This window comes from Lepisma saccharinum, chromosome 17 (assembly GCF_977018435.1).
Source record: "Lepisma saccharinum chromosome 17, izLepSacc3.1, whole genome shotgun sequence".
In the NCBI taxonomy this organism is placed as follows: domain Eukaryota; kingdom Metazoa; phylum Arthropoda; class Insecta; order Zygentoma; family Lepismatidae; genus Lepisma; species Lepisma saccharinum.
The window spans coordinates 51752570-51824658 of record NC_139245.1 but is presented as its reverse complement, the minus strand read 5'-3'; the positions used below and the strand labels follow the sequence as shown (position 1 = coordinate 51824658).

General features: G+C 37.1%; 1 protein-coding gene across 1 annotated transcript; it reads right to left on the bottom strand.

Moving 5' to 3' along the window:
- Positions 1–39143: 39143 nt before the first annotated feature.
- On the bottom strand, positions 39144–51039 carry LOC146001411 (putative gustatory receptor 28b). Its single transcript, XM_083138729.1, has 6 exons — positions 51013–51039; positions 49607–49713; positions 42727–42850; positions 41296–41364; positions 40252–40341; positions 39144–39236 (listed from the first exon to the last, which is right to left on the bottom strand). Exons 1-6 carry the CDS (start codon positions 51037–51039, stop codon positions 39144–39146), a joined length of 510 nt encoding a protein of 169 aa, XP_082994855.1.
- Between the last annotated feature and the right edge of the window lie 21050 nt (positions 51040–72089).

Genomic DNA, 72089 nt, shown 5'->3' with positions numbered 1-72089 from the left:
TGACTCAAAAAAGTATTCAACTCACAACAGACCTTCCGTGGAAACATGTACAACAAGCAGAAAAGGAACGGAGATGGAAGTGCATGTGCACAGAAGTTTAGTGCATACTATTGAGGTACAAACTACACAGATAAGAAGAACCTTTAGTAGTTGACAGGAGTACAGAATAATTAAACACAAGATGCGTAATTGGAGCTCAAAAAATTATTCAACTGTAATACTTGCGGCATACAATATTAGGTGTGCGTCACATCTTTAATACCTGCTTGAGCACCCTTTCCTCTTTGGAGGAACAGAGTGGTTCGGATTCCACTTTAAACTGTAGGTCCAGTCCAAATTAGCCTTACTATGCACAAAGTGGACTTAAAACACCAACTAAAAACCCCTTTGCTCTCGATGATTACCTGCAACCGTTGTAGGACTTATTTCACCAAGGTATATGTTGTTTGTCGGGTAATCTGTCCAAATTCGTCCAACAAAACGCGCTTGAGGTCGTTTTTGTTGGAAATGTGGTGTTTTTGGATTCTTTCTAAGAAAATATGCCATACATTCTCGATAGGATTAATGTATTGCAATTGGGCAGCTGTTTGCATCCAGCGTGGGTGTTGTACAATAACCAGAATTGGTGTTGAGGGCTGAATGTTTCTTGTCATTGTCCTGGGTGAACATGTAGCCACCACTAAGCCCCATAATGTTCACTGAGTTGGATCAAGACCATCTCGAGATTCAGGCCGCAGCGCTCAGTCAGCACGTCATCATCTGTAGGCGATCGTCTTAATGGCCGTGTAAACCCATTGTCGTATTTTTATTGTAGAGAATTAAGGTATATTTATTTCTTTTATGATGTTAAATTTTGACATTTACTCTTCCGACGAAAATAGTAGAATATTGAATATTTACACTAAAACTTTCATTCAGGAAGTCTCTATGGCCATAACAAAAATTCCTACCATAGCACAAAGAAAGAGTTGAAAACCGTTAGAAACTTCCTGGCGGAAAAAATTAAACATTGTATTTCTTTGAAAAATATTATCCGGAATATTTGTCAGCTACAGTAAAACTCGTTACAGCTTCTGTATGAACTTTTGTATGTAAAAATCAATGAATTAAATCAAAATCCCGCATGTTAGGTCGACCATAAACTTGCCAAGATACCTAATCAATTAAATTTTCTTTAACTTTACCAAAAATTAATCAACCAGATAATGCAGATATTCTGTGTAGCTATACAATCTCAATACAAAAACTTAATTTCTATAACCTCTCAGCAAATGTGAAAGAAATTGGTAGAAGGGCAATGTTACATTTATGTGAATAAAGAATAAAGACTAAACCTATATCTATTGTCACATTGTAATTTCGACCCTTTTGACTTTATTGAACGAAATATACTAAACAAATTGAATCTTTTCATTGTCGTTAGTAGGATGTGTGACAGAGTTTCAACATTTTTATTGAAAATAAAAGGTTAATATTTCGATCTTAGCGTTCATTTGGAAAATAAACATTCGGAATATTTCCTTACACTGTGTTTACACTCTGTTAATAAAATCGTGAAGAATGTTAGTGAATTATGAAACATTAACACTGATTTAATAAATCAAATTTACGAACATCGAAGCTTCACAAAGACAAAAAATAGAATAACAGTTCACATGAAACAATTTTATAAAATGTGTTGCACTTATTACATAGCTAGGTAATAAAATGCTTTCTGTGTGAAACATTGGTGTTTGAAACATAAGTAATATATTCTTGGATAATTTTACACACGAATATTTCATCAAAGTTCTTGTTACACACCGTACCCTTGTATTTGAATTCATAACATATTCGTATCTTCCATTAGCCTTCGATTAGCCTAAAGAAGCATAAAAGCGGAGTAAAATAAGAATGTAAATGTACACATGTATCAATTTAGCCCAGTTGTATAGCAGCTTTCTTTCATTAAGAATACTTTGAAACTGAAAATTTGTGTAAATTATATGAATATTTTGTCGAATGCTTGCATAACAGTTACATTAACAACTGCTTTGGTAGACATGACCGTAATATTTTAAACGTTGACTAAATGTAGAAACAAATTATTTTGCAATCATAAGCAACAACGCATCTTAACGTTGTAATTCAGATTTAGATAAATTATTTGATATTTCTAAAAAACTTATTGACAAGAGATTAAAATTGACCAAATCTAAGAGTATACTCGCATTAGATGACTATTCCGGACACATGAAATCTTTACATCATGAACTATTTCTGTTATTTATTTATGAGTATGAAACCTTTGTTACTTGCATTTTTTCATAGGAATCACATGGAATTGCCCTACACATTTATCATTTTCAGCAACATCTTAAAGAAATGTGAACGTTACTCTTACCTTTTTCATCCATAATTGCCCCTGCAATTGAGCACACAACACTTATACACCATACCTTTTGTACATTTAAGCATATTTACACATCATGTAAACTCGAATATAGTTCATAAATTTTCATTACAATTCCATATTCACTAAAAAGGTCCAACATTGATTCCCAAGAAACAACTCAAACATGGCGGCTATCTCGCCTCCAGTTGCTGACGTTTAGTCACGTGACCAGAGCAAGCCATCAGGCTTTCAGATAGAGAAGGTAATGGTTGGATAGGTGCGCCTTCAAAATGTTGATGTAACGTGTGTGGTCCATTGTACCACCAATTAAACACAAATTACCAACACGATTGGCACTCTTACAGCCCCACACCATTACCCATCCCCCACCGTCTTTTGTTGTAGCTGTGAGATTTTTCTCATCTAGTTCACAGATCTCGTATAGTCAAGCAATCATGTGCCCATCAGACGCCCATTGGCCCATTTGTAATTCTTTCTTGTAATATTATGTAGTTGCAATGATATTTGAGCCTAGGGGCGTCAAATTGAGCTCCAAATACGCATCTTGTCTTTTGTTTTTCTGTACTGATTCTGTCTTCTACTAAAAGAGTTTCTTTCCTGTGTAGTTTGTACCTCAATAGTGTGCACTAAACTTCTGTGCACATGTACTTCCATCTTCGCTCCTTTTCTGCTTCTTGTACATGTTTCCATGTGAAGTCTGTGGTGAGTTGAATACTTTTTTGAGTTACATCATTAGTTACATTTCTCACTGTATTCAAGTTATTTCAAATCTTATTAATCAATTATTACAATCCGTGTTGTTTCCAATTTCCTTCATGTATATATTTTATCGTCGTGATTTTATTTGTTTAATAATCGTTCAAGACGAAAGAAAAAACACATTGAGGAACTTCGATATGATAATGCGTGGTAAAAGTGATTTTTATGTAAAATATTGGCTAACCGACATGGAGTATTTTGTGCTATTATTTAAAATTTAATGTATAATTACATTGAACACAGTGCACTGGTTGCCTGAATTGGGAAAAGAGTGTCTATAGAAACATTGTAACGACGATTGTCCTGCATTAATTTTATTTCCTTGAGATCCTAATCGATTTGAAATTTAACCAACATGTCAAGGTGTGTTCTCATAGCACACATTATCTGCAATGAAAATAATATACTTTATAAAGTTCTATGTTTTTCTTACAATTATTATTGGTATTAAGTATTCTGCTTCCATTGTAAGAACAATATCAACGTAAACAAATGCAAATTTCTTGTGAAAAGTGCTCACTTGAACATCTAAACTAATTCTAAATTTGGTACATGGTGTATGTATTTTATCCTCACAACTTCATTATATCGTAGATAAGGTAAATTATATGTTTGTGTGTGCGGTACGGACCGTAGTACGCGCGGAGCCGTCATTTTGTTTATTTGTGTGCCAGATGGATGGAATCATTCTTAATTTTGCCACCAGAGGGCAATAGCATCGGTTACGCAATGACGTAACAAGGAAACCTTGGTGCGAACTCGCAGCCCTTCAGGCAGCGCATTTTGGATTCTGACCCACTGAGAGGAAGTAGTTTTTCCTCTAGACAGACGCCTTAGGAAGGTGTCCGAGAAACCACGACATGGGAGGAGAAGGATAAGTACTTTTAAGTTTATATCTATATTTGGTTTCTTGCTAGAAATTCAGAAAATTCTAGAACTTAAAATTTTCCCTACACACAGTGTTCTTGTTTCATTACTAGACAAAGTACACGAACGTTTAGTGCCTAAGTGGTTGCAGCATCTTCGAGAAGGTGTGCAATGGCAACATTTAGTAACTGATAAATTAGACGTTTTTGTGACATCATTGGGCAGGGACGAGATTATCCAGAAATATGTGCTATGCAAGCAGTCAGTGAAGGAATCCCCACTCCAATTTTTCTTAAATAGAAAACGATGTGCATTGTTACTACAAGTGAATTAGACAGAATCTCAGTTCATTACACTTGTGATCGACAGGCTACTCCCAAATGTATCAGAAAGATTATTGTTTCTAGAAATTCCAAAAACTTATGCTCAATTCGAGATAATAATCGAAAAACTACAAAAGCACCTCACGGTAAAAAGTTACGTTTACCGAAGTTCCCAACAAAAGGGAAAAGACGAAGAAAGGAATGTAACTTATTTTAAGGAAAATATCCCCAAATTCTGTCATAAGTGTGGTACAAGACATACAGTCTCACAAAAGTGTAATTACGGTTCGCGTAATGCTAACTTGCTACAAAACATGCGTGTTCAAGAAACACCAGAAAAAAGTGAAAATGCCACTGCCGTTTTTGTAGATAGTACATTAAACAAAGTGATAAACGTTAAAGCATGTCTCGATACCGGAAGCACAGAAAACTTAATTAGTAATAAAACATTTCATTTGTTACGTTCAAAGTGTCCAGTTAATGTTCAAGATTGTTATTTAAAGATAACACAAGGAGAACAGAACGTCATCCTTAAAAAGGTAGTGCAATTCACTGTACAGCTTGAAACATTGACTTGGCCTATATGGGCATATTTATATGAAAACCTTCCAGTGGACATAGTGCTTGGTGTAAACTTTATGAAAAACAATAATCTTCTTCTTGACTTTCAACAAAAGTGCGTTACGGTTCCGTACGCGAAAGTGAAAATACCGATAAAATGGCATTCAACAGTTTGTTTACAGACTTTAATTCGTTGCAGACAAGTTATCCACAGCAATATTCCAGGCAGCATGAAGTCCCGTGTACTACGCCTCCAAGGTCAACTCCAGCGGGGCAACGATACGGAACAGGTGGTGGAAGAAGAAGAAGACAGCCAAACATGCACCGGGCAAACTTTCGCTTTCATCGAGCTACAACACCTAGGCAGGCAAATTTCAACTTCGAGACTGAGTCAGGAGTGCGATGTGATGTAGGCAGCACCAAACTCCAAACAAATCAGGATGAGGACTACTGGAAAGAACAACTTGGTGAGTTGTTACATTCTTATAATACGGTAGTGTCTGAAAATGTAGGATGTTTCAACGGGTGGAAATATACGATTCATGTTACAGACACTACTCCTGTGCGTAAACCTCCTTATTATGCACCAAAGGAGAAACAAAAGGAAATAGACGATGCCGTTCAAGAATTATTAGACGCAAAGCTCGTTGAACCCTGTAATTCTCTTTATGCGAGCCCTGCATAGTTAAGGGGAAAGGTTCCAATAAACGATTAGCAGTAGATTATTCTGAACTGAATAAAAAGATCGTGTATGATTCATACCAGTAGTTGTATTTGTGGTATAACCAGGACGAGAAAGTATGAACCCCCCTGAAGCAGATTTGGCTACACTTAAAACAAGCTCAACATGAGCATATGAGCTTTTTGCTCAAGTGTGGAACCCCCTCTAATCCAAGATTTTTGTAAAAATGCCCTCGGGAATTTCCCGTGAAAGTATGACCCCCCTCAGATTGATTTGCCTATACTTATAAAAGGCACTTCTGTGAGATTGTTGTCCATAAATTTGTTAAAAATAGGCCACCCATACCCATATACACACCCACACCCACCCACACACACATATTTACTTCCGGTCCACTTCCGGTTTGCCTACTTCCGGTCTACTTGTGGCCAAGTTGTGACCTATTTCTGGTTTATTTATATTGCATCATGCTGTGCAACAAATTTTTATCCAGTATGGAGTTTTGATTTGACCCCCAAGAAATTTTATATAAATACCAAAGCCAAAAATATTAACACACACACACACACACACACACACACACACACACACACACACACACACACACACACAGCACACACACACACAGCACAGTGCTGAACCCAACTGATATTTTTATCCAGTATAGAGTTTTGATTTGAATCCCAAGAAATTGTATATAATAAACAACAACAAAAATTCCATAGCCAAACATACATACACATGCACTAGGTATACACACTAGGTATACAAAGCACAGTGCTGAACCCAACTGATATTTTTATCCACTATAGAGTTTTGATTTGAATCCCAAGAAATTGTATATAATAAACAACAACAAAAATGCCAAGTCAAAAATATTGTAATCAATGCAATAAGAATATATCCAGCCCCAATTGGGCCAAGCACCAAAAGATTTGTAATCCGGACAAATACAGAACTCCCACAAAAATTTGCCCCAAATGCCATAGAGAATATAGCATGGAATATTTCACATATAAACATAAAGATACTTGTTCTGCACAATCATCAACATTGCCCTCACAACCATCCACATCTGGTCTGAAAAGAAAGCATGAAGCACCTGTTAATGCTGGACCTGCAAAGCAGCCACGCTATGAACCCATCCATAGCAGTTTTAATAGCCAATTAAGAGATTATCGGCTTGTATCAGAGCCAAGATGTGGCATTGAGAATTTTTTGAACAGTATAAATTCTGATCTGCAGGCAATTCTAAATGCACAAAATGGCCCTTATAAGCTTTCCCTCAAATTGTATACTCAATATAAGAAACCAAATGGCACAAAATTTACACAGCCCCACATAACAGAAACTGTACCGGTATATTCAAATGCAAATTCAGACACAATAATAAGCAGTTTGATAGATCAATTGAATATTAAACATTCTGAATTTGCTGCAAAAGAGTCTGGATGGAGCCTATGCGGCTCTCCACACAAGTTATATGTTAATATTTCTGAATTTAACCCATTACAAGGATCTACATATTTGCAATTACCGGCCAATATCAAAAACAAAACAGCCGTGGTTAATATAAAAAATAATGATGAGAAATGCTTTTTGTGGTGTATATTAGCTGCTTTGTATCCAGTTTCAAGACATCCTGAGAGAATAACTTATTACAAACAACATGAATACAAATTTGATGATGCAATGGAGGGTTTAGAATATCCAATGTCTGTTCAGAATATTGATAAATTTGAAAAAAAGGCCCGGGATATGAATGGTAGACAATTATCTATTAATGTATTTATTTGTTCCAGTGGTCGTGGCAATTGCCCGATAGAACCTCTCAGAATCAGTACAATTGATGATGAATCTGCTATTCCAATTGATTTGCTCTTAATTGAAGAGGATGGCACATATCATTACACTCTGATACATAATCTTCAAGCTTTAGTGAGAACACAACTTGACAAATCCAATACAATATTCAAGTTGTGCAGAAGATGTTTAACTGTATTTGATGGTAGAAAAACGGTGAAGAGGGTTCCTGAAGAGAATGCAGAAATTGCTAAGAACAAATTAATTGAGCATCTGAAATACTGTGGGAACCATAAACCTGTTCATATGGTGATGCCCAATCCAAATGAAAATGCCAAATTCAAAAAATTTGAAGCCTTGTTGGAACACCCAGCATATATTGTTTATGATTTTGAATCAATCCTCAAATCTCTTGCATCCTGCAATCCAGATCCTGAAGAATCTTCAATTACACCATACCAGCTACATGAACCTTCTAGTTTTTATTATGTGGTTGTACAGGATGGTGTAGTTACCAAAAAAGATTCATACATGGGGCCAGATGCCATCAAAATATTTGCACATAAAATAGAAAATGAGTGCCGTGACATAGCATCTAATATTTTATTAAAATCAAAACCCATGTTGCCTTTAACAGAGGATCAGATTGAAGATTTCAACAATGCGGAAAAATGCCCGGTATGTGGTTCTGAATTTTCAGATACAAATATCAAAGTGAAACACCATTCTCATACAGATGGTCGATATAAACAGGCCCTGTGTAATAGCTGTAATATTAAGATCAAGAGACCAAAATTTATCCCCATATTTTGCCATGGAGCATCCAATTATGATTTCCATCATTTGATCAGGTACGAGGGGTTTGAGAAGCAGAATTTAAATATTTTAGCTGAAAATGATGAAAAATATATATCTATTAGCAAAACAATTAAAGTTAATGGTGTTCCTATTCACATAAGATTTCTTGATTCTTACAGATTTTTATCTGCTAGCCTGGATACACTGGCCACTCAATTATCTGATAATCAATTCAAAATCACACGTGCATTGTTTCCAAATCAGGACCTGAAATTAATTAGGCGGAAGGGTGTATATCCTTATGACTATGTTACAGATTTTTCTAAATTTGATGAATGTTCCCTGCCTCCACAACATGAGTTTTACAGCAAAATCAGAGGTTCTGGAATCACAGATGAAGATTATCACCATGCCCAATTGATGTTTAACAATTTAAAATGCCGGACATTTGGTGATTATCACATGGCATATTTGAAACTTGATGTGACCATCTTAGCAGATATAATGCAGACATTCAGAAAATCCTCCATGCAAAATTATAAACTGGACCCAGTATATTTTTACAGTGCCCCAGGCCTAGCATGGTCTGCAATGTTTTTGAACACTAAAAAGCAATTGGATCTGATCCAAGATCAAGATATGTATCTGTTTATGGAGGAAAATATAAAAGGAGGTATGGTGCAATGTTCTCAGAGATATGCCAGAGCAAATAACAGATATATGCTTGATTATGATCCAGCACTTCCATCAAATTATATACTGTATGTGGATGCAAATAGCCTCTATGGTCATGCCATGATGCAAAAACTGCCATATGCAGGGCTTGAATGGGTCGAAGATTTCAATATTGAAGATCTTAAGGATTTTGATGATAGTGACTGTGGCTTATTCTTAGAGGTTGATTTGACAATTCCAGATCATTTACATAACAAATTTTCTGATCTGCCCCCAATTCCTGAGGTTCAGTGCTCACCTGGCTCTAAACAGAAGAAGCTCATGATGACACTGGATCCAAAACAAGGCTATGTCATATATTACAAAAACCTCCAGTTCCTGATGAAACATGGTGTTCAAGTGACCAAACTTGGAAAAGTTTTGAGGTTCAGGCACTCAGAATGGTTGAAACCATACATTGATACAAACACGGAGCTTCGAACATCTGCAAAGAGCCAATTTGATAAGGCCTTGTTTAAATTGATGGTTAATTCTGTATATGGCAAAACAATTGAAAATGTCAGAAAACATACCGATGTTAAAATAATTACTGACCCCAGCCTGAGCAAAAAATTGGTTGCAATGCCTAATTTCAATTACAGAAGAATTTATGATGAAAATATGGCACTTTTCAACATGAAAAAAACAAAGATTAAGTTTGATAAACCTATTTATGTAGGGGCTGCAATATTGGAATTGGCCAAATCACATATGTTAACATTGTATTATGATGTGTTGAAACCTTTTTATGGTGATAATATAAAATTGATGTACATGGACACGGATAGTTTTATTCTTGATATTAAAACAGAAGATGTTTATCAAGATATTTCCCAGCCTGAATTGTTTAAATATTTTGATACCAGTGAATTGCCAGGCCATCTGAATATTCAACCCCACAACAAAAAGGTGCCCGGCAAGTTAAAAGATGAAACACTTGGTGATGTTATTGTGGAATTTGCTGGGTTAAGTGCCAAGATGTATAGTTTTAAAACATGTAATGCTGTTGTCAAAAAAGCCAAGGGTATTGGCAAAGTAGCTGTGGAAAAAGAGCTCCAATTTGAAGATTATGAAAATTGCCTCAAATCCCAGAGTTTAATCAAAACATCAGAATCCAGAATCCAGAGTGTGGATCACTTATTGACTTCAAATGTTGTAAGAAAAGTGGCTCTGGATCCACATGATGATAAGAGATGCATTTTATCATGTGGCATACATACTCTACCATGGGGGCATTGTGATTTGAAAAATGGCAATCAATGCACAAGCACAGAGCATGATTTGAAATAAATAAACATGCCTATGAACTTATTTGGGTTCAAAAAACAGGCTATTATGGATCTGCCAACACCACAACCCTCTCCTGATATGCTGTCTAAACTGAGTGGCTTGTTAATTATTCATCTGAACAGCATATTTACAGATGTTGATGATGAAACAGGCAAAATATTGTACATATTTAACAATAATTTAAATCATTACCAATTACCTGTAGGTGGGCAATTGCAATTTATTACAACCCCTGAGGGTGATGTCAAGATTTCAGTAGGGAGAAATATTTATAGAATTAAGCACTCAAACATGGTTTCTGGCACTGTTTATACTGTCTCTGCTGGTGACTGCTTATATATTGAGGTCCCTGGATCTTATGACAAGCTTATACCTTTTTTTATAGAATTAAGAATCAGATACTCTATAATAAATAACTACTAAACAAAATGCCTAATGATATTTTTGGCCATACAAGACATGAAGATCACAGTGATGAGATTCTGATGCTTGATGTCAGAGTCAAGAAATTAAGAAGTGATTTACAAGCATTACAAACTACACTCAATGCCAGTCTTCAATTAGAAATTACAAATTTGCAATCACAATGCATGGACCCTCTTCTTAAAATTGATTCTGAACTCAAGTTGCTGCTTCAGAAATATACTGACCTGGCTACATTGGATAATTTTCAAAGTTTAGAAGAAGCTGTTGCAGCTCTTCAAGCCAAATTTAAGACCCAGGCCACCAACTCTGAGCAATTGAAACAGCAATTAGAAGAGCAAATAAATAATGTCCAGGCACAGCTCCAAACAATTGTCAAAAGCATAAAATCACAGGAAGATTTTGATCTAGTGATTTCCACTCTAAAAGAACAGATTCAATCACTCCAAATACCTAATCTGGACCCTCTGAACAATGCCATAGCCGAGGTTAAAGAAAAAATTGAGACACTTGAAAATTTTATGAACAATTTGCCATCTTCTGATGCTTTGAATGCAATAACTCGGAGTGTTGCAAATATTAAGCTGCAACTTGAAACATATGAAGATTTTGGAAAAATTCAAAGTTCCATAACCCATCTTGAAGGTACAATAGCAGCAGTGCAAAATGATTTGGCAAATGTACTTGAATCCCGATTGCCTGGGATTGTAGATACTCTTGTCAGTGTCCAGCAACAAATCACAAAGCTTGAAAACCTCAACACTGAATCTGAACTGTCTCATTTTCATCACTTGATAGATGATATCCAAACAAAACTTGAAATTTTACAACAATCCACACCCACTCAGGCAGATATAGCCCTGCTCCAAAATGCTATGCAAAATGTGGCTGATGCTTCTGAATTAAACAATGTGAAATTGGCACTTGAATTTTTACAAAATACTGTGTCAAATCTGCCTACATCACAGGAACTTAAAAATATTAAGAGAGCAGTGAATCGCATATTGAAATCAGAAGATATCAAGAATATCCAGGCAGAGATCAAACATCTCACTCAGATAGTGGCCACTCTTCCAACCAATCAACATATTAATGAACTGCATGCCCTGTTTGAGGATATCAGAAGACAGGTCCATGATCTTACAGCTCAAAATTCAAAATTGGCAGTTGTTGAAAATTTGCAACAAATTGTAGCTAATATCAAGCAACAGCTAGGGACCATGGAATCTAATCAAGCAAATGCTCTGTCTGTTTTTGCCACCCAGCTACAAGAAATTGTGCAACAATACAAGAGACTTGCTGTGGACATAAAAATCAAGCCAGGCCATGATGATGTTGTTAGAACCATCAATGAGCACCTTGAATCTGTAACAAGTAGATTGCTCACAGGAGAAAAAGAAATAACAGGCATAATTGAAAATCCAAAACATACAGTAATTCTTGAATTGTACAGCATCCCCAACAAAGAATATGATTCTCCATTTACACCAGGTGGGAAAATATATATGCTGTCCCCTGCACAATTTTATTACCAATTTTTTGTTGGGGGCACATTGAGACCAATCAAGATCAAATATTGGCTACAGCCACAGGCACACCACTTCCCCACCTTATCAATAACAAATGCTGATAACAAAGTGAAAATCACCAGTGTAGAGTTACAGGATTTTACAGACCCCAATACATTGGAAACAGCATATGTTGAAGATGATGGCTCTTTGGAATTTAAAATACAAATAGGGGACAAATTATATTTAGAAAATCCTGCAGTATCAGCTGCTGAACACCCCATAGTTGCAATATTCTTGTTTACATATTATGTCTAGACAAATTATTGTTGATGAATTACACAGACAGGCCAGACATAATTTTAAGAGACTCCCAGTAGTTACAAAAAGCATAGGTGATTTATGGCAGAGCGACTTGATTGAAATGTCAAGTGGACAGTTGAAAAACTTAGACAAAATCAACAAGAGCTACAAGTATCTACTCACTGTCATAGATACATTTTCAAAATTTGCCTGGGCTGTGCCACTCAAATCCAAGACTGGAAAATGTGTTACAGAAGCTTTTAGAACAATTATCAATCAGAGTGGAAGATCCCCGCGCTATTTGCAAACAGATAATGGCAAAGAATTTTATAATTCAGTGTTTCAACAATTTATTAAAAGCCAGGCAATACAACATTATTCGAGTTACAGTGATCTCAAAGCCTCAATTGTAGAGAGATTCAACAGAACCTTAAAAAATCTTATGTATAAACAATTTACACTTCAAGGTAATTATAAATGGGTTAATATTCTTCCAGAACTTCTACATAAATATAACAACTCGGTCCATTCCACAATCAACATGAAACCCTCTGAAGTAACTTCATCTGATGAGCAAAAATTGATCAGCACTGTTTATTATCCTAAATATCAGCCAACAACAAGAAAGGCCAAATACAAGATTGGTGATCAAGTAAGAATCAGCAAATATAAGCACTTATTCAAGAGAGGCTTTACAAGAAACTGGAGCACAGAATTATTTACAGTGGTTCAAGTTAAACCCGGGACCCTTAACACTTATATAATAAAAGATCACCGAGGAGAAATTCTCAAAGGCAGGTTCTATGAACAAGAGCTCAGCAAAACTAAACAGCCTGACACATATCTCATAGAAAAAATCATCCGCAGAAAAGGCAACAAATTATTTGTCAAATGGCTAGGACTCCCAGAACACAGCTGGATCGATGCAAACAAAATAATAATATGAGCACCTGGGATGTTATAAAGAGGCTGCCAGAACCTGAACAACAGAATAAGAGAAATGGAAAATTGCTACCTGATAATATTAGGTGTCTTATTGTTGGGCCATCTGCTTGTGGTAAAACTACACTAATGGTTGATAATTTTTTATTGGCACCCAACAGGTTAGACTGGAAAAACAGGCACTTGTATATCTTCTCTAAGAGCTTGGAACAATTAAAATATCAGCAGCTGATGAAGCTTTATGATGGATTGGATATTGCCACTTTTGAACCAGATGTTAAGCCACTTGATGACTGTCTCGATAATTCTGTTGTTGTGTTTGATGACATTATACTGGATAATCAAAACAAGGCTAGAAATTTTTTTACACAGGGCCGGCACAAAAACATTGATTGCTTCTACCTGGCACAGACTTTTTCAAAAATTCCGAAGCAACTGATCCGAGACAACAGCAATTTTATATGTATATTTCATCAAGACCATACCAACCTCAAACACATACATGATGAATATGTAGGTGGGGACCTGAGCTACAATGATTTTTCCAAATTTTGCAGCAGGTGCTGGAACCAGGACAGTTATGGGTTTGTCACAATTGATATGACAAGAACACCCAATAGTGGCAAATACAGAAATAAAATCAACAATTTTCTAGACATTGAAACATAAATAAATAAACATGAAAAGACCAATCATTGATGATCTTAAGTTAAGAGATTATCTTGTAAAAAGATTTAAGGGATGGAAATCAGAGAACCGTGGAATTTATGAAAAACACAAACAAACAGAACAGCCTGTAATTGATGCTATTAATAATTTAGGTAAGAATATCAAAACTGTTACAGAGCAAAATCAAAATTTGCTCACAGAGCTTGTACCTGTAGCTGCAAGGAACATATTAGATTATCCATTCACCCCACTTTCCAGTATTCATACACCTAGTCCTATTGCTCCTAGAAGAATTGAGGCTAGTCAGGATCCTATTGAATTGGGTCTTCTTGCTCAAAAATATTTAACCACACCTAAGGACAATAAAGATGAGGTTTTTGGCTTATATGCTGACACAGAGCTTGATGGTAGCATCATACATAGAATTGGCAATTTCAGAGTAACATTTATGGGAGATGATATAATTGTATATTCAGAATCTCGACTTGGAGAAAAAGGTGCTTTTGTTAAGTATCTCGGAACACCTGGATTGTGGGAACTGATGACTAGGAAAAGGCCTGGCAGCTATACAGATCAGGATTATGAGGATTACAAAGAAATATTAATAAAATCAGATGCTCTATACCAGAACAATGATCCCACACAAAAAAGAGTCAAGTCGAGCAGTGGAGCAAAATACAACAATTTAATCAAGCCCATATGGTCCCAGATCAAGACTGGCAGTGGAATCAAACAATACAACACCCTGCCTAAAGAATTTGTGTGGGTTGATGATGTCAGGAAACTTGTAGATAGGTTATTGGTGATAGCTGGGGAGGAAAATGCTGGGAACCACAATTTTTACAATGAAAAGGTTGGAATTATGGACATGATAAGCACAAAATTGTCTAATTTTATAGTGAATGACACTAAGGGGATTGGATATCTCATAAAAATTATTAATACTCTACCACCTAAATTTTGGAATATTTCTGAGGGTCGGGGCCTTGTTAATGACATTATAAACAAGCTGCCATTTGAACTACATATTCCAGGCTATCAGTATTGTGGTCCAGGCACAAAACTGGACCATAGATTAAACAGAGGTGATCCTGGTGTTAATCCCCTAGATGCTGCTTGTAGAGACCATGATATTGCATACAACACACATTCTGATCTTGACAAGAGACATGTTGCAGACAAGAAATTAGAAGAGGCTGCATTTGGTAGATTTGTAAGCAGAGATGCATCTTTGAGTAAAAAAATAGCAGCATTGGGAACCACCATAGCTATGAGCACCAAACAAAAATTGGGGTGGGGGTTGTGAATATGTATATAATAAACCTACAATGAAGGCCAAGGGTGTTATGTATCAAATACCTTATGCAGGTCTCAAATCTCTTAAAACTATTGACAGTCTCTTAACCAAAAAGCAGCGCAAGAAAAAAAATTCTTGTATTGCAAAGGGTCATGGTATGAAATTGTTGCTTACTACCCCCCAATTAAAAAAATTACAGCAATCAAGAAAAAAATCACATGTGGGGGGATTTATATTTACCATCCCTGCCATCTTAGCTGCTCTCGGGGCTGTTGGGAGCTTGGCTGGGGGATCAGCCTCCATAGCAAAAACAGTAATAGATGCCAAGAAGAATAGGGCAGAATTAGATGAGCAGAAGCGCCATAACCTGGCCATTGAGAAACAAGGCAAAGGTGTTAAGAGAGCCATGAATAAGTTTAAAAAAAACAAGAGCCGCTTACAAACCAAGATATTGAAGCTTTAATCAAGCCACTGGGCATCAAACATTTTAGAGGTGTGTACATGTCTGATTCTTTACCAGAACAACCACTCAACAAAGAGTGTGGCATTGTTAATTTGGATGAGTACAAAAATCAGGGCACTCACTGGATTTGCTATCTTAAATATTTAAAAGATGAGGCATTTGTGTTTGATTCATTTGGAGGTGTTCCACCTGAAAATTTAATAAAATATCTAAATTCAGCTAATCTTTATTACAATAATGCCCGTGTTCAAAACTTCAAAGATGTTAATTGTGGACATTTGTGTTTATCTGTTCTTAGATATATGTCTCAAATAAATAAACCATCAATTGAAGATTTTCAAAAAGCCTTGTGGTATTTAAAACATCATGGGGGTATTCCATCTCACCAGCCAAAATTCAATATTGAAACTCAAATTGCATGATGATATTGTATATCCCAAAACAATAGCTCTCAGGGCATTTTATGGCATGTACCTGATCCCAAATATTACACGCCACAACAACAAAATTGCAGTTGGGGATGAAAAAATTGTCATTACTCCAGGGCAATATAATCTATCCACTCTAAATGCTCAATTACCCAGAGGTATAGTGTTAAGTCAAAATTCTGTCACTCACAGAGTAGAAATTGTATCTGCTACAGAAACAGTGGATCTGGGTACTATAGGAGAGCTGTTAGGATTTGAGAACAACACAAAACTTGAACCAGGCATCAAACACACTGCTATGAATATACCTAAATTCTTAGCCATAGAGACTCTGAATATTCACTGTAATGTGGCTGAGGGTATGATCACCAAATCAAATGGCATAGGCACTCACAAACAAACTGGGATCATTGCAACATTCAAGCCTAATTCTGAATTTATGGAGCCCATCATCTACAATCCATCCCCAACATTATATTTTCCTGTGTGTCACAACAGAATAGATTATATTGAATTGATGGTCACTAATGAAAAAGAAGAATTAGTTGATTTTGCTGGAGCCACAACAACTGCAATCATAGAGATTAATATTTAAATAAAAATACATACAAGAAGAAAATGGAAAATATTGAGAGTTATGAGCTACAATCATTCCCTCCAAACAGGAGGACATTTGCAAATTTAAATCAACCCAACACAGAGATTGAGGTTGATCTTGATGTAGGGGATGGATTTATACACCCTCACAGAGCAGATCTATACATCAAATTTGATGTTGTAAAGCTCGATGGTACCGATTATCCGGCAAATTCAAATATAAGATTGGTAGATAATTTTGTGCCGCATATATTCTCTGAAATTGAGATCAGAAAGCATGGCGTTGTTATAAACAGAGTGGATTATCCCGGCATTACCTCCACAGCTTTGGCCACATTAAAATTATCCAAAACCGAGGCTTCATACTACAAAATCGGTGGATTTGAGGCTGGTGATAAGATATTATCTAAAAACCACACAGTGCTGTTCCCTATGCGCCTATTGCCAGGATTCTTCTCAGATTACAAAGAAATTATGTGGAAGGGTGGGTTAAGAATTACATTTAGAAGAGCTGCAAATGATAACAATGCTTTGATGAGGTACAGTGCAATAAACCCTACAGGAGAAGCTCTGCCTAATACCCTACCAGATGCAGGCAAATGCATTATTCAGACTATGGAGTTAAGAATCCCTGTTGTTGAATACGAGGCCAGTTATGCTCTTAAATACAAAGCAGATATAATAAAAAATCCACAGATTCCTCTGCAATTTTATACATATCAATGCGTACAGAAGCCCGCATCTGGTTCTTATTATGAGTTTGATGCCACAAATTCATTCTCCAGTATTCAATATGACATGCCTGATTTTGTAGTGGTATTGTTTCAGACTGGAAGACACAACAATCAGGAAAAAAATTCAAGTAAATTTGATAACTGCAACATCAAGAACATATATCTTAAAAATGGCAGAAATGAGGTATTTCCTAGAGAAAATTACAATTTAGACATGTCCAAGGATGATTTCCTTAAATTATATGAGGCATTTACATCCTTCAAAAGAGTCACTACTGGCAATACTGACATGTATTACACACCAGATGAATTCAAAACACAGAGACCCATGTTTGTAATCAACACTTCAAAAAGAAAACAAGTTGTGGTGAATGACAGAACAAATATTAAAATTATCTGTGAATTCCATGAGGCATTACCTGATGAGACCATATGTAGTGTTATTCTCATAGGTGAAAAATCATATGTTTATGATGTAAGAAATGAGAGGGTCACAGAGCAATTCTAGAGGGTCTCTGCATATTGCATTGTTTTAATATACAATTTGAACCTGGTATCCAATTGAACTTAAATTGGAAGTAAATATGTGTATAGGTGTGGGTGTGGGTGTGTATATGGGTATGGGTGGCCTATTTTTATGTGTGGGCAAAAAAAATATCAAGAGGAGCATATTTTTAACAAATTTATGGACAACAATCTCACTGAAGTGCCTTTTATAAGTATAGACAAATCAATCTGAGGGGGGTCATACTTTCACGGGAAATTCCCGAGGGCATTTTTACAAAAATCTTGGATTAGAGGGGGTTCCACACTTGAGCAAAAAGCTCATATGCTCATGTTGAGCTTGTTTTAAGTGTAGCCAAATCTGCTTCAGGGGGGTTCATACTTTCTCGTCCTGGTTATACCACAAATACAACTACTCATACCCAACACAACCTATGCAAGAATCTCTTTCGTATCTCTCTCGGGGAAACGTCTATTCGGTTCTCGACGTCAGAAAGGCTTTTCACCAGGTCTTATTAGACGAAAAAAGTAGAGATCTTACTGCTTGCCTTACGCCAACGCAACAATTAAGATATTGTCGGGTTCCATTTGGTATGACCATAGGTACAGCTTGTCACGCAAGAATGATGGAATGTATATTAGGAGATTTGCGAGGCAAGTGCCTAGAATATTATGTTGACGATATTATTGTCATAAGTAAGGATTTTGACACTCATTTACGTGATCTACGTACGGTGTTTGAACGTTTGAAAAAAATTCGGGGTGACAGTTTCAAAAAAGAAAAGTGCATATATGACTAAAGAAATTAAATTTATTGGTTTCTTAATTAAAGATCACAAAATAGAAATAGATCCTGAAAGGATAGAAATAATTAAGAATTTACCACGTCCCAAGAATTTACGTGCATTGCGACGTTGTCTGGGATTTTTCAATTTCTTTCATACATGGCTCCCCGGGTTCGCTGAAATAGCAACACCACTGTACGAGCTTAGTTCGCCAAGAACACCGTTCCAATGGGAAACTATTCATGATGGTAGTTTTAATCAAATTAAAAGGCTATTTATGGAAAATGCCATTTTGTCCCTTCCAGATTTTGAAAGAACGTTTGTATTAGATACTGATGCGTCTCTTAAAAGTTATGGGGTTTGTTTGATGCAACCAGATGATGATGGGATACTCCAACCAGTTGCATTTTTCTCTAAAAATCGACAGACATGGAAAAGTCGACACCTACCATCTATTATACTATCTGTCTGCGATCAACAATAAGGGCTGGCAAAGAAACGATTTACACTTCCAATATTATTCTTCCATTATTACGTATTCATTAATGTTTGTATATAGTTTTTTTTTTTTTTTAGGGTCTCGCCCGCACAGGGTCCATGTTTTTTATTTCACATGGGGGGAGGGGAAAGTGTGTGGACCGTAGTGCGCGCGGAGCCGTCATTTTGTTTATTTGTGTGCCAGATGGATGGTATCATTCTTAATTTTGCCACCAGAGGGCAATAGCATCGGTTACGCAATGACGTAACAAGGAAACCTTGGTGCAAACTCGCAGCCCTTCAGGCAGCGCATTTTGGATTCTGACCCAGGGAGAGGAAGTAGTTTTTTTTCCTCTAGACAGACAGACACCTTAGGAAGGTGTCCGAGAAACCACGACATGGGAGGAGAAGGATAAGTACTTTTAAGTTTCGAATTGGCACTCACACACCCAAATTATATTTTTTTCATCTTTCTCGTCCGTTAAACTACGTGGAGAATTGACTTGACTGTAAAGGAATAGATTTAGTTCATCATTATTAATTATTTAGTTGAATTAATAACCATCCAACTGGCACAAGTGATACGACACGAAAATGTTTATTGCAGTGAGTTTAACATCGAAAATCTTTCCTTATGTAGACTAATGGTGCTTGCACATTATGTGAATATGAATAAACTCTCATATTTTGGAAAAGGTGTTGTATCTGTACTTTCTATTAACATAGCTGCCCCCATAGCAAATAAGTAGACCTATAAGGCGAAATTTCCACTGCGCGCTTTCAATAGGTTTCTATGCATTAAACAACACGTTTAACGTGCATAGCGGTTAATAATCTGGTTCATATCAGCTTCATCGAATTCCTACGAATCACACAATTGCTTCTTTGAGTCAAGGGATTGTAAAAAGGGAGAGGCAATAATTCAATATTATTCTGTTATTTTACAGTCCTCTTAATATCAATCTTGTCCAAAACATTTTTGACATTGTTACTGTAAGAGACATTATAATATTGTTTAATTCTTGGATACCTGTATTCAAGGGTTGAGTAAGCAGTGATGTCTTCACAATTAACTGAAAATATGAAAAGCACTGTTTGAAGAGGGATGAACTAGTTGGACTAAGAGTACAGCAATACCATTGTACATCACGCGTTCAAACGTGGATGATGGATAGAGATGAGTGAAAGAATTTAAAAATGTTTTATAATGAAATTTAGTGCGGCTTTTCTAACAATACGTTTAATATAGAGAGAAATGTTTGACTAATGTAAAAGAGAACTTGAATTACCTCTTTAACGGTGATATTTGAAGCAGCAACCATTAAGACCAAAGGCGTTAAATAACAGACAATCCAACATAAGGAAATAAAAGTTTCAGTGAAGGCAACCAGAAAATCTGGATTTCTCATCAAACCGAAAATGGCGAAGGAGAAGCAAACTGTTACTTCCACAAATGCTAGACCGATTGTAAATATATTCTGGATCTGAAACATGGAATCAATTTTTTCGACAGGATCGCAGCAGAAATTGTACACCTGTCTCATTCTAGCCAAACTTGCATACATTTGCTCATCCATATTTGTTTTCTGAAGTTGTTTTGTTCCTTTGGGAACAGCCAGGTCAAGAGTTTTGCCCTCCATTGTAGAATTAATGTTTTTGTTGATGTGACGGTATTGGTCGGCGAATATAATGCACAAGGTGCAGAACTGGATGACAGAGGATATCTGCGCTACATAGCTCCATATTGTAGCTAAATAACCCATTATAAGAAGAACGCTGTTATTATAAACAATGTGCATCACATTGCTAGCACTAAATAGCACAACCACAATGAGAAACATTACAATAACCAACTGTGAGAAAACAGACTGGTGGAATTCGTCATTAAAGAAGTGCTTGTCGAATAGTGTGTGATAGTTTCTTGTTCTCACGATGTTTGTCAACCAAACTAATATTGGAGACAATGTAAATATATGCACATTCATCCACTGTGACATAGATCTTAGGTCCTGAAAGGTCCATAGGTATGTCGATTTCGGTTCTAGATAGCATCGATATTTGGAAAATAAATGAAATGAAATGCACGACCATGGGAATAACAGCAAACAATGGATAATTGCATATGTATGGACGCACAGTGTTAAGATCCAAATGATGAGATGATATGGTCCCTATGATGGAAGATATTTTATGAATCGTACGGAAAGCTTTATGTATGCCTTCATGTTGTTGAGTACTCATATCTCGCAAACAATGACTCAACTTGTGACTTTCGTTATGTTCAAGTTTCTGAAACTCGCTTGTAATTTTCTTTAGTGAATCGAGTGCGTTCCGCGAAATCAATATTAGTCCTCCTGAAGATCTTAGTTGAACGTAAATGGTATAATCAAGCTACTTTTAAGGTACGTCGAGCGTTCTAGAAATGTATATATAAGTTGTGGAGTAAATAATCACATGGATGCTCTTACAAATTTCTTAACATTAGTTAGTCGCAACTTTGTATGTCACGAATCGGTCGCCATGTATCAAATTGATAAATTTCAATTTGACTTTCAATTATATACAGATCAATTTTTGCACTTATTATGTTTTTTTTTACAGACTTTCTTTTTATACCATTATTTCTTTCCTTTATATTATTGATACTAATTGTTTACGTATCTTTTCTGAACCTATTAAAATTGTTAGTACAAATAATGAGGGATTCGATCTTTCGATACATAGCTCCATACAAATTGCACGCGTGATTGTATTATTTTATTGTAATATACGAGTACATTATGTTTTTGATGTAGTTCGCCATCAGTCTATATTCAAATAACTGATTATTTCTTCTGCTAGAACATACTCTGCATTTATGTCAGCTTCATCCATGGAACATTCATTTTATGCCGAACATGTGGTCTCCTGTTCATCAAAAAGAAAGTTGTGGGCATATCTGCTATGTTCGGCGTCTTATAAACTCACGGTGGTCCACCATATGAGCAAAATTAACTGGAAATACACATTAGTAAACAAGAACCTGGAGAACACTAACAAGTTCAGTGGCTATGTATTTATTTATTTACAGAAATTTCCAGTAAAGGAGTAGCAAGTGGAAAGTGGCACTCTGAGCGAAAGTTTGTGAAGTGGGTTGCTACATCTCAACTCTCCAATAATAATTGATTGATTTTTTTTAACTTCGCATTTCTACCACTTTTGGCTAATCGCGAACCAAGGAGAAATTTTCAAAACAGCAAGAATACTAAAGACAATTAGCAGAAGTATTTGGAAGAAATTGACGTGACAATTTTTTTTAACCACTTTTACTTGCAGGTGTTTACATGGTTGGTGTAGAATACATTTCTCGATTTTTTTCTGTTTGGAATTGAACCAAGATGACGAGATAGGTCGTGACAGCCCCGGTTATCTGTAATGAAAATTGTATATTTACTTTCAGTATTATCTAACTCGTTATACAGGGTGACCTGTAATTAGATGTATGCCCTGAAAGGGGTTAAAGTAGAGGCAATTTGCAATAAATTTGATCCTATAATACCCCGTCCGAAAATTAGTAGTTTTCGAGATAAATGAATTTCTATTGTTTTTTTTTTTAAATGACAATTTCCCACATAAAAACGCGAATTGAGAAAAAAATAGCTCATTCTATGGCACATATTTCAGCGTTTTCTGATAACAAATAAGTGGTTGGTTGGAAAAAAGTTTGTCCCAAATAACAATCACATGTAAGTAACGGGTGGGTCTAAACTTACAATTGATGATAAAAAAATGCACTCTTAGTTTACTTGGCAACGTATTAATAAGAAAAATTGTATGACACGAAGCGTACAAATTACTTAAATTACTTCCTTGTATCATATGCTATCCAACAAGGTACAAATGTACATTCATATTTGTGTACAAGAAATAATACTTCATTCATCTTCATGTGAATGGAATCAATGAACAATACAATTAAAGAACATTATACGTCTTGCTCAAAGTGGGCACCTCCGTTAGGAATGCAGGCACGCAGGGTTTTACGGACATTTGGTCTCGTAACTCGTGATGTGATGGTGTCCTTGATATGTTGACCAGTTGTTAAGATCCTCTTCCTGAGCTCTTCTTGCGAGTTTACCAGTGTCTTGTAAACTAAGTCTTTCATGTGGTTCCAAATGCAGAAGTCGCAAGGCGTCAAATCGGGGGATCGAGCCGGCCAGGGAATCGGGCCGCCTCGGCCAATCAATTTCTTTGGTTAATTTTCAGCCAGACACTGTCGCACGCCCAGACAGAAGTATGGATGGGTGTCATCAACAATCATTTGATCGAGCCATTTTTCCTGCCCCAAATCTTAAATGGCATCACTTATGAACATTTTTTGAACAATAGGATGGCAATGTTATTGGAGGATGTGCCTCTAGCTACAAGACGTGACATGATTTATCAGCATGATGACTGCCCAGCTCGATCCCCCGATCGATTTTACACCTTGCGACTCTTACATTTGGAGCCACATGAAAGATTTAGTTTACAAGACACCGGTAAACTCGCAAGAAGAGCTCAGGGAAAGGATCTTAACAGCTGGTCAACATATCAAGGACACCATCACATCACGAGTTAAGAGAACAAATGTCCGTAAAAACCCGCGTGCCTGCATTCCTAACGGAGGTGCCCACTTTGAGCAAGACGTATAATGTTCTTTAATTGTATTGTTCATTGAATCCATTCACATGAAGATGAATGAAGTATTATTTCTTGTAGACAAATGTGAATGTTAGCAACATTTGTACCTTGTTGGATAGCAGATGATACAAGGAAGTAATTTAAATAATTTGTGCGCTTCGTGTCATACCATTTTTCTTATTAATACGTTGCCAAGTAAACTAAGAGTGCATTTTCTTATCATCAATTGTAAGTTTAGACCCACCCGTTACTTACATTGTTGTTTGGGACAAACTTTTTCCAACCAACGCTTATTTGTTAGTTATCAGAAAACGCTGAAATATGTGCCATACAATGAGCTGTTTTTTTCTCAATTCGCATTTTTATGTGGAAAATTGTCATTAAAAAAAACAATAGAAATTCGGTTATCTCGAAAACTACTAATTTTCGGACGAGGTATCATATGGTTAAATTTATTGCAAATTGCCTCTACTTTAACCCCTTTCAGGGAATACATCTAATTACAGGTCACCCTGTATACAGTAATTTACAACTACTCTATGGGTAAGCTCATTGAATAAGAGCATTGCAACCGATATAGAAACTATGCACGTTTATAATTATTAAGATATTTACATAACTTACTAATGCTAGCGAGAAAGGAATTATGATATTAACGTTTACTTTAAGAATGAAAAATAGTTTGGATTGAAGCACAGATTTATTGGAATTCGAATCACTGACCTTTCTACGGGAACTGAAGTAGAATCCCTTTGAGCACAAGGCTGTATCAGAACCCTTTAAAATAACACTTGAGAGACATTATCGAGGATTTTTATTAATCCTACTACTGTGATTATAAAACGTTTCCTTAACACCACGCTGGACCTTTGTCCTCCGCCAGCGAAATCTGTTTTGAAAACTCGTTTCCCTTCGCAAAGCCACTCTGCAGAAGTTTAGAATTCCTTCTAGAGCATTCAAGTGAACATTCGCGTGGTTTTCCCTATGTCCAGATAGTTGCGTTAGTTTCGTGGCACGGCAAGCCTATCTTCCATCACGATATTTAGACAACAGAAAAACAAACCACGGAGAGTTCACTTGAATCTCTTTCCACTTTATGCACAAGCCACTATCGATTTGAATACTTTTTAAAGTTTACTCAGTTCGACTACCCATCTTCCGCTATATTCTACTCTGCAGATTAGCTTTTAAGGTAAAATGTAATTAGATGAATAGTACTTTTACTGTCACACTCACCGAATACAGAAGAGAGGAATCCAATGGGAAAAGTCCACAGACGGAGAACTTCACTTTTCGGTGGAGAATTAGGTGAGAAAACATGTTAATCTGTAAAGGAAGAAAGATAAAAAATAAATGAATAACTTTGTATTGAAATATCAATTGAGAAATATTTTTAGATGATCTGGATTTAAATATAGGCTATACAGCGTAACAAAATGTCATTTAAATATCGCCGTATATTTCTTAATAGCCTACAGAGAGTGCAGAAATAGAACACCATACATTCTGCCTTGGTGAAGCTGATGTGTTCAACATCACCCTCCAACCGCCTTTGCTCCTCGCCATAGCTCACAGGCTCTAATTTCATTGACAATAGACTGGGTGTGCTTTAAAGATGCTTTTGCTGGCGCATCGATGGAACACTTTCCTGAAATCACCCACATCAGGATACTCGGGTTTCCTGCGTGACAATCAGACGCTGTCTACCGGAAAACTACTTATTATATATTTTTTGTAAATGTAACTGTTTGAAAATATATTTTTACGAAATATTTTGTACTTTATCATACTGAAAGTTAAGGGCTCGAACACATAACTCAGTTTTATAAAGTGATAGCAACAACCTACATATTTGTACAGATCGAAATAGAGAACGAGTATTAATATTGATTTTGTTTGTTTTGTGGCAGATTTGTACAATTTTACCATTTGGTTTACGTGTCATGTAGTAGTCATGTAAGTTGACGGTACAAAAATATAAACACAAGGCCAAAGAATCTAAATAGAAAAAAACGATCTTTTGCTAAAAAAAAAAAAAAAAAATAAACACTATCCCAATATTAGCTGGAGTGACAGGAAAATGATGGACAAACCACAGTCACAGGGAATTGATTCTGTAATTTCCTGAACACGAGCCCCGGTATCTCTTTCTCCCATATGTTACACATAGCCTTACCCCTTCCTTTGCACTCGCTCCTAGCGAGGAAGCGGCCAATTGGTGCACCAGTGCTCCTGTTCGATTTGCCTACAAAGAAAATGAAGTAGATAGTACTAAAAATTAAAACTAGACTGTAATTACTAAAAACTTAAACAAGATTAGATATAAAACTGGCGATGTATCTCAATTTTTTTTTTTTTAGCTTCTACCGCTTTTTCTGTGTTAAACGCTACGAGTTTCCAATTATAGCCAGTCCTCAAACGGATAACAAATACAGCGGTTGACCGTCCAGTGACTTGTGTATGTGAAGAAATGGGTGCAGGTATAGTCAAATTATTTTCGAAACATTTCAGTCTGGTTGCGAGAGTCTCGCTAGCGTGTCTTCCAACAGCGTAGACCGTGAGCCAGAGGGTTAGCGATAGGTGCAGAATTAAGATGACGTCAGCTGCTCACGTGTTGATTGGAGGTTTCAGGAGTTAAGACTCGTTCTCGTTGCAAATGTGTAACTGTCAGCGATGTTACTAGAATAATCTCACTCTTCTTGCAAGTAAAAGTATAGGATACCATAAACCAAGAGAAAGTAAGCCGTGGTTTGATAATGAATGTCATAATCTAACAGAAATAAGAAATCAGGCTAGACTTAAATGGTTAAATAACTCTGATGATACAAATCTAACAAACTAACTAAACTAACTAACTCTCTAGCCTTCTTAAACCCGAAGGTTCATGGCTGAAGCAACACAGGCCTTCCATCTTTCCCTATCTTGAGCAAGTTCTAGATACTCTTTTCCATCCATACCGATTTCCCTTAGGTCCATCTCAAAGTTGTCCTCCATCTTCGTCTTGGCCTTACTACAGGTCTCTTACCATCAGGTTTCCCAACAAGAATCCTGTAAACTCCTCTTTCCTCTCCCATTCGTGCCACATGGCCTGCCCACCTAAGTCTTCTTGATTTAATTATTCGAATAATATCTGGACATGAATACATATTATGTAGTTCTAAATTATGTAACCTTCTCCACTCACCTGTCTCCTCATCCCTTTTACGTCCAAAGATTATCCTAAGGATCTTATTTTCAAATACTCTCAATTTATGTTCCTCTTTCAATGTAAGGGACCAAGTTTCACACCCATATAGTACTACAGGCAAAATTACTGTTTTGTATATTTTAACTTTTAGTTTCTCAGATATTAAACGAAAAGACAAAAGTTTATGAAGAGAGAAGTAACATGCATTTCCTGAATTAAGCCTACTTTTTATTTCCTCTTTAATACAATTTTCATTTGTTAATATTACTCCTAAGTATTTGAATTTGGAAACTGGTTCAAACGAGTTGTTATCAGTAATTAGATTTTGATTATTACCTAACACTTGGTTTTGGCCTGTAAGCATATATTTAGTTTTCTCTTTGTTAACTTCCAAACCTATCTCTTTAGCAGTTTTGAAAAATATTTTAGCATTATTCTTAATTGTATTCACATCATCCCCCAGTAAGTCTACATCATCTGCATATGCTAACAACTAAGTCACACCATTTAATTTTAGTCCTTCGTTAGTTTCTTTTACCTTCCTAACAGCATATTCTAAGGCAAAATTAAAGAGCCATGGAGATGATGCATCTCCTTGTTTTAACCCATCATGAATTGTAAATTTGTCAGACATATTAATACCCACACGAATTTTACTTTCTGTTTCACTGGTGCATATTTTTATCATACTAACAAGCTTCTTAAGTATTCCAAACTCTACTAACATATTATATAATTTCTCTCTTTTGACCGAATCATATGCTTTTTTTAAATCAATGAATAGCTGATGGACAAATGTAAGCAATTGTAATAGAATAAAGCGAGAAGTTAGCCGCACTTTTAGAAGTAGAAAAAGATATTACTTGAAAAGCAAAATTAACAAAATTGAAACAAACAGCAAAATCAAAAATATCAGAGATTTATATAAAGGTGTAAATGAATATGATGTTCATGTAGGAGATAAATCAGAAGTAAATGAAATACACACAGTAGAACCTTTAGTTCCAGAACCTAACTTGACTGAAGTTAAAGATGCTATTATAAGGCTAAAGAATAACAAAGCACCTGGCATTGATTTAATACCAGCTGAGTTAATTTAATATGGTGGGAATTCGTTAATATGTCAAATTCATAAATTAATTTGCTTAATATGGAATAAAGAAGAAATCCCTCAACAGTGGAGAGAATCCATAATTGTTCCTGTATTTAAAAAGAGTGACAAAATTAACTGCAATAATTACCGTGGAATTTCTCTACTCTCAATAACATATAAAATTTTATCTTAACATTCTTTTAACAAGACTAACCCCATATGCTAATGAAATTATAGGTGATTATCAACGTGGATTTAAACGTAACAGATTGACTACAGATCAAATTTTTCACATCAGACAAGACACTTTTAAAAAAATTCAAGAATATAATCAAAATGTCCATCAGCTATTCATTGATTTCAAAAACGCATATGATTCGGTCAAAAGAGATAAATTATATAATATATTAGTAGAGTTTGGAATACCTAAGAAGCTTGTTAATATGATAAAAATATGCACCAGTGAAACACAAAGTAAAATTCGTGTGGGTATTAATATGTCTGACAAAAATCAAGTCATGATGGGTTAAAACAAGGAGATGCATTTTCTCCATTGCTCTTTAATTTTGCCTTAGAATATGCTGTTAGGATGGAAAAAAGCAATGAAGGACTAAAATTAAACTGTGTTAGGCAATAATAAAATCTAATTATTGATAACAACTCGTTTATACCAGTTTCTAAATTCACTTACTTACGAGCAATAGTAACAAATAAAAATGATATTAAAGAGGAAATAAAAAGCATGCTTTAGTCAGGAAATGCATGTTACTTTTCTCTTCGAAAACTTTTGTCTTCTCGTTTAATATGTAAGAAACTAAAACTTAAAATATACAAAACAGTATTTTTGCCTGTAGTATTATATGGATGCGAAACTTGGTCCCATACATTGGAAGAGGAACGTAAATTGAGAGCATTTGAAAATAATATTCTTAGGAAAATATTTGGATCTAAAATGGATGAGAAAACAGATGAATGGAGAAGGTTACATAATTTGGAACTTGGTTGTATTCATGTCCAGATATTATTAGAATTAATAAATCAAGACGACTTAGGTGGGCAGGTCATGTGGAACGAATGGGAGAGGAAAGAGGAGTTCACAGGATTCTTGTTGGAAAACCTGATGGTAAGAGAATTGTAGGAAGGAGCAAGACAAGGATAGACGGACAACGTTGATATAGACCCAAATTACATTGGTAGGGATGGAAAAGAGTATACAGATCTTTCTCAGGATAGGGACAGATGGAAGGCCTTGTTGCTGCAGCCATGAACCTTCGGGTTTAGGAAGGCTAGAGGGTAGTAGAGTAGCTTCACCCAAGTGTTACACTATAAACTCTCACGAGTTCGAGTTGAGAGAGATCTGTTTTGCAAGAATACTCTGCCAGTTGTATATTGGCATCACAATGAAATGGGGAACCTACTAACCTCTTTAACGGCGATGTCTGATCCAACTACCATGATGATCACTAACCCTGAATAGCAGATGATCCAAGACATGGAAGTGTAAATTTCAGTGAGAGAGAGTTCATACCCACTAAGTTCTTGTTTCCTTTGGACGAAACCAAATATTCCGTAAAAGGAACAAATTGTAACTTCTATAAATGATTGAGTTATGCCTATCAAATTTTGAAGCTCGTACATAGTATTTATTTCGTCCATGGAATCGGAAAACAAAATATATAGTCCCCTTAGTCGTCCCAAGTGATAAGCAGTTCTGCTTGCTCTCTGGCTTGAATATCTTCTTAAGACCATTGGTACATCCAAGTTATTGTCAGTTAGAGAAGATATGAATTGGTTCATATGATAGTATTGTCTGCTGAAAATGATGCAGAGAGAATAGTACTGAACAACCGATGTAAGCTGAGCCATGAAGCCCAAAATGCTCACCAATGACAGTAGTCTAAGTGGAATACTGTCATAATAGCTGAATTGTAGTACATGGCTTATAGTCAAGAGCACAGTTATTGTGCAAGAAACAAGAAGAACCCACAGTATGCAACGAAGTTGTTCATCAGGGTGGAAAAAGAGTTTATCAAATAATTTAAGAAGGTTTCTTGTCTTAATGAAATTTATGAACCAAACCAAGGGTGGGCACAATCCATATGATACACAGTCCAATACAAGAGCGTAGAACTTAGGTCCCGTAAAGTCCAGATACATGCTGGAGGTGATGAATGACCGTGCAAAGGAGAATGATTGCAAACAGATATATACTAAGATGACAATGTAGCCGTATGCACTGCAAGAGCATTTGTGTTGAAAGAGTTTGCATGATCGAGACCAGCACAGAGGTATAGATCCTAAGATGGATGAGATTTTATGGACGAGACGAAAAGCTTTAGATACACTAAGAGAGCCTTCCTCTACATCCATGTCTTGATACGACACTGTACTGCAATAATGAGGACATATAAGATGATTAAGCTTTTCTCATGCTCCGTATTGGATTTTGGTAAAATACGAGAAACACCCTAAATTGATCAAGCAAATTGCAATTATCCTGTGAAAGACTTTTCCACCATTGGAATGTAAATCGATTTCGTTTTTTTTTAACTTCGATGAAGCTGGTACTCGTTCTTCTGAGGCGTATGAACGTTACGGGTGATGAGTCGGCATGCTCATGAGGTGGGAGACAATCGCTAGAAGTCAACTTTAAACCACTCAGAACTTACTGGGTAAATAATACACAGACACTTGAGATTTGCTGGCACTTATAGCTATCTATTCCAGAGAAGGATGCATGTTTAATACAATAACTTGTTTCATTATAAAGCATGTAACATACATGGGGAATTTATTTTCCCTGCTTTTGTAATTTGACTTAGAAACCCCTAATACACGTCAAGTTCACAAATACTTATTTTGTCGTCTAAATTTTTGTTATTTAATAAACGTTCAAAACAAAGCAAAAAACCACATAGAGGAACTTCAGAATGATGAGAGTGATTTCTTGCATAAAGTGATGGCAATCTGACATGGAGTATTTTGTACTATAATTTAATAGTTATTATATAATAACTTAGAACACCGTGTAATCGTTGCCTGAAAAGGAGAAACACTCTCTGTCTATAGAAAGTAACAGTATATAAACGATTGCCCTTCTAAAACACTACTGAGTTTTGTTTCCATGTTTAATAAAGCACTCAAAATCCTGACTAAGGCAAAATGTATTGTAAAACAAGACACTATAAACGTAACGTTTCCACCATCTAACAGGGTCTTCAGACAGAGATTCTCATTAAATTGAAATAAAGATCCAAACATTATCTTATTTATACACTCGCAGTACGAGGTCTATACACAAAACATATGAAGACGCCAGTCCTTCCCTGAGACATTTTTCTATCACGAATTCCTGACAGAGTGTGGAGTCTCCTCACAGGTAATAGACACTCTTCCTGATAAGTGCTTGACAAGTACCCGGTGAGTGTTTGACACCAAACCTTTATCAATTTCTTCACGTCTGGACGTGAACAGATTCCGTATCACCTGGACTTCTTTCCTCCTCTTTTCATTCTTCATTTGTTCCCCTTTTTTCTTTCCTCCTTCGTATCTCTCATCCTTTCAACTCTTTACCATTCTTTGTTGATGTTAAGTCCCCCATTCCAGTTAATTATGTTTTCTCCTTCTTCTCCATTTCCTTAGCTTCTTTCAATTTCCTCACTAGTCCTCTCTTCTCCCTCTCTATCATCCTAGCCTTGTCCCATTCTATCTCATGTCTCGTTTCTCTCATGTGCTTGAATATCGCATTTCCTTCTGTCTTTAGTCTTACGTCATTCATATGTTGCTTCAACCTGTCTTTCAGTTTATTTTTTGTTTCCCCTATGTACACTATCATGTTCTTTGCACTTAACCTCATAGATAATCCCATCTTCTTCTCTGTTTTCTTCCTTCTTTTTGTTCTGTCTGTTTCTTAGATAGTATTTTGTGTTGTTTGCAGTGGTGTTAAATCTACAAGATACAAGATGCATAGAGCAAAACGAGCCCTCGCTGTACAGCAACTGAAGCGCGATGAGCTGTGGTGGGAGATATATCAGGAAGACACTGTAAAAGTGAGGTCCACCTAAGAATTAGTTCAAAAAGGGCAACAAAAGGAACGATTGTATCTTTCTGACCACGTGCGGTTGACAGAGGAAATGCCATATTCCACTTTATTTTACAGTATTTTAGGTACAGACATTACATTGTATTGGAAAACTTATTTTGTTTGAAGATTAAGAAAGGAAACAAAATATAGATATAGACTCTGAATGGCGGGTGACTTTGAACGTTTTAGCGTTCGTCAACTGTTTGCAGAGTAGAATCACGCAGTTGGAGCTGAGAGTTTGTGAGGTGCAAGGTGCACATCTACTAGTCCTTGTTTTTTGTTGTTTTTTAAATGACCCAGTGTTTCATAGAAGAACAGGAATAGTTGATAGTTCGAGGCATAGGCGCCGACTCCATGGGGCTTGGGGGGGCTCGAGCCCCCCAATATTAACGATGTGGGGGCAGAGCCCCCCTAATAATTTGCTGAAAAGGATCTAATGTATTACTTTGCTTCTCTTGTAAAGTTTACTCTGAACTGTGCCACATGAATTTAACTTTAAATACACGTTTGAAATGTTCTAGACCATCAACGCTAAGGGGGAGGTGGAGACCGCTAAACCATCAACTTTGGGGGCGGGCTATGGCCAGAGACAGCAAAACACATGTGGGAGGTTATCTAAGTGTCTCTCTGCGATTTCCATGAAACATGGCAGGTGCATACATGGGCCCAATGGAAGAAATACGCGTTTTTTTGTTTCGGCTAAGAAAACAGGTTTAGGGGGCATCCACCCTTAAATGTCAAGATGAGGACAAATTGAAGTGGGATCTGACCCCTGTGTCCCCCTTCGATTCCCATGAAACTTGGCAGGTGTATAGGGGGGCCCAAATGAAGAAATACGTGTTTTTTTGTTTCGGCTAGAAAACTGCTTTAGGGGGCAAACCCCCCCTCAAATATCAAGATGAGGACAAACTGAAGTGGAGCTCTGACCCCTGTGTCCCCCTCTGATTTCCATGAAACTTGGCAGGTGTATAGATGGGTCCAAAGAAAGAAATACGTTTTGTTTCCGCTAACCACGCTCCGTTACCCTGCTCTGGTCCGTCTACTGTTATGCCCATGCCTAACCGGGAACAACGGTGTCCATGAATTCAGCATCTCTCTACAATTGCACTGTGTTTGGTACCGACAATCCTACAGTTCTGTGCTGTGTGTGTTCCAATTATATGTGCGTGTTCTTCCTATGCCAGATTTACGTGGTTTAGGGGTCAGATCCACACTTAAAGTTTTCCTCATCTTGACATTTGAGGGAGGATTTTGCCCCCTAAAACTGTTTTTGAGCTGAAACAAAAAAACACGTATTTCTTCCTTTGGGCCCCTCTATACACCTGCCAAGTTTCATGGAAGTTGGAGGGGGACACAGGGGTCAGATCCCCACTTCAATTTGTGCTCATCTTGACATTTGAGGGGGGGGGGAGGTTGCCTCCTCAAACAGTTTTTAGCCGAAACAAAAATAACACGTATTTCTTCCTTTGGGCCCCTCTATACACCTGCAAAGTTTCATGGAAATCGGAGGGGGACACTTAGATAACCTCCCTTGTAAGTATATATGAGTATTGTTAACATCAGAGCCGGATTAAGGTGGGTGCTATTGATGCTGCAGCATTAGGCCCATTCCTGAAATAGGCTCAGATGAAAACAGACGAGAATTTTCCGAAAGCTGAACAGTTTTCTTTTGCTATATTAACCTGAAAATAAATCTTAGAATGAAATTTGGAGCCCCAATTTCGGACGCCTAGACACAGCGTTACTTATTATACAGTTACTATTATTCTTTGCGCAGTGACGTAACTATAACGTCGTTGTGTTTATTGTTCACCGCAGATTTCAAGTTAATGCTATCAATTTTACGTTAAACAGTTTACATAGTAATTTAGCTGCGTTTTTTGCAATACCTTGGTAATTGTTGCCACTTTATTATTGTTCGGTAAGTGCGACGTAGTAAATTTTTCACCTTGAAAGTTAGTTGTACAGAAAAAATCGATGGTATGCAGCATCAGGCCCAATTTCGTCTTAATCCAGCCCTGGTTAACATTTTTACTAAAGAGTTTCAAAAGACGATGTGCATGAACTAGGGGAGTGGATGGGACGTTCGGGCTACAAATGGCTCTCACATGACATTCTGAACGAGATCATTGATATATTAGGGATATCTGTTTTGTGCTCCGTGGTAGTAGATATTAAAAGTCGGAAATGTGAACAATTGACATTCTGCATTCGAACTGTGGATGAAAATTTTAATATTTTTGAGGAATTCATGGTACTAGTATAATTGACGTTCGTACACATAGAGGTGCTGACTGTGCCGGTGACCATTATTTAGTAATTGCTAAATTAAGAGAAAGACTCTCAGTGATAAATCATAAGCAACAAAATCTAAAAGTTCTAACATTTGATACAGGAAAGTTTACTGATGAAAGAATTAAGAAAGATTACCAAATTAAACTGTCAAATAGATTTGACGTTTTGCAGGATTTAAATTATGATGAAAATATAAATGAAACAGACGTAAATAAGAATTGGGAGCACATACGTAATGCAATAGAATCAGCAGCTAAAGAAAGTATAGGATACCATAAACCGAGAAAAAGTAAGCCATGGTTTGATAATGAATGTCATAATCTAATAGAAATAAGAAATCAGGCTAGACTTAGGTGGTTAAATAACTCGGATGATACAAATCTAAACAATTATAACAGAATAAAGCGAGAATTTAACCGCACGTTTAGAAGTAAAAAAAGAGATTACTTGAAAAGCAAAATTAATGAAATTGAATCAAACAGCAAAAATAAAAATATCAGAGATTTATATAAAGGTGTAAATGAGTTTAGAAAGGGGTGGCAACCTAAAGTAAACTTAATAAAAGATAAAGAGGGTGATTTTCTAGCTGACCCAAGCGATATTCTAAATATATGGAAGAACTACTTTAATGACCTTTTAAATGTCCATGTAGGAGATAAATCAGAACTAAATGAAGTCCACACAGCAGAACCTTTAGTTCCAGAACCTAACTTGACTGAAGTTAAAGATGCTATTAAAAGGCTAAAGAATAACAAAGCACCTGGCAGTGATTTAATACCAGCTGAGTTAATTAAATATGGTGGAAATTCATTAATATGTCAAATTCATAAATTAATTTGTTTAATATGGAATAAAGAAGAAATCCCTCAACAGTGGAAAGAATCCATAATTGTTCCTGTGTTTAAAATAGGTGATAAAATGAACTGCAATAATTACCGTGGAATTTCTCTACTCTCAACAACATATAAAATATTATCTAACATTCTGTTAACAAGACTAACCCCATATGCTAATGAAATTATAGGTGATTATCAATGTGGATTTAAACGTAACAGATCAACTACAGGTCAAATTTTTCACATCCGACAGACACTTGAAAAAAAGTGGGAATATAATCAAAATGTCCATCAGCTATTCATTGATTTCAAAAAAGCATATGATTCTGTCAAGTAAAATTCGTGTGGGTATTAATATATCTGACAAATTTACAATTCATGATGGGTTAAAACAAGGAGATGCATTATCTCCATTGCTCTTTAATTTTGCCTTAGAATATGCTGTTAGGAAGGTAAAAGAAACTAACGAAGGACTAAAATTAAATGGTGTGACTTAGTTGTTAGCATATGCAGATGATGTAGACTTACTGGGGGATGATGTGAATACAATTAAGAATAATGCTAAAATATTTTTCAAAACTGCTAAAGAGATAGGTTTGGAAGTTAACAAAGAGAAAACTAAATATATGCTTACAGGCCGAAACCAAGTGTTAGGTAATAATCAAAATCTAATTATTGATAGCAACTCGTTTGAACCAGTTTCCAAATTCAAATACTTAGGAGTAATATTAACAAATGAAAATTGTATTAAAGAGGAAATAAAAAGTAGGCTTAATTCAGGAAATGCATGTTACTTCTCTCTTCATAAACTTTTGTCTTTTCGTTTAATATCTGAGAAACTAAAAGTTAAAATATACAAGACAGTAATTTTGCCTGTAGTATTATATGGGTGTGAAACTTGGTCCCTTACATTAAAAGAGGAACATAAATTGAGAGTATTTGAAAATAAGATCCTTAGGATAATCTTTGGACGTAAAAGGGATGAGGAGACAGGTGAGTGGAGAAGGTTACATAATTTAGAACTACATAATATGTATTCATGTCCAGATATTATACGAATAATTAAATCAAGAAGACTTAGGTGGGCAGGCCATGTGGCACGAATGGGAGAGGAAAGAGGAGTTTACAGGATTCTTGTTGGGAAACCTGATGGTAAGAGACCTGTAGGAAGACCAAGACGAAGATGGAGGGACAACGTTGAGATGGACCTAAGGGAAATCGGTAGGGATGGAAAAGAGTATTTAGAACTTGCTCAAGATAGGAAAAGATGGAAGGCCTGTGTTGCTGCAGCCATGAACCTTCGGGTTTAAGAAGGCTAGGGAGTTAGTTAGTTAGTTAGTTGAGGAATTCATGGGCTCTTACGAGATTCCGAACACCGAGGCCAAAACTTAAAAAGGGAGGGAGGGAGTCATTCATTAATTTATTTCAGTGATTAGAGCCCCCCCAATAATTTTGACAAATCGGCGCCCCTGGTTCGAGGTAAGTACCATTGTTACAGAAGCGTTGCGATATAACTCTCTTGTTGTGTATATAAGAGATAATTTTGGAGGGAACATGGTGCAACAGTTGGAAAGTTGTTGGCTGTCGCCTAGTAGTGTCCTTCTCCTGCAATCTCTTGACAACTGAAGTCAATTTTTGATGAACAAATACGTTGGGGGTGACTGAACGACAAATGTGGGTTGACACTGAATGCTGGCGGGTGAATCCGAACGGGTAGAACAGTTGTTATAATACTGTTTTTCGGTTTTACAGATGCCACGGCATTACAAGAAAACATCGAACGGACAAAAATACAAAAGGTGGAGTGATGAATGCATGGCAGAAGCAATAACCAAAATTTCGGCAGGCGCAATTTCCTTATCAAGACATGTGGTTAAGTATGAAATACCAAAAGGTACATTACATTCGTGGCTTAAGAATCCCAATCACGAACGTAAACTTGGTCGGCAGCCTGTTTTTACAAGACAAGAACATGAACTGGCATAATTATTAATTAAAGCTGCCAAAAAAGGATTTCCATTTAAACCACATGAAGTAAGGAAAGCAGCATTTGACTACGCAAAGAGAGCTTGTCCAAAAAATCCGGAGAGACAAAGCCAACAGAAAACGATGACCCACACACATGCTTCTCTTCAGGACCATGAAGCACAATCGCATAAGGAGGATTTGACACGATACACATCCACAAGGGTAAGTGCTGCTCAGAAGTGTCAAATTCCACTAGATGGAAATGCATCTCCATCTCTCGCAGATGTATTGCCGATGCCTGAAGTGAAAACCCCCGAGAAAAAGAACGCCATTCATCAAAAAGCAACTTTGCTTACATCCTCTGACTACATGACGAAGTTAACCAGCGCCAAATCACGACAGGAACGACCACCAGAGAAGCAGAAAATGCAAGTATCTCAAAGAAAGCGCACCAAACTGGCGAAAGATAACTGCGGATTTTGTGGACGTGGATACTTTTCCCCTGGTTCATCAGCATTGGGTGACTGGATACAATGCCACGCATGTCACGTCTGGTTTTGTGACTTCTGAGATTTGTGTTGGTTCAGGACACAGCGGACAATTTGCGTGTGGCCGATGCAGAATGGCTGCATAAATAAACCGTTATCTTTGGGTTTTGCGTGTTCTGGATTTATTTATTCTTTTCAATTTCCATTTAATAACCATTAACCACAAGCACAAGAATATACTTGTGTCTTTTGTGCGTGCTTTTACTTTTCTGTAGCTTGTTCATTCTCTCCCGCCGTGCGTTCAGAGTCACTCGCTTATCGGGGTGGCTCTTAACAAAAACAAGTTATGTAACATTTTTTGTTATAATGGGAAAACTATTTGCATTTTTGTAGAAATGTTTCAGCTACTTTAGAGGAAATATACTGTATTCTAATAAATGCAAACGTTTTTATTTTCAACTACGCCTTATTGATCTGGAACAGAAAACATTCGAAATCGTTGACAGTCGCCCCGTTCTACTCTACCGCCTCACGAGCTGATCACATTTAGTACTTGCCTCAAGATGTTGTTGCATGCTCTGGAATCAAGTCTCGGTGTGGGGATGGCAGTTACCCTGTTTGAATGTTTACTTGATTTTCGTTGCTGTTCTCTCACTCTTCTGGTTAAACGTGACGATGTGATGAAATTGATGAGAGGACATTCACAAAGAACACCCATGACTAGGCCAGGACTCGAACTCGGAACTCGGCTGTTTCTTTGTATCTGACCTTCATTTTCATCTGATCACGATTCATCCTCGTGGTAGTAATTCAAGTCACCAGTAGAACGAGAAAAATGAAAATATCAAAATTCGCGTGATGCACTGGTTACAATCTTGCATAAAACATGAATGTTGGTCCCGATGTCTATTTCACGTTTTCATCACTCATAGCCATAGTTGCGATTAATGTAGAGAGGTAGAGGAACGGCGTGAAATAACCAAAATATAAATGTGGATGTATTTTAAGTGTGACTGTCCCTCCTCGACCGTTACAACCATGATGTAATCGTGAGCGTACAGTTTTTACTCTACTATCGACATCTTTGCAATACTTCTCCTCTTGATGATTCCATTTTACTGAAGAGAAATAGATTTTGAGACCAATAAGCAGAAGTTGTTGAAAGCATTGCCGTGATTATCTTTTTACATACTTTTACTTGCAGATGTTTACGTGGTCTGTGTTGTAGAATACATTTCTGGATTGTTCTCTGTTTGGAACTGAACCAAGATGACGAGATAGGTTGTGACAGCTCCTGCTATCTGTAATGAAAATTGTACATTTACTTTCAGTACCAAATAATCTGTATCATGTACTGTATGAGCATCAACTTTGGTAAGTCGTTTAACTTAGGGCATAAACAGACGATATAGAAACCATATGCACACTTGAGATATTGGTGTAACTTACTAATGCTATCCAGGATGGAATGATGATATTAAAGTTTACTTTAAGCACGAAAATTAATCTGGATAGAAACGCAGTGTTATTGGAAGGCGAACCACTGAACATGCCACGGAAGCTGGATGTGAACCTCTTGAGCAAAAAGCTGAATCAGAAACTTATAAAATGACACTTGATAAAATATTATCGTAGAATATAATAATGATGATGATAATAATAATAATAATAATAATAATAATAATAATAATAATAATAAAACATTTCCTCTATAAAATGACACTTGATGAAATATCGTAGAATATAATAATAATAACTTTGTTATAATAATACATTACCTCTAGACCATCCTGAGCGTTTGCCCTGTGAGCAAAATCTATTTTGAAAATACATATCCTTTCAAAAAGCAGGCATGATACTCGTATTCAAAATTATTAAAAATCGCCTTTGTACAGAATTCCTTCTGGACCATTCAAGTGAGTATTCGCGCTTTTTATTTTCTTTGTTCTCTATATATTTAAGTTAGTTTCGCGGCCCCACAAGCCTATTTTCTATCACAAGTGTATAGATAATAGTAAAAACAAATCCTGAAAAGATTTACTTGAATCTGTAGAAGGAAATCTAAACACATCTAATTCTCAGAATATAGAATAACGGTTTTTCGAAAATTGATTCTCTGGCACAGGCCAATGATCCTGCGCGAACTTCTCTACTTTAAGGCCTTGTGCACAAGCGAGTATCGTTTTGAAGACTTTGTGTCATCTCTTCAATTTGACGGCACTTCGATTACTCTTCTTATGCTCTATTCTACTGGGCATTTTAGTTTTGAAAGCTACAATGTAATTAGATGAACAGTGCGTTTACTGCCATACTCACTGAATACAGAAGAGAGGAATCCAATGGGAAAAATCCACAGACGGAAAACTTCACTTTCCGATGCAGAATTAGATGAGAAAACATGTTAATCTGTAAGAGAAAAGAGAAAAAAATATAAAAAATAATATGAATAAATTTCTACTGAAATGCCAATTGAGAAATATTTTTAGAGAAACGATGAGGAAGGATTTAAATTTGTACTCGAAATGGAACGGTTACTATACGTAATTCTTAATAGCGCTATCTTGGAATGCGCATAGAGGGTGCAGAATTTGATGACCATACAGTCTGATCTCGGCATTGGTGGAGACGATGTGATCAGTACCACGCTCCGACCGCCTTTAATCCTCCCTTGCCTTGGCTTCCAGGCGCGCATTTCGTTGATAACACTTTGGGTGGGCCTCAGACCCGCTTTTGCTGGGACACAAATGGAAAAAGTTCTTGAAGACAACTCATCCCACAAAACAAACTAGAGTTTTCTAAAGTGATAGCCGGCCCCCTTGGCGGAGTGGTTAGCACGTCGCGCTACGACGCCAGGGGTTCGAATCCCTGCCTGGGCATAGATGAGTGTCCATTTTTCAATTTCATCATATCATTACTCATCCCGATCTTCGGAATTAGCCAAAAGTGGGACAAAAGTGAAGTAAAATAATTCGAATAAATCAATCTAAACTGATAGCTGCAACCTACTTTTTTGTACACATGGAAATGTTATCCTACCTGTTGAACGGAATAAGAAACAAGTATTGACATTTGATTTTTTTCGCTTGGTTGTACAATTGTACCATTTGGTTATCTGTGACATATAAGTTGAGAGTTCAATAATGTAAACACAAGGGAAGGGAAGTAAATAGGAGGAAACGACCTTTGTTTAGAAGTACTATCCCAGTATTAGCTGGAGCTACTGAGGAAAATCACGGACAAACAGCTGTCATGATAGCCTGCACAGGATATTGAATCCGCAATCTCCCGCACACGAGCAGGCTTTCTTTTTCTCCTATAAATGCTATACACTGATTGATAATTTGGATAGCATAGTCTTACCTCTTCCTTTTCACTGGCTTCCAGCGAAGATGAGGCCAATTTGTGTACGAGAGAACCAGTTCGATCTGCCTGCAAAGAAAGTGATGCTGTGAGTACTAACAATTAAAACATGACTGTGATCGCTTAAAATTAATACCGGACCGTAGGCACAAAAATGAAACTAGAGTAGTTATAATCTGCCAATGTGTTTTTTTATTTGCTTTTTAGCCTTTGCTGTTTTTCTTCATCTTAAATGCTGCCAGTTTCCAACCAAAACTAGTCTCAAAACGTACAACAAACACAACGGTATGCCTTTCCAGTGGCTTGCGGTGAAGAAATGGGTGCAGTTATTTTCGAAACATCTTAATCTGGCTGCAACAGTCTGTCTAGCGAGTCTAAATACAGTGTAGAACGTGAGGAAGATGGTTAGTGTTAGGCGCTGAATTAGGATGAAGTCAGCGACTCACGTGTTGATTAGATGCTTCAGGAGTTAAGATTCGCTCTAAAGTTGTAAATACGTAACAGCCAGAGATTTTAAGAGAGTAATCTAACTCTTCTTGCTAGTGTGGCATTACACACTATCACTCGCGTTCAAGTTGAGAGAGATCTGTTTTTCAACTAAAATCTGAGTAAGACAATCATTCAAGAAGGTACGGACACTAGAAAAAAACATTCAACATTACACTTAAAAATATAATAAAATATCAGATAATGACACTAATCTGTGACAAACTCCAGATTTTACTCAGATAGACTAAACGGAACTGGACGTACAGTTGCAAGTGGTATCTGCTCATTAGGTGACATCTTACCAAGTTAATATTGAAATGAAAAGAATACCGATACATGTTACATGAAGAAGAGAAAATTTTAACTTCACTCACTTTTAGTCTCTTAGATTTTGTTCTTGTTGCATCACATCTGACTAAATGTCTAAGTTTTACAAATTTCACTAGAAATTGTTTGTGTTTATAGAGGGAGCCATGTAATATTCCAGTTCAAGAATCTCTATTTCTGCAGTGTGAAAAAATTAATCTAGTGGTACAGTGGGATCCATGAAGTATTACCGTGAAAATTGTCCATCGCCATATTCGTGCACTTTATTTGACCCAATAAGAGCTTCAAGAATTAAAAGAAAACTGAAAACAAGCTGCAGCCAACTTCACCAGCATACATAAAAATCTATCGCTTAAAAACACATAGGATGCAAGAGAAAAATTCATAAAATAGTCATGGACAATTTGCACAGTAATACTCATGGATCCCACTGTACCCCTAGATTATCTTTTTTCAATCTTCAGAAATAGAGATTATTGAACTGGAATATTGCATGAAATGCCCTTGTCACCATCCATAATTATCCTTTACAACAAAAACATTGTCTGTAGAACACTCTCATGGATATTGCCATAACACATTATACCTTATGCACTTAAGTGAAAACCTACTAACCTCTTTAACGACTGTGTCTGATCCAACTACCATGACGATCATTAACAATGAGTAGAAGATGATCCAACACAAGGACATGTAAGTTTCAGTAAGAGAGAGTTCAGACCCATCAAGTCCTTCTTTCCTTTGGAAGAAACCAAATATTACGTAAAAGGAGGTAATTGTAACTCCTATAAATGATTGAATTATGCCGAACAAGTTTTGAAGCTGGTACATAGAATTAACTTCGTCCATGGAATCTGAAAACAAAATATATAGTTCCCTTAGTCGTCCCAAGTGATAAACAGTTCTGCTTGCTCTCTGGCTTGAATGTCTTCTTAAGACCATTGGGACATCCAAGTTATTGTCAGTTAGAGAAGATATGAATTGGTTCATATGATAATATTGTCTGCTGAAAATTATGCAGAGAGAATAGAACTGAACAACCGATGAAAGCTGAGCCATGAAGCCCAAGATGCTCACCAATGAATGTAGTCCAAGTGGAATACTGTCATAATAGCTGAATTGTAGTACATGGTTTATAGTCAAGAGCACAATTATTGTGCAAGAAACAAGAAGAACCCACGGTATGCTACGAAGTTGTTCATCAGGGTGGAACAAGAGCTTATCAAATAATTTAAGTATATTTCTTGTCTTGATGAGATTCATGAAGCAAACTAAGGGAGGACACAATGCGTATAATACACAGTCCAATACGACGACATAGAACTTAGCTCCCTTGAAGTCCATAAATATGCTGGGGGTGATGAAAAACCGTACCAAGTAATATGACTGCAAAAAGACATTTAACAAGATAACAGTGTAGCCATATGCACTGCAAGTACATTTGTGATGAAAGTGTTTGCATGATCGAAACGAGGACAGATGTATAGACCCTAGGATGGACGAGATTTTATGAACGAGGCGAAAAGATTTAGGAACATCAAGAGCACCTTCCTCTATCTCCATGTCTTGATACGACACCGGACTGCAATAATGATGATTAATTTTTTTCTCGTACTGCGTATGACGTTTTGGTAACACAGTAGAAGACACCCTAAATTGAACAAACAATTTTCAATTATCTTCTGAAAGCCATCTTCAGGATTGTGATGGAAATCGATTTCGTTTTCCTAACTTCATTTGTTGCCGAACAAGCTGCTTCTCACTGTCCGGCCGCGATTAAACGTCTCTGATAATGAGGCGGCAAATATGTCTATTTGGTGGAAATCCGTCGTTATCTCTAACACTAAATCACCTACGATCACACAGACCTTTGACCCAGGATGTTTTGCAACCAAGAACACTTATTTAAGTTATAATTGGATAGCAGAAACATGGTATAGCACATCACCTCCATTCCCAAGACTTAAGATATAACATTACAGTCAATTTGGTTATGGCCTCCTCGATGGCGCAGTGGTAACGTCATCTCCTTGTAATCGAGGGATTCTGGTTCAATACCCGGCGAAGGCACACACTGATTCGGATGCAACGTCCCCCGGTTGGACACCAGTCATCACAAAGTTAGTCCGCTACTCCTTTAGTCGGGAACATGAGAATCTTTGCAAATCATCAGGGCTTGCTGGGCCGAAAAGAAACACAACACAGTATTCAAAGTTAAACATAGTTTTATAAGCACTTATATTTCCTATCGTATGTGTACTTACAAGCAAGACACAGATTTGCTTACGTTTCTGCCTGACGAGGAACAATTCTATATCATATTAAATCACATCGCAATCACTAAAGACACTTGCATATAGAATTAACGTTGGACAAGACAAACATAAATACACGAAAGTTTCTGTACTTAATTATTATTTCGAGTATAGCCAGAATGAAACGAAAATAGTTACCAATTACATTATTCCGGCATTCCATTAACTGTTACCACGTTCTTGTTGATCCTTCACCTTCACCTGTTTTCCAAACTCAGTCTGTCGTCAGGTGAGAAACATTCAGGTGTGTTCACTTCCTCTGCTGAGATGAGAAAGTGACGTCAACACGAACAGATTATGACGTATTTATAAACATCTACACAAATTCCAAACAATAACTGTATCAATCTAACTATAATTATCTGTGCTTCTAGAATAATGCCTTTAAATTCCACACCAGCAATACAGTAACTCCTGCTTATAGGAATCAATCCAAATATTTACTATATGGACCTTCCCTGAGAGGTCTACGGATTTATACATCCCGATTCTATCCTCGTTCTGGACCTTTCGGATGTAGCGCACTAAATATATATATATATATATATCTGGGGAATTCATCCTTCATTTGATCAGGAGTGGTAACAAACAACACATCAACTGCATTTTTCTTAATACTTATTTCTGCCTGGTGAAGGAAAAAGCATTCGCCAGAGGAAGTCGGAACCAAAACCTTCTTAAATGAATCCTTTGGTGCTAAAATTCAGACCACCGATTTCCAGTTCTACTTGTCTACCATCTAACACTCTCTTCTTGAGTCTTCTGGAAAATACGTACAGCAGTTTCACATATGGAATTTTTTTTTCACTTGACTGTCTGAAGATACATTTTCGGTCAGCAAAAAGAATTTACATATTATCCTTGTATTTTACGTCCCGTCGAGTTCACTTGCCTAAATGAAGAGGAGACACTTAGAAAAGGTCGACGTTTGTTTGACATGATTGGGATCGCTGGTTGATCAGAAACTCTCTAGTAGTCTCCACTGCTTCTTCCTGCTCAGAGGCAACGTCATGTCTTGGGGAGAAAGAACCACAATTGTCACCTCTACGTCGTGGAGAGTACCGTCTGAGCGGACTACGGCTACGTCGTTCTTCGTAACGCCATCTGTCTGGAGAATTCTGCTCTTGTTCTGGACGAGGCCTGTAGAAATTGCTCTGTTTGGTTTTGATCTTGGTTGAAACCTCTCCTGCCTAATCCTCTGTTGAATCTTCGAGGTCGTGAGAAATTTCCTCCTCGACTCTCTGAACCCGTCTGGATATTCCGGATCTTAAAACTTTTATTGCCTGCAGCATCTTTATTCTTGGAGTCGTCTTTATGCTTCCAAGCATCAGGGTCATCATAAATATCGAAGTCCTTTAAGAAGTGTGTCAATTCATCCACACTTCGTGGAGCATGCGCCAGACAAAGATTCCGAATGCGATACGGCAAGTGTCCAATGATCAAATTAAGTACTTCACTCTCATTAAAATTGTCAGCCAGGTTTCTATACGCTGCGTAGACACTCCAGGCAAAACTTTCTAAGTTGTCGTGAACCAGGCGAGAATACCTTCGGTTCCTCACACCCGCTAGTTGTCTTTGTTTTGCCTTTTCTGATGCAAATTCACCCTTAAAGCGTGCGCAGAAATCAGCATAATTCACAAAGTTGTCCATATTACCAGCTAACCAATGCTCAGCCTTGCCGGTGAAAACCCGAGGTAATAATTCCAATCTACAGTGCTCAGGCACTTGCATTAAGTCGAAACTGACATTTAATTCACGCAGATATCTTTCAGCAGATTGAGCTTCGATATCGCCTTTAAACTTCGGAATGTTCGCGATATCAGCCATTCTGGGCATCTTAAACTCTCTTCCGCGTCGAGGAGAAAAACCGTCATTACTATCCTTTTCTCTAGGCCTCTTGCATCTATCAGAAGTTGTGGTATTACCGGGGAAGAATGGGTTTGGAAGTACAACAGGAGGTTCATAGGCAGTAGCTTCTGGGTTCAGTCCTCGGATTGGATCAGGCACTATATCGGAAGAGGTTTCTGGTCGAATCTGTAAATTATGGATCTTTTCCTGCAGTTTACTGACCCTACTTATAATTGTAACTGTCTGTTCCTGAATTTCTTGGCGAAGAGATACTTCCATCTTTTTAGCCTTCTCATGGAGAAAATTAACCTTTTCTCCAGCTTCCTTTATTTCAACTTTCTGTCCGTGCACTATATTTTCTATGAGTTCTGTTCGTTCACCAAAGGTTTTTAGTGCTACATTAATAGACTCTACAGAACTCTTTAATTCTTGAACTCTCTCTGGAGGGTCACATTCAGATTCTCTTCCAGACTGGACAATTTCAAGGGAGGTTTCCATATTCTTCTTCAATTGATCCTGTTCTTTCTCTAACCGTCCTTGCCGAACTGTTCAGAACTCTAGCTGCTCTTCCACAATTTCCTTTACCCTTTCGTCCACCTTTTCAGTGACTTTAATACTAAGCTTTTCTATCTCTCCTCTGATGCTCTCTACCTGTTCAAGTTTATGTTGAGAGAATAGAGCCTGTAACTCTGACCTTAGCTTTATATCTTCCTGTATCCTCCTTTCTTCCTGGTTTTCAATCAATGAACGGAAAATATCTAAGTCTTCTTTTCTCTTTCTCTCTTCCTCCTCTTTCTCTTTCCTTCTCTTTTCTTCCTCTTCTTTTTCCTTCTTTCTCCTTTCGTCTTCCTCCTCTTTCTCTTTCCTTCTCTTTTCTTCTTCCTCTTCTTTTTCCTTCTTTCTCCTTTGGTCTTCCTCTTCTTTCTCTTTCCTTCTCTTTTCTCCTTGACCCTCTTTCTCTTTCCTTCTCTTTTCTTCTTCCTCTTCTTTCTCTTTCCTTCTCTTTTCTTCTTCCTCTTCTTTCTCTTTCCTTCTCTTTTCTTCTTCCTCTTCTTTCTCTTTCCTTCTCTTTTCTTCTATAGACTCAACTATGAGCTTAAACTCCATCATCTCCTTCTTTCGAACTTTCTCTATCTGAGCCATCTCTTTCTTATGTTGTTTCTCCTCCTCTATCCTTTCCTTCTGTCTACGCTCCTCATCCTTCTGTCTACGGTCTTCATCCTCCTTTTCTTTCTGGTTTCGCTCTGCTTTATCTTTCATCAACCAATCAAGTAGCCAGTGATCTGATAAGGGTTTGGTAGGAACGCTCGGTTCTGGTTCTGTTTCTGGTGCTGACAAGCATGATGTGCATCGCATCTCTTTATTTGATGCCAACGTTACTTCCTGCCCATCACAACTACTATGAAACCTCAGCAAACATTGGCAACACTGGAAGAATTCCCTGTCATTAGTAAGATCATGACAGCATCCAAACTTGGTTTCTGCATCCATTGTCGTTCTTCCTTTGCTTCGCAGATTCATTCCTGTCGCGTCTCCATTCTACAACACCGTCTATGACTCTTACCAGTTAATACCTTCACTTCACTTCACTACTTACTTTTTTGAAAGAATTTAAAATGTAATGACAAATTACATGAATTACAAAAAAAATGGTATTTATCTTCTTCTAAACTACAAAACTGGACTTATTTTTTTAAAGAATTTAAAATATAATGACAATTCACATGATTACAAAAGAAAAAGGTATTGTTGTGAAACATACCTTTCTACGAACGTTGACTCCTGTTCTTCTGCTCAGCAAATTTTGTTATTACTTTTTCGTTGAAGCCCTCTATGTTTGAAATGTATTCTATCTCTGTTGTAAGCAAGGCATCTGGTCTGTCTTGTCCCATTGCATTTCTTAAGTAGGTTTTAATACGCTTCAATGTGCTGAAACATCGTTCAGATTCAGCTGTTGCCACTGGAATTATTAAAACTATGTTTGTCATTTTTACTGTTTCTGAAAAGGTACCCTCTAAATAATTTTAAATAAAAAATGAATGCAATCTACTGGTAGATTTTATGTTTTTCAACTCTTCACTACAATAAAGAACACGAAGTTCCCTCTTTAGTTTGCCCTCTTCTATGAAGGGATAATAAATCTGGGAAGATGCCTCTGTTTAAAGATTGTTCGCTTTCATTATGTCTTCGTAGAGCAAGTTCATGTCGACCACAGAATTTTAAGCAATCGATAATTCTATTTAATATATGCCTATTTTTCCGGACAAATTCATTGTGTCTTGTAATTGACAGCCTATGTCCTTCATCAATTTGTGTTCGAACATCAACCCTGCCAAACTCACTCAAACATAGCGAATGAAAGCCACCAAAACACTACAGACGCAACGGAACTAGCCCCGAATCAGCACTCAAATCCATTGCACTCTCCCCTCCTCTCTCTGCTAGCATGTGACCTTCACTGTAGCGTAGGTCGGTGTAGGCCACGCCTTCCTTTGCGACGAGCCCCGGAAAACGATAATTGACATCAATGCCGCTAGGAGCATTCATTGCAACAGACGATGAATTTACGTGGGTAAAAATCGCCTTTTAAAAGACTGTGTGATAGTTATGCGTTATGGTGATTGATAATTACGTGACTACGTCCGTTTTTCTTTAGGGGCTAAGCCCCGGAAGCCCCAAGGGACGAAACGCCACTGGTCTTTTCCATGACCTCGATCTACTTTGTGGTTCTGGTAGTGGAGTGCTGTTGGTGGTGATGACATTGTGGGACTCCCGCTACTGTCGCTTTGAGTCCGTTCTGTATTGACAGCTCTGGACAGCCGCTCTTCTTATATACTCTCTGATTACCCGATCTTAGCTAATATAATGATATTGACCAGTTAAGGCCACTTATTTAAACACATGAATTTGACCACGCAGGGACATAAACACAATACACATTTCGTTTTGGTAATCATCCCAACACATTAAGTATTAATTATAAACCAGGTTATGAAACATTGAATAAATATAAAGCAACAACAATAATAAAATGAACACTGAACACGATATTCATTTTGATGATATGTTTGAATTTCTTCTGTTTTCATCAGAAAGTTTGTACTCCCGAATACTCTTTGGCCAGAAATAAAATATCACCCATGTGTTCTGCTTATTATTATAATTATTATAACGCTTTCTACATTTCTAAAAACATTACATAAATATAAGTGTCCTGCAGATGGCTTGACTATACAGTCTTGTTGATCAAATTCTTGGTTATCAAAGCCATCTTTACCATATAATATTACTAACACATATAAACTACTCTATCTTCTAGATGCATTTAATGCCTGGCTTCGTATGTCGTTGGAAGCAGAGACGTTGTTTGAGTTTCCCATTCATCTCCTGTTTGGAACTGAACCTGAATCAGGAGATAGGTGGTCACAGCTCCTGCAATCTGCGAAGAAAACATAGAAAATTATGTATGAGACGATATGAACTGCTTACTTACAGTACTCTACATCATATTGGATGGCCACAATTAAAGTTGTCCTATTCAGAGCCCTCTGGAGCCCATTTGAAGTATCTGATTGCGGTGAAACTTAGCATAAACGCCATGGAGACAATGGGGAAGCGAATGCTGACGAAAAAAAGTAGTTAAAATTTTGACCACCAGGTGGGAATGTGGCGCTTAAAATTAAAATGTCCTTACTCACAGCCCTCTGGACCCCGTTTGAAGCATCGGATTGCGGTGAAACTTGGTATAAAGGTCATGGAGACAATGGGGGAAGCGAATGCTGACGAGAAGAATGTAGTTCAAATTTTCACAAGCCGCCCCCATGGCGGAGTGGTTGGCACACCGCGGTGCGACGCCAGGGGCCCCGGGTTAGAATGCTGGCTTCTTGAGCATGGACGTTTGTCATGTATATTAATCAATTTCATCATATCATTACTCATCCCAGGCCTCCCCGATGGCGCAGTGGTAGCGTCGTCGCCTTGTAATCAAGGGGTCCCGGGTTCGATACCCGGTGGAGGCACAACTGGTTCGGATCCCACTTTAAACTGTAGGTAGTAGTTATGTTCCCGGATATAGTCCGATAAATCAATTGATTGGAAAAGATCGATGAAAGATCAATTGATGATAAAGGGCGGTGGACAAGCAAGCATTGTTTGGTTTTTGGTGGAAGGCCAGAAATGGACGGGGTTTGAGATATGGGTGAGAGATTTGATTGGTTTTTGGGGTATGGGGAGCTGGTGGCGTGGGATGATGAGTGAGAGCGTTGCCCGAGAAAGGTGAAAGGTTACAGATGAGCGGTTGGAATGACGAAATCAGGATGTGAGTGTGGGACTGTTGGGTGATATGGAAGTGGGGTAGAACAAAGGAGGTATTGTGGACGGTGTAAAGGTTGGAGATAAAGTTCGTTGTATGTTTCCGGGAGATGTTTTTGCGTGTTTATCGATAGTGGCGTCATTGTATGTGTGGTCGGTATAGGGTAACGACCGTATAGGGTAACGACCGATGGAGGGAGAAGTGAAAAAGGAAAAAGTTGTGGAGAAACAGGGAGTAAATAAAGTAAATAGAAAAAAAGTACAATTTGCGTTAGAGGATAGTGTGTATAGTATTCCGGGGTGGGAAGAGGATAGGAGGGGTACGTGGGCGTTGGACGCTTTGCGCGAGAGGATGCGCAGAGAAAATAGGTGCGTGATAAACAGGGAGGATGAGGTATATAAGGACGATTGATCTGTCTATGTTTACATCACAGTGAGCACCCTGTGTGACCATCGTCTTCTTCCAGAGATCCAGAGACTACCTTTCAGAGTCGATTTCGAAGTGATTTACCAGGTATATAACGGTATCCGGAGGTAAGTATAAAATGGGTATAGTATCGTGGATGCTGAAATTTATTGGAGGAATGATCGGGATGACTTCATCTCCTGATCGATCAGAGAAACCGGTAACTAGACAGAATTCTCGTCCGTTACCGACTCCTCCACAATCACCACGATCATCGATACGGTCAGGAATGTTATCGAAAAAAGAGACATATGTGAATGTCCCTAAATATTTTACGGAGAATGAATTTCGAAAGTTGTGGGAAGAAAAGAACGCTGCCCAACACGGGTACGAAAAAATTAAACGTTATAGAAAGAACAGTATCGATGATGCTGGTGAATTGTCGAGGAAGAGAAAACGTGATATGTATAATGTAAAGTGTAATCCTATGTATGGGTATACAGAGTGTTCTCCCGAAAAGACTGTGTATCAGACATATCCTGTAACAGTTAATAGATCAAAGAAATTTAAAAGTTGTAAATCGGAAATATTTGGACATCAGAATACAAAATTGATTATTTTTGACGCCCCTGTAAGGTTCAGAGAATCCTTTTTAATTACCGTCTACAATCAAAATTTAGTGTCTGAAACGTTTTTGGAAGTTGAAAATAACGGTTTTCCGATCAGTATGCGTTTTATTAATAATCGCAGAGCAGGTTTATGTGAGACACACTATCTGTTCGAAAGAGCACCTGTATACGGGCATTTGTCGTACGGTATATGGACGAGTCGTGTAGCTAGTGAAATAGCGACACACGGATACAATGCAGGACCTTTTATTTTAGTATCAGGGCTTTCCTCATTGGATTGCATCTGTATAGAAACAGAATCGGAATTAAATTCGGAGTATTTAGATACATCTGAGTTACATGCTCCTCCACGTTGCAGGGCAACAAAATATATCATCATGGCGAATGAAAGACTGAATTGCGACCGTACCGATGTCGAATTGACACGGTACGAAAATTTGGAAGATCTGCTGAATAACGAAATTCCTCAATTATATAGGGTCGGCTGCCACGGTAAGTATATGATGGTAGATCATTGTGATGTTGCAACGTTAATGCAGATATTTCGGAGAGAGTACCGAGAATCTGTATTAACACTGGGGGAGATATTCCGGTGGTTTCGATACAGTGTGTCCCCTGAGGACCTGATAGGTGAAATATTAGGAGTAAAAGGCCCTACATTGGATCTGGAAGAATTATCGGATTATTGTTACAATCCATTACGACGAGATGATGTAAGAAATAAATATTTTTTTATTTCTAGCCTTCACAAAGTAGAAGAAAAATTTACCAGAACTTTGACCCCACCTCACCGTGAATTCCCTAACATCATCGAGGAGACCGATACATCAGAAGTGGAAGACGTGTAAAAATAAAAGGTAAGAAAAAATATTACCTATATTTATTGATAGATTATAAATCGCCGTCCTCTTCATCCGTGATATCTATAATTGAAGGCGTAACAGGAGGAGACGGTGACGCCGCAGCAGGAGAAGGTGGCGTAGCAACAGGGGACGGTGGCGTAGCAACACGAGGGACCGGAGGGACCGGCACAACGGCGGGAGGAACAGGCACAGCGGCAGGAGGGGGTGGCACAGCAGCAGGAGGAGGTGGTGCAACAGCACCATTCCGGACGAGTTCCAGGAGAGGCTCCGGCACCAACCCGAAGAACTGAACGCCTCGTTCTTCGTGGATACGACGGAGCCTGAAAAAAAGAAGGGAGTTAGAATAATAATATTTCATATTCACACATAAATCGGAAATTGTATAGATAGGGGTGATGATGTAATAGATATAATTGAAAAAATATATTACCTTTCCAGGATCTCGCCGATCTCTGCCTCCAACTCTCTCCTAAACTCTTCCCGCCTGGCTATGAATCCGTTGTTCGCGGTAACGGCACGTTGGAGTGTTTCCACCAAACGGTGTCCGATACCCTCTAATTCAGCGCCTAAACGGTCACCAGTTGTGTGCGCCTCCACATCGACTCCTGCCACTCTATCCGTGTACCGGCGAAATGCCCTCTGCATGTTCTGGATTTCTTCCTGCACATCGGCGTTAGCCATATACAGAAGGAAGGCCTCTAAAAGAGCCAACCCCCGATTGTTCTAAAACAAAAATGTATAACTGTAATCAAGGTGTACGTGCGATATATCTAACATATTTTCTTTATATTTTCAGATATGGCATCCCTACCATTTGAATTCAATGTATTGCATGGGAATCTTAAAGATGCAGAACATTCCGGGGAACGAAGGAATCTGTGGAGCAAGGTCCAAGCTCGCCAAGTGGAGAGACAGATCGCATGCTACATAGATTTCTGCGAGGAGAACGGGTTAGCAGAGAACCTGATGAAGAACCTGGAGGAGGTCTGCCGTGATATGGAAGTCCAAATCGACACGCTCACTAAAATGTTTAGTTACATATCAGAAAAAAAGAACACGTCCCCAGTATTTGGGGATTTTTTGGAAAATGTAAAACAGGCACAGTATGTGCCATCTCATTTATCCCTTCGTGTATGTTTCGAAATGATGGAGGTTTTCAAAAATATTAGAAAACAAAAAACTGAGGAGACAAAAAAGAACGATGAAAAGGAGATGGAGAGTAAAATGTCAGAACTTCTAAAGAAAAGAAAATTGGACAAATAAATACTAACACCACTAATACACTAACACTTTTGTCCGATTTTCGTTTGTCTAAACGAGAAAGTGTATAGGTGATTTAGTAAATGAAATGTATATATTTTAAAATACAACTAGATGGATATGAAATGTTTATAATAAAATATAATCAGAAAATATGTTATTTTTATATTAATATGAAATACCTGTATGTTAATTACGTTTTTCTCATAATACATTGGTGACATAGCTGTTTTATAATCAGAGTTCCGGATCTGCTATTCCATAAAAATGGTTCGAATCCGATTTTACTATGGTGACATGTCTCATAATTAAAGTCCCGGGTTCGACACCTGGTAAAAATACACAGTAATACGAACTCTTGATTTTGATTGGTTGTTTAAAGTCTACTTTATGCACATTAAGGCTAATCGGAACTAGACCTACAGTTTAAAGTGGGATCCGAAATGTGCCTCCACCGGGAATCGAATCCGGGACCCTTGATTACAAGACGACGACGTTACCACTGTGTCATCGGGGAGGTCTAACAATTCGAACCCCGGTGTAAACTGGAGGTCTAGTTGTGATTAGTCTCTTTACATAAAATAAGTTAGAAACAGACAAACATGCAAATTACTTACCAAGTTTCCGTTCTCCATTTCTGTTCTGTTGCAGACGGTAAAATGTGAAGAAAGACTGCTATAAATATTCCATATATTGGCGGTAGTTTGATCCAAATTTTGTAACATCCTCCGTGTATCATTTAAAGGTTAGCGGTCAAATTATAATTGGGAAACGGAAAACATATTTTACAAGACGTTTTGACATTCTAAAGATTATAGAGGTTACGTAGCAATTAGTGGGAAACATATTTCACAAGCTGTTTTGACGTTCTCTGAAAGTATCTCTATGTATCATTCTAAAGGTTAGAGGTTACGCAGCAATTGGCAGTCTCGAGAAGGTTCTTTGTCACATTTGAGAGTATTGAGAAATAATGAAGGAGTCGATAAACTCTCGAGTCTTTTTCATTCTCCGGTGTTTATAAATTCTGTGTTTCAATATCTCGGTAGACGTAGTAATGTTTAAAAGTTAAGGATGCAATTGTAATCAGCAGTTTTGAGATGAGGGTTAAAGGTTTACAAGAAGAATAAACCCTAAGGAGGTTATTTGCGGTCGATCTTTTACGAAACTACACAGAACAGACACTTTAAAAATATGGAACAGGGTTCTGTGTCAAATGATGTTTATTGAAAACCAGGGCCGGCCCGGGCCCCCTAGGAAATGATGAATAACGATTGGTGAAGTTATCACTGCATGTTGAAAACCAGGGCCGGTCCGGACCCTTGGGAAATGGTTAATAACCATCGTAATGTTATTTCTGTATGTATATCGAAAACCAGGGCCGGCCCGGGCCCCCTAGGAAATGATGAATAACGATTGGTGAAGTTTTCACTGCAAGTTGAAAACCAGGGTCGGTCCGGACCCTTTGGGAAATGGTTAATAACCATCGTAATGTTATTTCTATATGTATATCGAAAACCAGGGCCGGCCCGGGCTCCCTAGAAAATGATGAATAACGATTGGTGAAGTTTTCACTGCAAGTTGAAAACCAGGGCCAGCCCGGGCCCTAGGAAATGATGAATAACGTTTGGTGAAGTTATTACTGTATGTTAAAACCAGGGCCGGCCCGGGTCCCTTGAAAAATGGTGAATAACCATCGTAACTTTATTTCTGTATGTATATCGAAAACCAGGGCCAGCCCGGGCCCCTAGGAAATGATAAATAACGTTTGGTGAAGTTATTACTGTATGTTAAAACCAGGGCCGGCCCGGGCCCCTTGAAAAATGGTGAATAACCATCGTAACCTTATTTCTGTATGTATATCCAAAACCAGGGCCAGCCCGGGCCCCTAGGAAATGATGAATAACGTTTGGTGAAGTTATTACTGTATGTTAAAACCAGGGCCGGCCCGGGCCCTCGAAAAATGGTGAATGACCTTTGACCCCAAACTTATTTATTTTTTTTTTTTTAATTTTTATTTTTTTTTTTTTGATTTTTTATTTATTTTTTTTTTTTTTTATTTTTTTTATTTTATTTTTTTTTTTTTTTTTTTTTGGCAAACTTCCAAATCGTTATATCTCCGTGCCTAATTGAGATAGAAGGATGATCGATAGGTCGTTGAACTCGGAATGAAATCCTCTTTCTATTGGAAAAGATTTCATCATTCTAGGATCAACAGTTTCCTATTTCCTTTATTACCAATCGAAGACTAACCTTCCGACCACTCTACTAAAAGGTCTCGATGTGCAGATTCCGAATCTGTAACAGTTTTCAGGCTAACTCAATCAGCAACACGACTATGTCCCTTTGAAATGTTTGGGTTTTCTGAAATTTTGCCAAGTTTTAGGTTATCAGGCAATTCGACCTCTACAATTGTTGTTCTATTTATTAGAAATATCTTTTCATTATCGAAAACTTTAACCTTGTTTATAGATAAGAACCAGGAAACCGTTACACATTTCTAGAAAGTTTACAATACAACCAGGAAACCGTTAGATAAATCATTAAAACAAAAGGGGTCGTAGATACCGGAAAGATTGTTACTTATTTCCTGGAAACCTATAAATCAGACAGTAAAACCGTTAGAATCAGTATTGTGAGGCTGAGGTATATAACATAGACACCCTCTTTCGTGAGTAGTTTCTGGAATACTATTATCCTCCTATCATGGACTTACAGTTATCTGCTGACGAATTGTTAGTGTTATATCGTAACGGGTATTACAAAACAGCTGACCAGTTACGAAAACTGCTGGCGTACATTGCACAAAGGATAATTGAAGGAGAGACTGTCTCTTTAGTTGAAGAGTATGATCAATTACTACGGGCAGTAACAACAACAACAACAACAACAACACCCGAACTTTTCGGAAAAGGAGTATCATCGTCACCGAATATTCACACATCCGATACTGCATCATCTCAAGGAACTTCAAGGAATGCCGTATCCAGACCAGACCCGGAACCTCTACCTGGACCGTCTTGGAGAGAGGACCCCTTACCGACAGTTGAACAGTCACCTCAGAATATTTCTGAATCACATAGAAGAGGTAAGAAAAGAAAACGTGATACAATACCTCGTGAACACATAGGAAATATATTGTTACACAATATTCAGGAACGTGAATACCCTAAATTTCGTTCCAAGGGACAACGTGTGGAATTCAGTTTCTCACATCCTCCAGAAAATGTTGACCCTCACAGTTGGATTCGTCAAGGTGTTGAAAACCTTCTCACCTATGTGAAAAAGAATGCTAAGGACGGAGATAAAATAGGTTTAACATTATCTAACATATCCGACCCAAATGTAAAAGATATTTATATCGGATGGCATAGAAGTGATCAGTTACATAGTGATATGGTATGGACTGTTATGCATAAAATACTACAAAGTGCAAAAACATTTTCAAGTACAGACCGTCTAATTTTACGGGCTGACCGTGTTGATATACCTGTCGGAGGAGGAGGAGACGGTAAGCGTGCCTATTGTTTACCAAATTATATCCTAAGTACACTGAAGAGAAGTGTTGTCAGTGTACCAAATAGAAAACAACCTCTTTGTTTAGCTGAAGCTTTGGTTATAGGGAAAGCCTATGTAGATAAAGATCCATCGTATACACAATACAGAAAAAATAGAAATCTTCTTAGACCTGTTTTTGAACTAATGCGAAAGGCAGGTGTAAATCTAACAGACAATACGTGTGTCGGAAGTGGAATTCCTGAACTCAAAAAATTTCAGCAAGTTCTTACAGAATATAAAATCACTGTGTACAATAACCTTCGTGATGTTAAAGATATTCTTTTTGAAGGAGAGGTCGAGAATGTCTCCAAATACATATATCTTCTATACGACAGTACTCGGCAGCATTACGATGTTATTGTGAACCGTGTTGGAGCTTTTGCAGCAAAACAGGAATGCCAGGGATGTAACGAACTTATATTTTGTAAACCACATATTCATCAGTGCAAACAAATGTGTTCCATGTGTCGCGCAATCCCTCCATGTGTACCTGAAACAGGATTTTATAAAACATGTCAAACATGTCACAGGATTTTCAAAAATGAGAAATGTTTTACAAATCATGTTTCTACACTATTTCGAAACGGTACAGTATGTAGTGAAATCCAACAGTGTCCTCGATGTTTTAGAATTGTTCTCACAAATAATTCGTATGAGAAAGTACATAGGTGTAACATGAAATACTGTACTGTCTGTAACTGTGTGAAACCTATAAATCATATGTGTTACATGTCCATTCCAAAAGCTAAACAGAATTCGAAATTTCTATTTGTGTTTTATGATTTCGAATGTTATACTGATATTCCGTACTGCGATAAAGAAAAAACTTTTCTTCATGTTCCGAATCTAATCGTGGTACAAACAGCCTGCCATGCATGTCATAACGAAGAGGATTTAACAGTTTCGTGTTCTGTCTGTGGTACAAGACAGTTTATATTCTGGGATGATCCTGTAGAAACATTTCTCTCCTATCTCGAACTGCAACATAAGTTTTCCAATATAACTATTTGTGCACACAATGCACGAGGTTATGATTGCACGTTTATATTGAGAAAAATGTTGGAAAAAGGGATGAAACCTCGTATAATCTTGGATGGAACCAAAATCATCAGTATGACGTACCAAAATCTCTACTTTATCGACAGTCTTAATTATGTTCAAACGAATCTTGCAGGGTTTTCAAAACTGTTCGGTCTTCCAGTGCAGAAAGGATATTATCCGCATTTGTGGAACACATACAAAAATCGAAATTACATAGGACCTACACCTCCTCCTTCTGCATACGGATATGAATATATGAAAACAATTGAAGATCAGACAAATTTCATGTCTTGGTATGATACTGAATGCAAAAAAAATATGCCTTTCAACAACAAAACAGAATTACTCCAATATTGTATTAAAGATGTTACTCTGTTAAGGCAAGGATGTCTGAAACTGAGACAGAATTTTCTGTATATATGTAAAATAGATATTTTTAGGAATTGTATCACTATAGCATCAGCGTGTTCATTAATTTACAGACATAAATTTATGCCCGCTGACACTATAGGAATAATTCCTAAAGGAGGTTACCATCATGCAGATAAAATGTCAAAATTTGCGTTGAAATGGTTGACCTATGTTGAAGAACAAAATCACATAATACTTCTCCACGGCGGACGTACTCGTGAAAAATATGTTTTAGGAGGACGTTATAAAGTAGATGGATATCACGAGGAGACAAATACAGTGTACGAAGCGCTTGGTTGCTTCTGGCACGGCTGCAGACGATGCATATCAACAAACAGGGATATGTATCCTAAAGATATCACGGAAGATGAAAACACCCAGGAAAATGACGGTCAAACCAATAGTGACATGCTAAACACTGCAGCTTTTAGATACGAAACAACATGTCGTAAACTTGCAGCTTTACGTTCTGAAGGTTACCATGTTGTCACAATGTGGGAATGCGATTTTGATAGAATATTAAAAACTGATCCTGAACTCGATAGACATCTATCTACACACCCTATTGTCTGCTGTATTCCTTTAAATCCGAGAGATGCCTTATATGGCGGAAGAGTTGAAACAGTCAGAACTTATTACAGAATCAAGGAAAATGAGAAATTACAATACAACGATTTTACAAGTTTGTACCCTTATGTGAACAAATATTGTACCTATCCTGTAAGCCATCCTACCATATTTTTAGGAAATTCTATTCCTCCAGTCGATGAAGTTTTAAACATGGAAGGACTTGTTAAATGTACAATTCTACCCCCTACAACCCTTCTCCACCCTGTTTTACCCTCCAAAATAAATGGAAAACTGATGTTTGTATTATGTAAAGAATGTGCTATCACACTAAAATGTGAAGGTATTTGTGAACATTCAGATGAACAGCGTGCACTTTCAGGAACTTGGGTTATCGCAGAAGTACGTAAAGCTTGCAGTTTAGGTTACAGAATGTTGGAGATGTCGGAAGTGTGGAAATATGAAACATCTATGTACAATCCTGTTACACAAACTGGAGGACTGTTTGCTGAGTATGTCAACACATTTTTGAAAATAAAACAGGAAGCCAGTGGGTGGCCTACTTGGTGTCAAAACAGAATGGATAAAGAAAAATACCTACAGGACTACTTTGATAAAGAGGGGATTCTATTGGAGGAAGACAATATTGAGATCAATCCTGGAAAACGTACTTTGGCTAAACTTTGTCTTAATTCTTTATGGGGCAAATTTTGTCAACGAGATAACCTTTCCCAAACATCTATTATCAAGGAGTCGAAAGATTTCCTCGATAAAATGACCGATCCTAATATAATTATCGGAGGAGTTATATTTATCAATCAGGATACTGTTATAGTAAACTGGAAATATGTTGAAGAGGCAATCACCCTGAACAGAAAAGTAAACGTTCCTATTGCAGCTTTTACGACATGTCATGCTCGTTTGAAACTGTATGAACTTCTTGAAAAATTGGATGACAGGGTATGTTATTGTGACACAGATTCGGTGATTTACATAGATAGTCCTGAAATGGAATATCATCCCCGAACAGGTGATAAATTAGGGGATCTCACCGATGAATTAAGTGATTTCGGTCCCGATGCAATTTGTGAAGAGTTTGTCTCAACAGGACCAAAAAGTTACAGTATGAAAATTAAAAAACCTCTTTCTGAACCCCAATATATCTGTAAAGTTAAAGGGATCACTTTAAACACTTCCACATCAAAATTGGTCAACTTTGATACTATGTGTGATATGATGAACAATGAAAAATCTGACGTTACAGTAGAAAATATCTTTAGAATTAGAAGAACAAAACAGTTTCAAGTTATCAGTACAAATGAAAAGAAATTGTTTCAGCCAGTATTAATGAAACGTTTTTTTGACCACCGACATTTATCATTTCCTTTCGGATACCGTACAGATTAGGTTATAAATATGTCTGTAATCCTAATCTGTAATAGGTATTGTAATAGGTTTTAGGTCCAAAGTTCAAATTTTGTTTCAGTATTTTTTATATTGTATACTTGTATTATATAATCTTGTACAAAATAAATATAAAATGTAGTAATAGTCTGGTAAACCGTCATTTTCTTTCAAGTTCCTGGATACAAATCTGTAAAATTTTTGCTTAATATAAAATGTTTCCTAAACTTATCCATCCTTTTACAATGATGGTTTGTGGAGCATCAGGAAGTGGAAAAACTACTTTTGTAACAAAACTTGTCAATTCTATTTTTTCTTTTGTCGAAAAACCTGTTAAAAAAATAGTGTGGTGTTACGATCAGGAAAATAGTATCCCAAAAAATATTGGTGATGTGGAATATCATAAAGGAATTGTTAATTGGCAATCATGGAACGGAAAAACTCCTACCCTTATAGTGCTAGATGATCTTATGATGGTTGCTGAAGGAGAAAAAGTTGCAGATCTTTTTACGAAAGGTAGTCACCACAAAAATATTTCAGTTGTTTTTATAACACAGAATCTTTTTCACCAAGGAAAAAATTGTAGAGATATTTCTTTGAACGTAAAACATTTTGTTATATTTAAAAATCCACGAGATATGAACCAATTTACTGTTTTTGCACGACAACTTCAACCTCATCGCATGAAGGAACTTGAAAAAGTATATATAGATGCAACAATAGAACCTCACAGTTATTTGTATATTGATCTTTCCCAGTCAACACCGGATCCTTTACGTTATCAAACAGATATTTTTAATACAGATCATTCAACCATATATCTTCCTCAGGAATGCCTGAAACCTCGAGATGAAGAAAACGAGGAAGAGACGTACCAACTTACGTTCTAAACAGAATATTTCTTTTAAAACACATTCACCTTTTTTGCACATATTGAAAAATTCCCCAACAAAAGTTCGTAAAACATTATTGAAAAGTGCTCCCAAAAAAACAATCCGTTTTATCAGTGAATGTTGTCTGAATGTTTTAAAAGGCAATATAAAACTTCGTCCGTCTGTAAAGAATCGTCTAACACCTTACAAAACTGTTTTACGTAGACTTGTAAAACCTAAAGTAAATATCGAGAAACGAAGAAAAATTCTTGTTCAAAAAGGAGGGTTTCTACCCCTACTTTTAGGATCTCTATTATCAGGTCTTCTCGGAACTCTCATTCCACATTAAAAATGACACCTGTTTACAAAAAAATGATTGTTCTTTCACCAGAACAATTGACACGTATTCGCGGTTCCGAACAGTCTATAAATCAAAAATTATCTGTTCTGGATAAAAAAATGAACGAAATTTTTAAAATGAAAAATATACCAGATGACCAAAAATGGCGTCTTTATAGAAAAGAATTGGATGAGTATTTATGGTTGAGTCGAAAATCGAAAGAACCATTAGAGATTCCTATTATCCAGGATAATGGTGATTCTAGTATTTCACCAGGATCAACATATTTTCCTCCAAACCTGGTAGAAACATTACCACGTAATACAAGACAGCAGTTAGAAAATATTATTGATGAGTATCAATCTACAGCCCAACGTCTAATCGAAAAAGATCAGGAAAAAACGCTTCCGGAACCGAGATCTTTAAATTTTTCATCGTCATCATCACCAACGGGGGTTCCTGGTCCGTCTCGTAAACGAAAACCTGCGAAAAAAAAGAAGAAAAATGTTGTCTTACGTGTTTCCAGAAAAACTTCACCATTTTTGAGAACACCTGATGCATACAAACTCGTTCCTTTAAGAAAAAGTCGTAGACAGAGAGACCAATCATGGGAGTCCCTAAAGTAAAACATGATAAAATTCTTGCTAGAATATATTACGATCCTCAACACAGAGCCTCATTTTCATCTGTGGATCGTTTATGGAAAGCTGTACGAGATAGGAATATATCTCGTGATACAGTAAAAAATTGGTTAATGCACCAGGAAACATACACTCTCCACAAAAGTGCACGAAAAAGGTTTCCTCGAAACCATTACAATGTATGGAACATAGATATGCTCTGGGAAGCCGATCTTAACGATATGACATCGATACAAAAACATAACGACGGATTTAAATATCTCCTAACAGTGATCGATGTATTTTCAAAATATGCTTATGCATTACCCCTAAAAAATAAAACAAGTAATTCTGTAACCGAAGCTTTCAGAACCATTTTTGAACAAAGCAAAAGAAAACCTGCCACATTACAGACAGATCAAGGAACAGAATTTACGAATTCTGTGTTCCAGAATTTTCTGAAAAATGAACAAGTAGACTTTTCGATCGCAATTAACCACCCTGTAAAAGCAAGTATAGTGGAACGTTTTAACCGAACGTTAAAAGAACGAATGTGGAAATATTTTACAGCAAAACAGACAAGACGTTACATAGATATTTTACCTCAACTTCTTGAAGGTTACAATACTGCGATCCATCGTTCCATAGGAATGGCACCTCAAGATGTAAACGAAACTAATGTTTACACAGTGTGGAAACATCTCAATAGACACAACAACCGTATCTCACACACAATTTCAGATTTGAAAGTTGGGGACATTGTGCGAATTTCTGTTGTTAAAGGACATTTCGAAAAAGGATACGAACAATCGTGGTCACGAGAACTTTTTAAGATTCATTCCGTCGTTCAACGGCAGCCGGTACCTGTTTACATATTGGACGACTTAAATGGTGAACCTGTAAAAGGAACATTTTACAAACAGGAGGTTCAGAAAGTATATTCGAATCCTGACGAAGAGTATAAAATTGATAAAATTTTAAAAACACGAGGTAAAGGTAAAAATTTAGAATACCTTGTTCGTTGGCTGGGTTATCCCTCCAGTTTTGATTCATGGATCAAGGCATCATCGCTGAAACCGATAGCAGACAACTAAACCTCAATATATATCGAAATATATCACCATTTCGAATCAGTGAGTTCTTCTTGTTCAGTCAGAATGGATGATAATTTCTACATCTACCTCCCATCGTCTTCATCAGAAAAATATTTTTCAAACAACACATTAACTCATTTTACTGTAAAATTGGCAAAACGTATCGATCTGCCTCCAGATTTGTGGGAAGTCGGTTTAGCAGAATTATGTCATTCAACTCTTTATGATAACGTTCTGGAAACAGATTCAGGACAACTAACATTTCCTGTTCGAACATACACAGATGTTGACGACTTGATTTCGTCGATCGTAACTTCCCTTCCCGATAATCGAGAAATACGAAAATCTGTGCTTTACAAATTCTGGCATCTTCTGACTGACCCGCAATGGAGTTCATTCGAGTCATCTGTTTCTACAGATAACACACTATATATTAACGATCAACCGTTTTATTTTCCTGCAGCTACTTATACAATAGATGATCTTATTTTTTTCCTGAAAACCAACCCTGCAAATGTAGCTATTCCTACTCATCTTCGATTCTATTTTAAAGCTGCCGTATATAAACACTTGTCCGAAACAGGAATGCTCGACCCTGAACCCCATGCCTCTGTAGACAATACAATAACACCGATAGATTTAACAGACGACTATGCTAAATTTCGATATGATATATTAAAATCTATCTATTCTTCGCACGTAATATCTAATAACGTTGTCGATAAAAATCCTTACATATTTGTATATTCAGATATTGTAAAACAACAGTTGGTTGGTGAAGAAATGATACGTCTTTTACGTCTTACTCGAAAACAATGTTCAGAAGTAGATACCACATGTACAATACCTGTAGCTCATCACACATTCAATCCGATTCACTATGTTTCTCTGGATAAAAGTTCTTTTGAAACAATAGAAATTACTTTAAACGATCAAAAAGGAAACTTTTTACCTTTAAGAAACGGTTCCGTTCCTACTATCGCTGTTTTACATTTTCGTAAAAAAACAAAATCCTTTTAAAAAACCGACATAACACTATTTTCTCAGTCTATATTGGTAAACGAATGAGTCATCATGAATTCGCAAGCAGAATATTACACAACCCAAATACATGGAGGAATCGGACCCATTTTTCGTTCTAACAGAATTCAGAAAGGAAGAGGATTAGGTTCTCTTTTTGCTGGACTTTTCAGAATGGTGAAACCTCTTCTCTGGAGTGGTGCAAAAGCTATCGGAAAAGAAGCTTTAAAAACTGGTGCTAATATTGTTACAGATATTGCAACAAGTCAGCAAACCCCGAAAACTATTGTTCGTCAGCGAATACGTGAAGCTGGTCAGAATCTTAAAACTAGAGCACAACAAAAAATCGATTCTCTGACAGGTTCGGGTATAAGAAGAAGAATTGCAAGAAAAAATACCCATTCGGTGTTAAAACGTTCAGGTACCCGTGCTAGAACCTCGAGAATCAAGAAAAAACGTACATCCGTAAAACGTCGAAAAACATCATCGAAATCTAGGAAAACACGTAAAAGAAAAATCAGACAAAATATCAAAGTCAGAGATATTTTTACATCATGATACAGAACAGCACCTGGGTAATTTCACAGTTCGACCTTTTTCAGAAAAAACATACTATTCCGTACAAACCTATTGCTTCCTTCGATAACCAGAATGTAACTTCGTTTCTCGAACCTGTCTATCTTCGCTTACAGCTGAAGATGATTAAACAAGATGGAAGTCGTATGAGAACTCTACCGTCCGATAAAAAATCGATTCTCTGACAGGTTCGGGTATAAGAAGAAGAATTACAACAAAAAATACTCATTCGATGTTAAAACATTCAGGTACCCGTGTTAGAACCTCGAGGATCAGAAAAATCAAAAAGAATATCAAAGTGAAAAATATTTTTACACAATGATGCAGGACAACACGTGTATGATTTCACAGTTCGATCTTTTTCGGAAAAAACCTATTCAACAAAATGTCGAAAAAACCTACACTGTTACCTACAAACCTATTGCATCCATCGATAACCAGAACGTGATACCATTTCTCATACCTCCAACAGCAACAGATTTTCTGGATCTTGCATCTGTTTATCTTCGTTTACAGGTGGAGATGGTCAAACAAGATGGGAGTCGTATGAGTGCTTTGCCGACCGATAATGCAACCACAAAAAATTGTGGGGTAGTAAATTATCTCCTCAATACTATATTTTCACAATGTAACGTTGCTATCAACGGTATATCTGTAACAAATGCTGACAACAATTATGCATACAAATCGATTTTTGAGGTACTTCTCAATTACGGTACTGATGCTGCAAATACACATCTTACTAATGCTTTATGGTACCTGGACACACCTGGAAACCAAGATAAAATCACAACCAATAACGAAGGTTTCACCACCCGAAAAATTTTTTTCCAATACGTTCCGTCATCAGGAAATCCTATGGAAGTAACAGCCGAAATGGAACTTATGGGAAAACTCCACATAGATTTTTTCAATCAGCCTAAATATCTACTCAATGGTGTGGAAGTACGTATCGAACTTATCAAGTCACGTGATGCTTTTTATATCTGGGGAGATCAAGATTCACCTAGCGTACAAATAAAAATTTTAAAAGCTGCTCTCGAAATAAATCACGTCATTCCTACTCCTAGCACCAGTTTGGCTATAGACAGAGCACTTTCTTACGCTCCTGCACATTATCCGTTCACAAGAAGTATTATCAAGGCATACTCTTACGTTGCAGGAACGCAGCAGATTTCTATCGACAATGCTTTTCAAGGTCCTTTTCCGAATGTTATTCTTTTTACTATGGTATCCACCGCCAGCTTTCTCGGAGACAGTAAAAAAAAATCCGTTCGACTTTAGAAGTTTTAACCTATCTTCTTTCCATCTTGTAAAAAATGGAGAGCTCACACCTTCTGAACCTTTACGAATCAGTACAGGAGGAAATAGCGGTTTAGTAACACGTGCCTACCAAACTCTCTTTTCCGGCACAGGTATCCATCACAATAATTATGGACATCAGATAACAAGGAAGATGTTTGAAAACGGATCATTTTTTCTAATTTACGACATTACACCAGATTTTTCAGGAAACGATACACACATCAGTCTACAGGAACAAGTACCTTAGGAGTAGAAATGCAGTTTTCTCCACAACTGTCCGAAAATGTTACCTGTCTTCTCTATGCTGAATTCGAAGTGGCCTTGGATGTGACAAAAGACAGAGGTGCTATCCTTCACTAATAAACCTAACAATTTTACTCTATAAATTTGGTGTATTCCTGTTTTCTGCCACAGAAACCTACCTGTATCGTAATAGAAAAAGACTATCGTGTTTGTGTACTTTATTATAAACGTATCCGACATGAACACATCACAGATCAGACATATTTTATCTCACAATTGTTCCACCAAAACAATTTTTTGTGGTGTTTACCCGAGAGATCTTCTGCCTCGAACGTTCTCCACCCCTGCTTTGATAATCGCAAACACGGATACTTCCAATTCCGAAGGAACACACTGGGTTGCCTTCTATTTCGACAAAAACAATAAGGCAGAATATTTTGATTCATACGGTTTCCACCCCTATTACCCAGAATTCATAACATTCTTGAACCGTCATTCCTCTATTTGGACTCACAATAATACCCCCTTACAAGGAATATTTGCTACAACTTGCGGACATTACTGTTGTGTATATGCTTATTATAAAGCACATCACGTCACAACCAGGGATTTCATCCGGATATTCCCACCGGGTGTCAGTAAAGATGAATATATTTTACACCGTTTTCGTCAGATCTTCAAATGTTTACCGCATTCAAAGTGTCCTAAAGGAGCACAAGTGTGTCGTTCTATCAAACCAGTTCGGGAGTGTATAAGATGATTTCTATATAAAATATGTATGATGATTCTGCTCACTCTCAGTATCATCTTGACACCTTTAGTGAAAACATCATGGACCCGGTCAAAAATTCTACAATGGAAAAACATGATCAGCTTCTAGACCGTATTACTCATAAGGATGGTGTTTCTAGATGCAGAAAACGTAGACGTCTGCCCCCTACCAAAATTGAGATTCCTGTTATAAAAACTGAACCGATCGAGAGTGAACCGGATGTGACAAAGGATTGTGATTTCATGAAAATACGTCAAGAAAACAGTTCTTCCCAAAATAAAACCGAATGTTCGGAACTGCACAACATAGATGTCTGTTTGGATCTTTATCTTGCAAATATATACTTTCTGAACACCGAAAAAACCAAATATGTAGCAGTAGGATTCGAAAAACAAACACCTTTCAATCTGGTATGGGAGTTTTCGCAACAAGGAAGATTACCCGTACGAATTAATTCTTCACAGATTAGAGAATTGTGTGTTTTGAAATCTGATGTACTTAATTACATCGAAACAGGTCGACGATTTAATTATCTCGTCACAGGGAATATTACTGTCAGTGCTGTAAATTTTTTCGGAAAACGTTGTATTTCCATGTATCAACATTCCTCACCGGATGCTTTTATTTTTACACCCCCGGAACTACATTTATTTTTTTGTGAACTTTTCATACCCTTAAGAAAATTAACGAACGAGCGTTATCATAAATTACAACCACATATACAGACTTTTGTGCATTGTATCGAAAAGAATATGTTTTCAGAAAGAAAAGAAGTACCGGAAAATCTGATAAGCCATTTTCACGTTCTCTGGTACAACGAATTGATGATCGAAATATATCTTCAACACAATCTTGGACATTCATTGATATTATAAATAACTTTATTATCCATTATGTATTTTTTACTGTAAATATATATCTTTATATGTATATTATTAAATTGTAAATAAAACATTTGAAAAAGGTTAAACAGTTTTTTATTTTTCTCTATTACAGTAGAAATGGTACATTTTCCAAACATTTTCAACTGCACAGGTTTTGTTCACATTTTTTGATTCACTATGTTCTCTACATTTCTTTTTCTCTACCGAAAGTTTCACACTCTCCAATTTTGGACACCCAAATTCTTCAATATTATCTACGGTTAACGTACTCATACGTTTTTCTCCGATACATTTTTCCAACCATTTAGTTTTTTCAGTACCTTTAACATACACATTTTCATTTACAAGTACAGAATATAAAAGATCTCCTAACTTCTCATACGGTACCCAACCATTTTCCCAGGAGAGTCCGTGTTTGTTTGCACGGAGCCAATAATTCACACGACGATATTTTTCACTTAACAAATGTAGACCGTATGGAGGTTTTACTAAATAATCAAATGTACATTCAAAAGGAGACTTCAATATTCCGACTTCTTTCCACACAAATTCACCGTCTTTTCCTCGTAAACCTTGAACGTCCAAAAAACATACATCCATTGTTCAACAGGTAAAAACTGTCAATGTATTTTTAATAGATCCACGACATATAGCACACTTATCGAGTTGTGAGGCACAGGATCGACAACTGACAAAATGTCTGCACGGGAGAAACACTATATCGCAAACATTCAAAAAACAGATTTTACAAATCATTACAGAATCTGCATTTTTTTCAATAACTTTTTTTGCAGACTTTTCTCTATTAGCACAATATTTACATTCGACCTTATAATGTAGTAATGCAACACTTTGTATAAAACTACAATGGGGCACTGCTGCCAGATGTCTTATAACAGGACAATCTTCCGGTGTCCAATCACAAAATCCATAAAAACAATATGAACACAGTACTCTATCACCGTGGCCTGAATAGTAACATCCTGCAGTCACTAACTCTTCAGGTGTCTGTTGTAATCCTACAGGCCACTTTTCGTAAGTTTTGTATCGAGAATCGACTGATAGGTAGTTATTACAATGCCCCGAAAATCGGTAGCAGGGGTAACTGAACACTTTCATAAATCAGCCAAAGAAAAACAATCTGATACAATAGGTGATGGGGTTCCAGGTATTGGTGATAACGGTACCGGCACAGTATCTTCTACATCACTATCGAACAGGGCTCTGGAAAAACCAAGACGATTCGAAGATACCGCTGGAAAACAGGGATGTCCTTCTAATTTACGTAGTAGAGAACGGTTGCAGGTAGTACACCACAAAATAGTTTTGTTCACTAACACGGCAAGCCACTCTTTCACTCTTTGTTTTAAAGCTTCAGCAACCTCATCTTCATCCTTCCTCTGAATGAGTTCACACGAACATTTGTGACTGGGAAATCCTGTTCTCCCATCCGTAAACTTTTTTCTTTCCACTATCTCCTTCAACGTCTCGCAGGAATGATGGACCGCTTCTCCCGATCTATTGAACAGGTAACATCCGCACCATGGAGCTTCACGTAGTGCTACGTACATAAACGGAAACTGTTTCAACACTCGCTGTACAGCCTCACGATCGGTATCGATATCGCCGCAGGATTCTATGACTTCCCAAAACTCTTCGTAACTTATCTCGTAGAAATTCAGAGCTTTCTCCGGAAACGTTATGTAATACTCTGCCATTGTGACACACTCTCGTTCTTTTTATACCGTCTACATATATATACCCTTCTTCCTATTACGTCATTTTCCTTAAACATGTCCAAATAAATACTTTTTGTATTCTTAAATTAATACAACGATCTTTGAATCAAATGAGTCAGCAACATTTTCCCGGCTTCTCAAAGACAGGTTGTCGACCTCTATACTGAATGCGTCATTAAATTCGAAAACCTAAATCAACCTCTGTACCGAAAAACAAACATAATAAAATAAAAAACAACAGTAAAACATTCCCCATCCGTTATCTATAACCTTTTAACCTCTATCTCAAACTCCACACATTTTGGGAACCCTGCCAAATAATAACAATGTCTGCTTGTTCACTAGAACATTAACCCGAGCCGGGAATTTCCGGTCACGTGACTTTCACGTGATTTTGGCGGGAAATTCTCAGAATCGACCCGAATCAACAATTTCCTATCACGTGATTTTCACGTGATTCACACAACATTTTCTAAACCTCAACCTCTTATCTATAACCTTTCACCTTTCTCAGACAACATTTTAATCATCATTCAACTGACTCAGTAATTTCCTGTTGAAATCAAGCTCGGGAATTTCCCGTTCCGGGGTCAAAAAACTCTTCAACCAATCAAAACTCAAAACACCTATGACGTCATCATCTCCTCATCCAAACAACCAATCAAAATCCATCCCCATATCTCAAACCCCGCCCATTTCTGGCCTTCCACCAAAAACCAAACAATGCTTGCTTGTCCACCGCCCTTTATCATCAATTGATCTTTCATCGATCTTTTCCAATCAATTGATTTATCGGACTATATCCGGGAACATAACTACTTAGGTCCAGTCCCGATTAGCCTTACTGTGCATAAAGTGGACTTAAAACACCAAATAAATCCAATTACTCATCCCCACCTTCGCAAATTACCCAAAATTGGCACAAGAAGTTAAGAAAAATAAATCAAATCAAAATCAAATTTTCACCACCAGGTGGAAATGTGGCGCTAAAATTAAAATTTCATTATTGTTACTTCAGCGCCACAGTTCAACCTGGTGGTGAAAATTTGAACTTTTTTTCTTTTCTTTTCTTTCAGCATTCGCTTCCCCATGATCATCATAGTCTGTGTACCAAGTTTCAGGATAATCCATCGCATCGAAAGAGTTCCAGAGAGCTCTGAATGAAACAACTTTAATTGTGGTATGTTCATAAACTGTGGTACAGTGTATGTGTGAGGAAAGATAAAGCTACGCTCTGCACATAGCAACACTTTTACGATCTTACCCGCAGTGGAGGTAATGTGATCAGTACCACGCTCCGGCCGACTTTACCTCCCAGGGTTTCCCGCACGTGCCTATGAAGAGACTTCGTGAACCCCAGAGGCATTCCATAAATGAACATTGCTGGAAAAAATTCCTCCTGAAGTCATCCATCCCAGGAATCGAACTTGGCTCTCCCGCGTGGCAATCAAACGACAGGTAAAGATACAAATATTAATTCTATTCATACTAATTATTAACAGTTTTCATTTTCTGAAAAGTTTTCCGATAGCACTGATCAAGCGAGGTAACAGTACCACCGTATAATACTGTATATTTGTTTCATGGTTTTGGATAGGGAGAGGATGTACACAAAATAAACATTTTTGTGTTTAGCTACTAATAACTTGATTCTTAGAATAGCAACATTATGCATCTGTCAAATTACTTGAAGTGGTACAAGGAGTACAATTCGACAAAAAATTGGAAAATGTAAAAATAGAGAAGGTAATTATAGAAATACACTGAAATGAGTGTAGTTTCTCATGACTCATATCAATTAAAAGACGTTTGTACACAAGGGAGAAATCACTAAAATTCTCAATGAGTTTTCAAAATAAAATATTTTATATGAATTGGACTTACAGAATACATACAATAGGGC

Coding starts and splice junctions, on each gene's coding strand:
- LOC146001411 (XM_083138729.1), bottom strand. CDS start 51,039: ATGGTCACACAGGGTGCTCACTGTGAT. Junction 49,714..51,012: donor CACAGGGTGCTCACTGTGAT/GTAAACATAGAC, acceptor TTTTCTTCGCAG/ATTGCAGGAGCTGTGACCAC. Junction 42,851..49,606: donor CCAACGACATACGAAGCCAG/GCATTAAATGCA, acceptor TTTCTTCCAAAG/GAAAGAAGGACTTGATGGGT.